This window comes from Chelonoidis abingdonii, chromosome 21 (genome assembly GCF_003597395.2).
Source record: "Chelonoidis abingdonii isolate Lonesome George chromosome 21, CheloAbing_2.0, whole genome shotgun sequence".
NCBI classification, from domain to species: Eukaryota; Metazoa; Chordata; order Testudines; family Testudinidae; genus Chelonoidis; species Chelonoidis abingdonii.
Genome location: NC_133789.1, coordinates 4080685 through 4148751, shown reverse-complemented (window position 1 = coordinate 4148751; position 68067 = coordinate 4080685). Strand labels below are relative to the sequence as shown.

Here is a 68067-nt window from a genome sequence, read left to right as displayed (position 1 = left end):
GGGGGGGGGGGGGCGTGATGTCGGTTGCAAAGAGGAAATTCCCGCTAGCCCCATTCCCTTCTAGCCGGGGGGGTCCCAGGCCCACGCCAGCCCCACTCCTTCCCTTCCCAGTCCCAGCCTAGGGGTCCCAGCCCCACTCTGTCTCTTCCCACCTCCAGCCTGAAGGTCCCAGGCCCCATGCACAACCAGCCCCTGTGGCAAAGGGGAGACCGTTCGATTGGACCCAGCCCCAGAATTCAAGACTCCAGCCACGGATTTTGACTGCCCCTGAGCCGGGAGGGGCATCTCACTCCAGTTGGAGTTTGGGCCAATCTCTGGTTACACTGGAAAAGAGGGACTCGCAACTGACTCGCGTTGTCTCCCGGTATTCCCCCTGTTGGTATCCGCCTCTTGTCGCTTGTGTTGTACCTCAATCTTTGGAGTAGGGACGGGTTTTTTTTCGGTTCTGCACCTAGCGCTGTGGGGCCCGGGTTGATGATGGGGGCTCCTGGGCACTGCCACAAAACAAATAATACTGCAAAAAACTACACCCACACATGGCAGCCTACTTCAAACCACAATGGGGGGGCAAAGGGTCTGCCCCAAGAAAGACCCCCTCTCCCTCCCATTTCTCATGCTCAGTCACACCTGATCCAGACTATCCAAACTTCTGATGTCCAGAGATCTGGGCTGCAGCTCTCTCTGGATTAGCCTCTCCCTGCAGGATGCTACTACATGCTCCTTCTGGGTGGGTTGGCAAAGTTTTGCACACCGTGTTTCAGGAGTTTCTCCCCTCGACCTGAAACCTCAGAAGCAGTGTGGAAATAGAATGAAATCCCTTTCGGTGCCTGTTGGGAAGGAGAGATGTTTGATCTGGGAGTGAAGGTCCAGGCTGGTTCTTACTTTACTGGAACTGATACACCCAAAGCAAGCTCCTGAAACAGAAACCTTGGCAGCAAACAAAGCCAGAGGGGGATTTATCCAGAGCTGCTCCCCCTTGGCAAATATTTAACAGCAATGAAAAGATCTGGAAGCTGAGCCAAGCTCCCCTGAAATGCTCTTTCTCTGACTCCACCCACTGTGCTGACCGACAGAACCGAAAAACTTTCATCCATCCACTTTTCACACTGGCAGAGCAGTAGGCTGAGATGAGAGGACTTTAAATCTACAGCGCCTGGGTCAGCAGGGAACTATGTCCTCCTTTGAATTGAAGGAAGAGACCTGACACCAGCCAACCTTGCAAAGAGCTGGCACTTTGTCCATAGCCTTGGTCTTCTTCACCGTTCATGGGCATAGGCCATGTGGTGATTAGACAAATATGGCCTGTTTGTTACCTGTCTGAACTGAGATCAACATCCCATTGCGCAGGGTGCTGTACAGACAGAGGAGAGACAGTCCCAGCCACAAACTGCTTCCAGACTAAGGAGGCAGAAACAAAGAATGATCATCAGCCCCATTTTACAATCAGGGATCTGAACCACAAAGAGATTACGGGTATGGCTACGCTTGAAACTTCAAAGCGCTGCCACGGCAGGGCTTTGAAGTGCGAGTGTGGTCACAACGCCAGCGCTGGTAGAGAGCTCTCCCAGCGCTGCAGGTACTCCACATCCTGATGGGGTTTAGCTTGCAGCTCCCAGCGCTGCGGCACTGTTTACACTGGTGCTTTACAGGGCTGTATCTTGCAGAGCTCAGGGGGGTGTTTTTTTCACACCCCTGAGCGAGAAAGTTGTAGTGCTGTAAAGTGCCAGTGTAGCCAAGGCCTAAGCATCTGATGCAAGGTAGAGTGTTTCCTACATATCTATGGATGGTGTTTTACCATCACCATCCTAAATGTAGGTTTAGGAAGAATAAGGTTTTAAAAAATCAGTTCTTTGCTGAACAGAAATATTTCTATTATTATTGTCAAACTCCAGTGCAAACAGCTTTTGGTTTGGATTTAAATATTCCCCTGATGTTTTTATAACCCAAAGGCTACTGCAAAAGAATAGCCAACCTGAAAATGAATCTGACTACAACCGGAAGTAAAACTGACCATGAGTTAAGTACCATTGGCTTACGCACAATAAGTGAAAGAAGCAGCTTTAGGTATGGAAAGTAAATTAGATTTTAACCAGCTTTGTTTTGTAATAGCCCAGAGGGTTTATAATTACACAGATAAGAATTTATTTTACTAATATGATTAAATAGTACCCAGGACTCTATAACGTTTTTAATCTGTCGAGCTCAAAGCATTGTAAAATAGGTTGATAAATGGCATTATCTCCATTGTATGGATGGGGAAACTGGGACACAGAGTAGGGAGATGACTTGTTTAAAGTCACATAGTGAGTCAGAAAAAGAGGAATAGCATTTAAATCTCTTAAATCATAATCTGGGCTCTTCTTCTCCAGACCACATTACCACTCTCCCGTTATTACTCACTGTGTCCCTTTAACCAAATTGATTTATTACTCAGAAAGAGATTTGCTTCAGTTTGAGGAGAGAAGTTTAGTTGGATGGAAAAGTTTTCCACAAGAAGTTCTTAATTGAAATAGGGCCTTTAAAAAAGAAAAAAAGAAAACTTTTGCAAACAAAAAATTGGCCTTTATCCAAAGTTTCCATTTATCGTGGTATTTGAATTGACAGTTCTAGCAACACTATTGTCACAACAACTTTTGTGATCATTACTGACATTTCCTTGTTTAGCAAAAACAGTCTGTGGCAAACAAACCAAAAAAGGTCAATATTGACTAAAATATTGCAACATTAATAACTTTGGCACGTTTTGTTATTCCATTTTTTGACCTGCCTTATACAACAGAGGGAGGTGGAGATCAGGACTGTGATGCTAACGGAACTAGTTCTCTCACTCCTAATGAAGAACTTCCTAAAGCTTCTTTTAAAAATTACTTTGAGGGCTGGGTTCCTATTGTCTCCCTCCTTTCCCTCCCCCACTTCAGAAATCCCACCAAAGACTCTTAATATCCCACAAAGAACATGCTGAATCAAAGCATTGTGTGCTGTGAAAAATTAACACGCCATCAAACTGCTCATAGTCTACTTGTGTAAGGGTTTTGCATTTGTGTCCATTACTGCAGTATCAGGTTGCCTAATCGCATTGGCAACTCCAGTGACACAGTCCTGGGTTAGAGAGAAACAACTGATTAAAGATTAGTCAGTTTCCAATCATCATCTTGTTCGCTACACACGCACTCAGTTGCTTGAGAAAAATAAAGTGACGCAACAATTCTAAACAGTTTGTAAAAGGAAAATGATCAGTTTCTGTTTATGTGTGGGAGACAGAGAGAGAGAGAAGCTGCAAATCCACTGTGTTCTTGGAATTCCAGGGAACTAATTACATTCTCCTCCCTGAAAATCCGTTTCACTTTATTTAAAAAATCATGAAAACACCTGTCTTTGTATTAAAAAAGAAAAAGTGAACACAGAAATGTAGCCCAATCAACAGTGTCCTTGAAACCAGGCTTTCCTTTCTGTATTTTAGTTTAACCTGACTGGATGATGTCCTGCCCACATGGAAGTCACTGGGAGTTTTGCAGTTTACTATAATATAAACAGGACCAGAATTTCACCTTCCATCTCTTTCCTCTGCTGTGAAGGATAAACAATGAGGACCAAGTTCTCTCAATCACTTTTTCTATGTCTGCAGCCATTAGGCTGCTAGTGCGAATTCAGAACCTTTCTAGATTTTTGTCAATGAAATAGGTTAAAAGTTCCTTGTGGAAAAGTTCTGCCAAATTTATGAGTGAGGAACCGTTAGGCTGCTACAGAAATGTAGTTAGGTTCTCAAGAAACTGCTCTCCAGACTTACAGAATTTAATAGAGAATGGTCTTTGGAACCATCTGATTGCATTTCATAGCAGGGAGAGAGTTATTAAATTCTCTAGGACGGTTTTAAAAAGATCTCTAGGCAGGCCTTAGTACTCTATGACATTCTATATGCTTTTCCCTATCAGAATTAAAGCAGGGCACCTTACTTTTTATCTAGATATTTGTAACATTACAATCAGTGTAGTTTCTATGAGCCTCATCCACAAAGGTATTTAGGATCCTAACGTCCACTGAATTGGACCTGGGTTATTAAATATTTCTAATGTGCCATGCCCAGCCATGATACTACTCTATATAACAAGCAAAGGACCCTGATAAAACTACAGCTCCCATGATTCACCTCACCTGTCCATCTTGTACTGAGAAAAATCCCTCCATATGACATCTGAGAACAGGCTGATGACAGTGTAGAAAACGCTGACTGGGCAGAAACACGATTTGCTCTGTTCCCCAGGGAGGAAGGGGTTTGTGTGGTCGGAGCAGTGTTGCAATACAGGAACCTGGTGAATCGTTCACCTACGTGGTGTGGAATGGCTGCGGATTTCCTCTGCGCTATTGCGGGCAGTGCTGTAATGGTGCGGAAACACCCCTTTGTCCCGTGCATCTAATGCAAGGTTAAAGGGACAAGATCCTCAGAGCTATTTAGGTGCCTCGTTTCCAATTATTCCAATGGGAGTTAGGTGCCTAAATACCTCTGAGGAGCTAGGCCAGGGTCACTTCTTTGCAAGATGAGGCTTTTGACATAAGTGACTGCATTGGGGCCTGCTCTTTAATCTCTGCCTAATCATCTAACGGCGATTGCTTGATCATGATCCAGCAGCACCTTCACAGGGAGAAGATTTCTTATGGTAGAGGCCCTTTAATCCAGCAGGTGAAGGTGTAAGATCCATTGGCTAGCTGCTGAAGGAAGGGACAGTCATAGTGTTAAAGACAAATTCAAGCTGGAAATGAGGTGGAAATGTTTAGCATTGAGGAGAACCAGCCATGGGGTCGTGGTAGATTGTCCATAACAAGAAATCTTTAAATCAAGAGTGGGCAGCTTGCTCCAGCGGCACCATAAACTACTGGTCCGGATGTAGGAATCACGGGGTGAAGTGCTCCAGCCTCTCATGCAGGAAGTCAGATTAGATTATTTCTTACGTCTCTTAATCTAATCTGTTTGAAGTACTTCCACAGCAGCCAGTATTGTGATATCCAGGAACTAGCTACACTGGAAAGATTGGCCTCTCCCATCTAGAAAACCCCATGGATCACCCCTCCTGCCCCCCCAATAAGCACCCAGAACTTTGACTCCTCCTCCAACCCCAATTGGCTCTTACAAAATTAACTTGGATGTCTTGAGAAAAAAATCTCTTGCTCAAGATTTCTGTGGAGGAATTACTAATCCACACTGGCTAGTTTAAAGGTGCCATGCTGTCAGTGGATGCTGCAAGGGGTCCTCAGTAGCCAATGGGGGCTGGAGAGGGAGATGGTATTGAGTCAGCAAGCTCTTTGGAGGCAGGAATCTTATGATAGTAAGTCTGGGGCATGGGCAGTGGTGGTCAAATGAGGCTTTCTATCAGTCGTAGCAGGACAACATGGCAATAGCCCCTTGCACTGGATAGCACTTTCATCAATAGGCCTCCAACTGCTTTCCAACACTGGTCAGGATCATTAGGCTTATTTTACAGATGGGGAAACTGAGGCACAGAGCAGTGACGTGACTTGCCCATGGTCACTTAGCAGGCCAATGGCAGAGCTGAACCCAGGTCTTCTGAGTCCAGTCCAGCGTGCTGGTCAATTTTCAAAGTGTGGCAAAGTTTAATGAATGCTTCAGGAGCCCAAGTAGGCTGAAAAACAGCCCTGACCATCTCTCTGAAGCACTGCGCCGCCTTTCAGATAAGATGTATACCTGAGAGTGTGATCGCATGCAATAATTTAAAGATCCCTTGGCATTCTTTCCCGTGTCTTCGTGCATAGACACCACAGCACACCCCAGAGGCAGCTGCATTTCAGCAGCGAAGGACGTGGACACCGTTTGCAACCGGAAGTGCCCAGGACGGCGTAATCTGCAGGTAGCCTGGTTTGAAGTGTTGTGGCCCATGACAGCCGGCAGGTGGCAGTGACACACCACTAACCTAAGTTAACCCTCACCTCCCCAGAGAGAGTACACATTGGCCAATGCTCCCGGGGCTCACAAACTTAGCCATGCTCCCACACACACACTGTAGTGCTCTGGCTGGGCAAGACCCTTTCCTTAACAGAAAAAGGTGAAAGGGAAGCATGGTGTTTGCCATTAAATAAAGGAACAAAAGAGAGACAGTCAAATTTTTCACCCACCGTGTCATGGTCCCTTTAAGTTTCTCAACCTTGGGGCAATCCAGCCAGAGCAGGTGCAGTATTGTGTCAATTTGCTGACCAGATAGAGGAAAGGGGCAAACAGATCTTTGAAAATTCACTGCCCCTGCAGACAAGCAACAGTGAGACACACCCACACACGGGCACTGGAAGTATTATCTCGTGCCTCCTGACATAGGCTGCAAAGGCCCAGAGCCTCAAAACCTTCACTTCATGGCTATTTGAGAACCTCTGCGGCTCTGGGCCAAAGTCTAACGCAGAAAGGTTGGGTATAGAACCCAGCAGCCCTGAGTCCCACTCCTCTATGCTCATTATTAGATCATAGGGCCCTCCCAGTGGCAGAAGTAAAACCCAGGAGCCCTGACTCCCTATGCCTGAAAAATGATGCCAGTGGGGCTGAAGAAAAGCTATTAAAACATTTGCTCACTTATCCCCAAAAGGCTCAGGACTGGCCAGAATTGCAGATTCCCAGTCACTTCCCTGCAGAACCACCAAGGGCCAGTGTGAGTTGCACATAACAAGAGCGCAGGCTGATCTTACACAATCTGTAATGGGGCTGGGTCTTTGGAGCTTTCAAAGCAGCAGTATCAAATTATACAACAGGGGATGGAGAAGACAATTGGAGCATGTCTGATCTGTCACTTATAAGAAAAAAAAACAATCTAAAATGGACTAAACTGTAGTGGTAACCAACTGATAAGGGTGGAAGGGGAGTCATCTGGCATTAAACTCATAAACACATGGCTCTAATGTTCTTCCCACACACCCCATCACAGCAGCATCATTCGAGGTCTCAATGAAATATTTATTACAAAGAATCAAGCGAATGGGATAATGTTACCCCCTCCCCGAATGAACAATAATAAATAAATAAAATAAACTTTTAAAATAGCTTGTTAAATGACATAAATACAGGACAGTTCATTGCTTTCTAGTGGCTTTGCTCACATTTGGGCTGTGTACATTTCACAGACACCTCCTCCCCGCCACCCTCTACTAGGTTCAATAGTGTATCATAGGCCCCATACTGCCAAAGGAGATTCCCCTGTAGTTCAAATGGTAGAGACCTGTGTGCTGAGTCCTAGGCCTGCTACCACCATGAAGCTATGAGCAGTGGCACAGAGAGCCATGAAGTGCAGTATCTACAATACACTGATGTGGCTAGAGCTTGCAGATTTCATAGCGCTTAGTGGAGGTTCATTATCTCCCCGTTTACAGAAAGGGGAAACTGAGGCACAGAAAAGGAGTGTGGCCTGACAAAATGGCAGCGCTAGGTGTGGACCTGAGGCACCCCAGGTCCCTCTTCTAACCATTAGGCAACACTGTGCGAATCAGACAGCTGCCAATCAACCTCAAGAGGCCACCAAAACCAGGACGGTGCTGCACAATCAGGGTTTACAGCGAATGCCGGATGTGGGACTGGTCAGCCCATGGGTCTGGTCTAAGGCAGTGCCTCCCAGGGCTCCCCTGGTGAAGCTTCCAGTGATGTCCCAATGGGGGAGGGGGGGGTTGCCACCACCCTCTACAGACTCAAGAGCAAAGCTTTACATTCCCTTCAGGCGGAGCAAGGGTGGGCTGGATCCACAGCCACAGTGCAGGGCAGGGAGGCTGGCGCACATGTGATGTGGGGGACGTCCGATGGGCAGAGCGCCAGGGGAACTCACATCCAAGAAGCGCTATGCAGAGCCAGGTCCTGCCCATGTCCCAGCTGGTGCGTGACGGTGGGGGGGACAGACACGTGCTCACACACACACACGGACGCACCATGGCCGGACAAGACAGGACTGGACACACATCAGACAGCCACAGGGATGCAAGACACGGCACAGGACAGGGGAAGGGTGCTGGGCAGCCATGGCCGTTTCATGTCAGCCCAGGTTTTGGCACCGGGTGGGGGAGGGGGAAGCAGCGCTGCCCAGAAAGTCAGAGGTCTGGGCTGGATCCATCCAGATCTCTTTCACCCCACCCTCCTCCCAGCCTCCACCATCCCAGGCTGCGTGGGTGGGGGAGGGGAGGAGAGGAACTGAGCCCCAGTGGGGAGGGCAGGGAAGGGCCTGGGCCTTTGGGTAGGAGCCTGCTGGGGAGTTGCAGGCTCCGGCTGGGATAAAAATAGCCCCCAAGTGAAGGGTCCCAACAGGTAGGGCCATGAGCCCTGGTTCCCACCCCATAAGTGGGCGCAAGAGAACAGGGCAGGCCAGAGCTGAGCCTCGAGAAGCTGTTAATACCTTCCCTCCCAAGCCAGCTGGGAGATACCACCCCCTCCAGCCCTTCCCTGATTTAGGGAGTAGGGGGGCATTACAGCCCAGGGACCGCCTTGCCCTCAGAAATCAGGGTGTCAACCCACCCCTTCTGGCCACTACACAGCACTCGCATGCAGGGAACGCTGCACAGCTCAGCAGGCAGGGTGGACGCATTCAGCACAGCCACCCTATGTTGGGTCCCTTATGGGGCACAGGTCCCAGTGCACACCCCACGTGCATGCATCACCCCCTTCCCCATCTGGTCTCTCTTGGCAGGTGAAATTGAACTGTGGGAGCTGCAGGCTGAGCCTGGATGGAGCCATGTGGTCAAGGGGCTGGGTTCTGTTGTAGGCACTGGACCATAGAGGAGATTCCTTGGCACTGGGCAGGGACCCTCGTTTTCTCCAGCAATCGGAGGTGCTGGCCCTCCCACTCCCCTGGCAGCTGGATCATTGAGAGCACCATGGAAATACAATGGGATGTGTGGGGAATCAGAACCAGGGCAGGGAGGAGGTGGCTGCTTCAAGGCAGCCCTGGGACTGATCGGTTACATACTGGGGTTGAGCATGCTTTCCTCCCCAGGGAGAGGGGGGGCAAGCTGGGTCTCAGTTTGGTCAGCTTTGGGGGCAGGGAAAGAATCATAGATTATTAGGGTTGGAACAGACCTCAGGTCATTATCTTGTCCAACCCCCTGCTCAAAGCAGTGTCAATCCCTAGACAGATTTTTACTTCAGTTCCCTAAATGGCCCCCTCAGGGATTGAACTCACAACCCTGGGGTTAGCAGACCAATGCTCAAACCACTGAGCTACCCCTCCCCCAGGATCCCCTAAGGGGTTTACGGTGGGAGTGAATCTTCACTATCTTATGGGAGATAAGCGGGGAGCACCACTGGCAGAGGGGAGCCCCTGGCACTGCTAGCAAGAGATCCCCATGGGGGGCCGGGGAGAGCATCATACAATCTCAGGCCAACCCTGCTAGGGGGCACGAACCAAACCAACCTCATAGGGGAGCGCTATGTTCAGAGGCTCCTTGAGGAGAGAGATTCTCCCCCACAGTAGATAATGCCCCATCCCAGGGGCCCCTAGCTGACCGAAGCCCCACGCCCTGGGGCCCCTAGCAGCCAGGCACCCCATCCCCTAGCGGATGTACACATCCCGCCCCCAGCCCTCCAGGTCATTCTTGTTCCGGCTCATGGCCTCCTCCTCACTGGGGCAGTAGCGGTCGCGCCCTTTGCTCCGGCCCCGCAGCTGCCGGTTGTGGTTCTGGTGGTTGGGCTCGGCCTCGTCCCAGGACCCCTGGCGCTGGTGGAGGTGGTGGCGGCCCAGGCCCCGGGAGTAGGCGCCAGGGGTGCCGCTGCGGGGCTCGGGCTCCTCGTAGGGGTCCGTCTCCATGTCCATGCAGGAGTCGCCCAGCTCGGTGTAGGCAGAGTCACGGCTGCCCTGGGTCTCCGAGTCGAAGGTGTCCTGGCGGGACAGGCCACGGTTGGCCAGGCGAGCGTGCTGCTGGCCTGGCCGCCCCTGGCCGCGGTTGACCAGCTCCCCCGAGTAGTCGTGCAGGCTGGCGTGCTCCCCCTCACGTGTCTGCTCCCCATGCACTAGGTAGGGTCCCTGGTTAGGAGAAGCAGCGACAAACCATGCAAACGGGAGAAGACAAGGCAGAGTTAGTCTGCCCACCAAGGGGCAACAATGGCAGATCAGTACCGGTTAATATACACGTCAATCCTCAAGACAGTGAGAGCAGCTTCTGGCCTGCTGAGCCCTGGCCCCCAATCCCAGTCTAAGCCACAAGGGAGATGAAAGTATGGGGTCTCAGCCCAGCCCCTAGGGAGGTTATACCTGTAATGCTGAGTGTGTGGGATCGTTTGCAAAGGTGGGGTTCAGGGCTGGGATGCAAGGGCTGAGGGTCAGGACTGAGAGGCAACTGCAGAGTTGTGGCGGGGGGAGACCCTGGACTGGAATAGTGGGGGTGGGGGTCTGTGGCCGGGATTGAGGGATGCTGGTGGGGCAGTAATGAGGGCACTGGCAGGGCGGTGTATGGGGTGCCCTGGACTGGCATAGTCGGGGGCTGTGGGATTGAGGGGCATTGGCAGAGTGTGAATGAGAGAAGCAGGCCTGGCTCCCGCCTGCCCGAATGAGGAGGCCATGAGCCACAGCTCTTCACTTTCCAACAAGCATTACAGACACCAAGACACAAACATGCCCTGACCTCCCCCCGCGCCGCCCCCCGACTAGGGCGGGGCACGACTGGGGGCAGGTTGCCAGGTAGCTGGAGAATCTCCATTTGCACTTCTGGGGTGGTGCCCAGGGGGAACCAGCCACTCACTCAGGCAGCAGCCGGGAGCAGACAAGAGGAGCCAGGCAGGCCGGACCCCGAAGGATGGGCACAGACATGGTGTGTCGGAGTGCCCTTAACAGAGGCCTGTGAGCTCAGTGCTCTTGGAGATCAGGGGCGGCAGCCCGCAAGCAGGAGCTGGGATGCCTTGGGGGTGGAAGACTTCAGGGGACAGCACGAGGGAAGGAGATGGGAGGAGTCCAGCTTCCTAGCCAGGGTGACGAAACTGCCAGACGCTTCCTCGCTAATGGCTCCCATCTACACTAGCGGGGAAGGCCTTGCGACAAGCCGTTGGCTGAGAGGATGCCTGGCACCGCACGACAGCCATGCCACGGTTTCTGGCTTAGGTCTGGCTGCGCTGGTCCTGCCCTCTGATGTGGAAAAAGAGTCACTCCCCTGCCCCAGCACTTCCCCATCCTGCACTGCTGAGCCTCGCGTTCCAAAATCACCCAGCGGCCTTTCACTCACTCCAGGACCCCAATCACTCCAGGAACGGTGCTTTGGGAATCTCAGAATGCACTGCGCCAAAGGCAGAGCCCAGCAGGGCTATGGGTCCTGCGTTAGAGGGGTGATGGGACCTAGCCCCATGCAAACAGGATCCTGAGCTAGAGTCGGCTGACAGGGGCGACCTAGCTCTCCAGAGCAGGCTTTTATGCAGAAGCCTGGGGGGCAGATGGGGTAGCGGAGGCTGATGGCAGCATGGCACTTCCCAGGCAAAGCCCAACTCTCTGTGATGCAGCTACAGTGCTTGTGCACTGCAGGGGGCGCAGATCCCTCCCCAGTTCATGAGCCTTAGAACAATGCTGGGCAGGCGGACGGAATCCCTCCACCTGCAGAGAACATGGGGCAGTGGGACGTGGGGGCAGCAGCAGAGGCGGAGGGGGGGAATCAGCCAGGGTTTCCAATGAAGATTTCTTCCTTCATGTTCATTGAAGGTGCCACCTCCTCCTCCTCTTAAAACTACAGCGCGTGCTCCTCCACCCTGGGCTGGGTGCTCAGCCCTTGCTCCAGGCTGCCCTTCCCGCCCCAGAAGCCCAGGTTGCGCTTGAGGGAGGTGAGCACCTGTACCTGGAGGTTGGAGACAGGGGCGGGGCTGGCGGCCAGGGCAGCGGTCGCCATGGTGCGGTTCAGGAGGGGATTGGGCGGGTTGCTGCTGGGCGGGTGCGTGGCCTTCCAGTAGGCTTCCAGGTACTCAGCCAGGTGCTCACAGGCATCTTCCAGTTGGTTCTCGTCCAGGATGATGTCAAACATTTCCTGCAATGAGAGAGGTGCGTGAGGTGGCCCAGCTGGGGGTGTGGGGAGGGGCCTTGGCCAAGCTGGGGCAGTGGGGAAGGGCACGGCAAAGCAGGGAACTTGGTCAAGCTAGCAGTGGGAGGTAGTGGGGGTATAGGCTGACCAGGGCAGGCTGTGGGATGGATATTCATTGGCAGGGGGGCAGGGACTTGGCCCAGGCTGCGAGTATGGGGCAGTGGGGCGTGGCAGGTATTCTGCCGAGCTGGGGATGTGGGGCAGCGATGTGGCAAGCAGAGGGTGTGGGGTGGGACAGGCTGTGGGGTGGGTACTCACTGGCTGAGCTGGGGGCGTGGAGCAGTTGTGTTGCAGGGAGAACCGGAGGGTAAGGAGAGGGGCAGGCACTCACCGGAGGGCACTGTGCCAGCTTATCCGACGCCACCATCTGCACGTTCAGGTGCTTGGCCTGGGACTTCCCCCGGGACTTGACCAGCCTCTGGAGCACCTGCAGGGGGAGGGGGCAGGAGGTGAGCGCAGGTGAAGGGATCAGTTCTGGGGCATCCCCCGCCCTCTGTTCCTCTCCAGTGCCGAGGAGAGGGGCTGGGCATGGGGGGCTGACTTAGGGCGAATGAGGTATCATTGCTGCTCGGCCCAGAGCTCAGACAGGAAAGCAACTCTGTCCCTTTAAGATGCTGGGTTCCCTATCCCCCAGCTCTGCTGATGCCCCTCAATCTCAAGCCGCAGCCCCCTGCCGGCCCAGCCCTGGGCCTCTCTTAAGCAACCACTACTGTGTTGAATGTTAGAGGACAAGGCTGAGACTCTACAACTCACTGCACTTGTGATCTAACCCTCCCCCCACCTTGCTCTGACCAGAGGACAAACCAAAATCCAGATCCCATGTGCCCGGACCCTGGGGATGTCTGAATCCAGGATGAGCATCTTCAGCTTGTCCTCAATCCTGAGATCTCATATCAGGCCGGGGGTGGGGGACACAGCTGCCCAGGCTCACTTTGACCCCGCACACGGAGCAGAGTCCCCACAAACATTGGCCCTACACACAGAGTAGCTGATTGTAGCACCAGCCACTCTGAGCAGGGGGGCATCGGTGGGGCAGCGATCTTGTTCTGCTCCCCCCAACCCATGGTGCCTGCTGGCGTGACCCTACAGCCATGGGGCGGTGGAAAGGGATTATATATCGGTCACGGCCATTCCGTGGGATTAGGCAGCGTGGCAGGGAGCTGTCTGGACTGTTCCCCAAGAGATTTACGGTTACATACCCAGAGCACACCCACGGCCCTTGCAGAGCGCATACCCCAACCCTGCGCCCCGAGGGAAAGGTCCGTGGGGCATCCTCCCTCTCTGGTACCCACTGGGTTCCTGGCATGGGAGGATCTGGGCAGCGAGTCCCCGGGCTGCAACACAAGAGCTGGGTCACCCCCCTGCAGGGTGCAATGCACCCACCTTGGGGGAGGTGATCTTGATGTAGACGATGATGGGGGCCAGTGAAGTCTTGGCCAGCTGGGCCGGGTGATTGATGGTGTCGGCGTCCAGGGCCACAAGCTGAAGTGTCCGGGCCAACTCAAAAATCCGCTCGATCTCGCTCTGCACCTCAGCTGTCGGAGCAGAGAGACAGTGAGAGACTGTGGGGAGGGGATGGAGTGTGGAAGGGCAGGGGCAGAAAAACTCTGCGAGACTGTGGGGAGGGGATGGATTGAGCGGGGGCAGAGAGACCGTGAGAGATGGCGGACAAGGATCAGGTGGGGGGCCAGAAGTACAGAAACCGAGGGGGCAGAGCCTGGGTATGGGTTGGGGGGAAGGTGCCAGGTAGGGAGGATCCTGACACAGAATATTATAAGTGAAGGAGCTGTCAGAGGGGATAGCAACAGGGGAAGCGAGGTGAGAAAGGGGGAGATTTGGAGGGTCTATGTGGGGGAATAGCCACAGGGAGGGGTCATACACTGCATTCCAAAGGCAGTGCCCCGCCCCACCCCCCAAACACACGAGACATATGGGTGGGAGGGACCTGTCTCCTGGATCCCCAGCGTCAGGTACCTTCATGCTGTGCTGCACACTGGGCAGTGGGATCGCTCCGCGAAGCCCATGCCTGGCATGTGCCCAACGTGTAACGCTGCCCAGGCTGGACGTACAGCCAGTATGGACTAGAGATCATCCAGCACCAAGCCACGAGGTGGGGCAGGGTCTGGAGCTGGGGGCACAGTAGGGTGGGGGAAGGGGGACCCACACACCCCTTTCGCCTAGCAGGGGACAAAGCAAAACCCAGATCCCCATGTGCCTAGACCCTAGGATCTGGGATGAGTGTCCTGAGCTCATCTTCAATCCCGAGGCCTCATATCAGGCCGGGTGTGGGGACAGACCCCTGAGGAGGGTACCCTTGCCCTGGCTGACTCCAGCCCCACACACGGACCAACTCATTGTAGCTCCGAGCCAGGGGGCGTTGGCGGCGCAGCGATCTTGCTCTGCCGCCCCCCTCATGGCCCCTGCTGGACTGACCCTGCATCCATATGGCGGTAGGAGCAGGGGGTAACACATCGGCCCCCAGCACGCCTAGGTCGGCTGTGGATCCCACAGGGTTAGGAAGCATGGTAGGGAGTGGTCTGGACAGGTCTCCGAGAGGTTAAAGGTTACATACCCAGGACATCTGTACCAGGAGCAGGGGAGGAAAGAAGCAGTGCGGAGGGAAAGGAGGGGGGGAGAAAAAAGGGGAGGGAAAAAAGGAGTGAATTGAACTCATCATCCCAGGAGTCAGTGCGTTAGGCCCCGCCCCAGCCCAGCCTAGTGGGGACAGCATCCGCAGCTCACGCGAGCCCTGTTAGTCACCCCACTACGCGACAGCACCAGTATCCAGGAGACCGGAAACACGCCCCGGCCCTACTGAATGGGAGTCATCAAGGCACGTCACAACTCAGCATGCACTGTGGGGGGGCCCTGCTTGGTGTGGCCAAGCATCCCAGCATGCACTGGGAGGGCCCCTGCTTGGTGTGGCCAAGCATCCCAGCATAATTCGGGGCATGAGCGGCACTACAGGGCCTCTCTTTCCATCTAGCACAAGCAGGCGAGGCAGGGAGCATGGGCCAGGAGAGCCCTTCCAGACAGAGCGAGGGGAAGAGATGCCCTGGGGCACAGTGGGCATTCCAGGGCCATCCGGAGGTGAGGGAGGGGAGGATGCAGGCAGCTGGAGCAGCTCCCAGTGGATACAGATCCAAGCCAGGCTTGAAAGGGTTCAACCTCCGAACCAGGCCGTCGGTCTAAGTGAGAGTCAGCCAAAAAAAAAAAACAGGCCCAGGGTAACCAAGCAGGGCCAGGGTGTGGGAAAGGGTTAAATCCACAGCTTCCCCCTCCGTTACCACCCCCCCCGGACCGTGGCCTCACCCAGGCTGGAGCGGGTGCTGGAGCGCTCGATGATGGTGTGTTTGCTGGGGTTGTTCAACACGGAGCGCTTGGCCAGGGAGATATCAGCTGTCACCCGTGTGATGGAAATTCTGAGAGGGACAGAGAGAGGAAGAGAGCGTAAAGGGGGAAGGGGGCCTCTGCCATTTGCTGTGGCCCCCAGCAGGGTGCCTGCCCCACCAGGCCAGAAAACAGGACCCCAAAGGAGCCCTGGGGGCAGAAGTCAGGGTGTGAACCCTGGCACCTTGGGAACAGAATCCCCACAGGGGGAACAACCCCATCTGGGCTGCTCATTGCTGCCCGCCCAGCAAGGAGGCGCAAGATGGGAGCGCCGGACTCCTGGTTTCTCGTGCTTACAGAGTGCTTGCAGATCCTCCGACGAAGAGGGCTGGGGATGGGATGGGAGATAGTCTAGCTCAGACGGAGTGTCCTGCGTTAGGCTGGAGCAAGAGCGTGCGGCCGACACGCTGGGATCTCTCTCTGTTGGACCCTACGGAGCCTATCGCCGTGGGGCAACTCCCAGAAACCGGGATTTTGAGTAAAACATCATTTCCCTAGTGCCCAAAAAGGGCTGGGGGGGATGGGGGGAGGGAGGGTTGGCAGCATCTGTCCGAGGAGTCCCCGCACCTGCCGTCGAAGCGATGCTTCAGGAAATCGAAGAGGGCTTTCTGCATCATGTCCGTCACCTGAGGAGAGAGGGTGATGCTGGAGTCAGACACCAGGGGGGCCGGAGGGAGGGGGAGTCGGGATTCACTGCATCAAGGTGTGTGCGCATGGGGGTGGAGGGGGGTTAGAAAAAGAGAGAGCAATGGCAGGGGAGGGGCGGATTTCAGAGGTCAGATGCCACTGGCTCTCCCTGGCACAGGCACTCACGCTTGGTCACTGGAGAGAGCCCTCTCTGATGCTATCAGTGTGAAGAGGGAGACAGCAGATGGGTCCCGGAGATGGAGAGAGGAGGGTGTGGGCAGATGCAGAGGTGGAGTGGGGCAAGATTGGAGGGGGGAGTCGGTGAGACGGGAGGAGAGGGGAAAGAGGGAATGGCCGAGTGGATGGATGGACAGACAGATGGGGATGGGTGAAACAGGGTGAATGAGATCAAAGGCCACCTGCTCCCTAGGAAGCTGCTCAACATTCCACCTTCCCAGGCCGCTCCCCAGCAGCACAAGTCTGCCCCCCCACCCCGAGCACCTGCCCCGGGCTCACCTCGTACCCCTTCAAGGACGGCCCCACAAGAATGATCGGCCGCATGGAGGGCACCACGTCATACGGCGGCACGTGCTCCGCCTGCCAGGAGAGGGCAAAAGACAAGGTGTTTTGACGTGTGCCTGGGGGGTCATCGGACCAGGGGGCCCAACTCCCATGGCACTACAAAGCCCAAGTGCCCTGCAGGGTAGGGGAAAAGCTGGCACCTTCTTGGGCACAGGCTACCCAGCTCATGCTGATGCCCCCTTGGCTTGGGGGCTGGGTGGCTATGCTGAGTGGTTCTGCCTTTGTGCCATCATGGCCCAGCATGGGTGGTGGCACTGGGTGCCGGCACTGGGTGCCGGGAGAGGGGAGCTGATGGCATGGGAACAACCATGCTGTTGGCTCTGGTACACTGACACGGCCCATCACTGCTGGCAGAGGAGAAGCCGGGTGGGGAAGGATCATTATGGGGGCCCAGGTCCGCCCCCACCCTTTACAGGCAAGTCAAGGAAAGCCCTTTTACTCACCGATTTCTGCTTTTGCTTGGCTATGTCCAGTGATCACCATTAATGGGGCAGGGAGGGGGAAGGCGAGAGAAGATAAACAAGGCATGCGTGTTATTGACAGGTCATGCCAGCAGACACACAATGGCAGCAGGGAGGTTTCTGTAGCCGACGGTGTGTGGGAAATGGGAACAGGCAGGGGAGGGTGCTCTGGAACCTGGCTCAGACTGCAAGAAGGAATCAGGGTGGGCAGGGCAGGATCTAAGGGAGGGAGTGTGACCACATGGGGGGATGGCTTGGCTCCCCCACGTGCCTCCCAGGTGCTACGCAGCTCCCCCCTGCATTGGCCCTGCTCCCCACTTCACACTAGCCCTCTTCAATCCACACACCCTGGCACTGCAAACACCTTTGCCCCCTTGGCAGCAAGGCCCTCCTCCCCTGCCCCCTTGGGTCACAGGCCCTTGCCCGCAGGCTGCCCCCCTTGCACTGCACTGAATCCCCCCCAAAACTGATCCCCTGCTCTGTGGATCACTGGAGACCCCTGGGTGATGCAGCCCCTCCCCGTGTACTCTAGTGCACCCCCTGGGCTGCTCAGCAAGCAGCATCCCAGCAACCTCCAGGCCACAGGGGCCCAACGGGAGCCGCCCCCCTACCATCTAATGTGGGTAGGATGGGATGGGACAGACAATGCCACTCCCATGTTTCCTTGGGGGGGGGCAGGGAAGGGGAGTGTGCACTGGAATATACCACTCCCATGTATACATGGGGGACACAGCATTGGAACATTCCATGCTCAGAGAACTGCGAGAACATCCCACTCCCAACCTTCTGGGGGGGCAGCAGTGGCACTGGAACATTCCATTCCCATGCTTGGAGAACCATTAGAATGTTCCACTCCCAAATTTCACAGGGGATTCCATTCCCATGCTTTACATGGAGGGGTAGGGGACAGTGCTTCAGACTTCACATGGTGTGAGGAGCTGCCAGAATGTTCCACTCCATGTTTCATGGGGGAGGAGCAGTGCAGGAATATTCCACTCCCCATGCTTTAAGCTGGGGGCACCGGAACCACTGGAATGTTCCACTCCTGCGTTTCACAGGGGCAAAGCAGCGCTGGACCGCTCCATTCCCATGCTTCATGTGGGGAGGGTGTCAACTGGTAGAAATGCTCTTAACTCACAGGCCATGTGTGTGATCACTGGAACATACCATTCCCATGCCTCATGTGCACATCTATGTATGGGAGGGGAGCAGATGGGGGACACCCCCAATGGCTGCCCCCTTCCAGGCCATGCTGGAGTTTGGGTTTCCTGGTGTGATGGGGAACACACCCAAAATAGCCTGCAAAGGGGACATCCAGCCCCGGCTATAGGTCCCCTGGTGCCTGTGAGATGATGCTCTTACTCCATAGTGTGCCCCACAGCAGCTGAACGACAATGGGACCACGTTCAAACCATGGCCCTTTCTGCCCCCCAATCCAAAGCTCCCCAGCCAGGTCAGCGAGCCCCACACACAGGGTGAATCACGGGTATTAGCAGCAGGCATGAGTGAGGGTGCGGCAGGTGGATGCAGATCCCCACTCTGGGCTCCTTTACCTTCTTAAAGAAGGGGATGCGCTTGATGTTGGAGGGGGATGTGGTGACACTGCTGACGCTAGTCTTAGGAGATCGGGGGTTCTCCAGGCCCTCGGCCTCCTCCAGCTCTAAGTCAAGGGCGTCTAGGTCATAAGCTAAATTAGTCATGTCCAGAATACCTGGGGGGCGCAGAATGGGGGAGGAGGGAGAAAACGAAAAAGAAAGAAAGAAAGAAAAAGAAAGAAAGGAGGGAAGGAGGGAGGGAGAGAAGAAAAAGTAAAACAGAAAAAAAGAAGAAACAGCTGAAAAGAACAAAAGAATGAAAAAATGTACCAAAGGAAGGAGAAAAAAAAATGATTCAGCAAACGAAGGAGAAAAATGAAAGGAGGGGGAAAAACCGGATTCATCCCTGCAGACACTGTAGATGGGATCAGAGTGGGGGCAGAACCATCAGGTACCCCACCTGCGAAGGCGACAAGGCAGCTGGTAGCAGGTTTCGTCTGCATGCCTTGGAGGTGGGCATAAGTGGGCATGTCCAGAGGATGTCTGTGCTCCGGTGCGCAGACCTGGAGCATTCCTGTGTATACGTCCTTCTGCCTATGCCCAGTTGTTCATCCACACATGTGCATGACTCTCCATGTGCGTGCCAGCATGTATGGCAAGCCCCACACACTCAGCCCAGTGTGAGAGCTCATCAACCCCGCTGCCCATGTGTGAGACACCCTGGGCAGAGCCATGTGCTCCCCACCAGTGTACGCCTGTGTCTCAGCCCTGGCCTGCATTTGCAGGAGGCACGGAGATTCCAGGAGCTGCAGTAGAATTGCTGAGAAGAAAGCTGGGCACTTCCAGGCCGGAATCCTTGTCTCTCTGCCACTGGGGCACTAGCTGGTCTCAGGGGCTAAAGGGGGAAGAGACCTGGCATCTCAGCCCTTTATTATCGCCAATGCCACAGCCAGAATCAGCCCCTCTCCATCAGTCTCTCTTAGCGGTGCAGTGAACTTTGCCAGCTGGGGGCTGTCCGCTGTCAAAGAGCAAAGGGAGGAGGTGGTCTTACCACTGGCAGGTGGGGTGGGTCTGCGGGTCCCTGTCACCACATCTCCAAGGCTGGAGCTGGAGTTGTCCCCCGATTTGCTGCATGGGGCAGAAAGGAAAGGAACAGTAAGGGCCTGGAGATAGGGAATTTCCTGTGGGGGAAGAAGCTGGGGTAGGGGGCAGGAGGACTAGTCTGGGAAGAAACAAAGAGCCCTACCACTGAAAATTCTGTGCAAGGGGGAATTGCCTTCCATGCTCAGATTCTGAGAGAGACTTACATCTGGAACCGCAGCACCAGGACAATGCCATGTGCCCATCTAGCCTGATATCTCCTAGACCCCTCCTCCAGCTGGGATCAGACCACTGGGGCCAGAGTCCAGCACTCTCCCAGTCACCCAGTGATGTACCAGATCAGATCAAGGGCCCATCTAGCCAGTTATTCTCCCTACTGTGCCAGTTCAGACCAACGAGTCCACCTATTCCTGCACGTTGTTCCTGACACCTTCCCAGCCAGCACTCAGGTTCTGCCCTGAAGCACAGGGATGAAAGGCCCTTTGCATCCTCAGCTGGTGTCACTGCTGATCCTGGAGCTGGTTCTACCCTGCCTGGCTCCTTGTGCAGGAATTGACCACTGAGCAAAGGGAATGATGACTCAAGGTGCCCAGTAATGCGCCCACTGGAAGGGTATGTTGATCCTCCTTCCATTCCCAGTCTCACTGGAGTGGATTTGCTCAGATGGCTACAGCTGGGCCTCCCTCAGTTACCCATAACCTACTGCTCTCAATCCCCAGGGAGGCCTTCCCCTCTGGTGCCCAGGGCTCCAGGCTGCATGCGGATGTGGCCAAGAGCCGTGATTCCCTCTCTCTCTTCTCTACCCAGCTGTTCCACCTTGAGCTCAGGCGGTTTTGCCTCATCTTCTGCTCTTGCAGCATCCTCATGTTCTCCAGCTTGACGGGGCTGGGGATGAACCCCACCTCGCAGCCCTCCTTCACCAGGCGCCCGATCCACCAATCGTTGTTGTATTTCTGCAGCACGGAGAGAAGAGGGGCCTGAGACAAGGTGCCGAGCCCCCTCCCTCGCCCCCCCTGGCGCCAAGCCCATCCCCCCCTGCACCGAGCCTGTCCCATCAATGCCATGCTGGGCCTGTGTCCTCTCTGTGCCAAACCCATACCCATCAACACAGTGCCGAGCCCCAGTCCCCCCGCCGCTGCGGTCCCCAGAGTCGCAGCCTGGCCTGGGCCCGGCCCGGCCCAGCCCCTACCTCTTTGATATGCAGGAAGTCCTTGGGTTCGAAGGAGATGGCCATGCCCTGGACTGGCACGTCATCATTGGGGGATGGGTTGTAGCCCACGTTTGTCCTCACTGCAAATGCCACTGGCTTGGTCTGTTCAGGAGACGGGTTAGTGGGGGGAGAGAAAGGGAGGAGAGAGACGCTGGAGGGGCCCGGATCCCCCAGACAGAAGGTTGCGTTGCTCTGGCATTTCAGAGAACGCCATTACCTAGCGGCTGCAGAGACCAGCCAGGAAGGGAGTTAGCAATCCAGGGCCAAATTCTCACCCCGATGCAGGAACATGGAGCAGCCCCGGCCAACTCTCTCTCCTCCCCTCCTCACCATAGGAACCAAGAAGAAGGGGTCTCTCCCTCAAAGAACGGAGTGGACCCCCACCCCAAGAGCTGGGGGGTTCTTGGTCACAACAGCTGCCTAAGAAGAGGACCTGGGCGATCGGGCTGACCCACCTATAGAGGGGCCTGCCAGCACCAGGGGCGATGGGGAAACCCTGCTTGGTTGGGTGATAAACAGAGGCCGCCTTTGCTCTGCAGGTGATGCCGATCTGGTACCTAGAGCCTTACAGGGCCTTGGCCTTGTCCCCGGCCCCATGGAGCCCTGGTTCTGCTCACGCACAAAGCTGCGCTAATGGGCTGCCCCTGCCTGGGAGAGGGGCTGGCACGTCTCCTAATGGACATTACACCTCAGCTGCCAGCAGCAGAGCGAGGGGGTGCTGCGGCTGCACGGCCTGCAAACCCACTGCACCGGGGGAGCGGGGACAGACAGGGGCCTCATTAGCTAATGGCAGCAGGACTGTGCAGCCAGTGAATGCTGCCTGGAGAGCAGGGGCTGGGGCAGGGCCGACACCTCCCGTCTTCCCAGGGAGCCTGGCTGGGGGCAGGGGAGAGGTGTGCGCTCAGGTCGGGGAAGAGCATGGGGGCAGAGGTGAGCACCAAGGGGCTGCCCAGGCTCAGCCAGGGATGAAGGGTCCCAGCAGGCCCCGGGAAGCCTGATGTTCATTGTACAGAGGGGAAACTGAGGCACGGGGAAGTGAGATGTGCCCAAGATCAGGCAGGGAATAGAACCCTGGAGTCCTGATGCCCAAACACCAGTTGCTGTAACCACTAATCCACACTCCCCTCCGAGAGCGGTCAACTTCACAGCCCTGATTGTGCCCAGCACCGGGAAGGCCTCAGGAAGTGATTTTGGTGCCTGGTGTCTTCCTACTAGTTCAGACAGTGGGGTGACCCACAGGATAGTGGGGGCAGGCTGGGAAAGGGTCTGCCTATCCCAGGGCCTCTGGCCAGAGGAAGAGAGCGTAACACCCCCCCACCCCAGTGTGGATATGGCTAGAGGGGTGCATCCCCCTGTCCCCAACCTGTGGCAGGACGGCAGCAGCCCCTGGATGAGGTGGGGGGCCCTTCCCCCACTTGGCAGCCAGTGCTAGCTGGCAGCCAGCCCTGGGGTTGGGGGGGCAGTAATGGAAGGGCTGGGATGCCGCCAGGCAGGGCAGCACCAGCCCGCAGTCTCCTGGCACCAGCACTCTCCCGAGCCCAGCCCAGGTCAATGAGATGTTTCATCAAGATTAACCAAATGAATTAGCTGATGGGGTCCCTGGACGGCAGGATTTATGGGCGGTGCTAGGTCCAGGGCCAGCGGCAGCAAGAACAGCTAGTACATTGGGTGAGGGGAGGGAGGGAACAGCCAGGGTTCCCTGGCACTCGGCTTCCCCTGCAGAGCGGGGCTCTCTGGAACTGGGTTGTGAGTCAGGGCACTGGCACAGCAATGCAACTTGTTCCATCGCAGATAGGAAAGGGGCCTGGCCAGAAAGCTGGGGGCTCATCTCCTAGCACCAAGCAGCTTGGCACTGGGGGCGGGGATGAGGCGCAGCTGGGGAAGGAGCTGAACCAACCCCCCAACGCTGGCTCAGCAGATAGGAAGGCGAAGTGCCAGCCACAAGCTCCCGGACAGCCCATGTTTCCCTGTGTGGGCCCCCAGTTCGATCAGCTTCCACCCTGTGGGCTAGATACTGAAAGGGACTCTGGTCCCCGCAGCCTGCACAAGGGGATTCAGAGACAGAACCAGAGTAAAGGAACCTCCCCCCTCCCCGCCCCCGAACACACGCCATGGCACCTACCTTGGCCTTCTCCAGCTGCGCCAGGGCCTGGCGCTCAGCCTCCTTGCGCAGTGCCTCACGATCCTCCTCCAGGGACACATCTGAATCTGAGGGGCGGCTGGTGTAGGAATCCGCGGAGCCCTGGGGGAGCAAGAACCCGCATCAGGAGGTGGGCTTCACAGCACCCCCCTGTGGAGGGGGCACCATGGCCACACAGCCGAGTGAGCCCATTTAGAGCGGCAGGAGATACTCAGGGGGATGCTGTCACCTCCCCATGCACTGATCACCCTGTGAAGCCGTGGGGACAGGGGCCAGCCAGGCAGCCTGGAGTTGGGCCCAGCAGCCCGCCGCGCTAGAGGCGGTTGAATTTCATTCATTATGCACCCATCACCGTGGTCTCTGGGCACTTTAGAAACAAACCATTGCCCAGCACAGCCCATCCCGGGCTGTAGCAACCCCCACCTCTGGCACACGGGCTAAAACTAGATAACTGGAGACAAGCCCCTAAGGGACCTTATGCCCCTGTGGGGCAGGAGGGTTTGTAGGACTCTGGGGCTCTGCCAGCTCTGGAAGGGGAGCGAGGTCCAACACAGTGGCTATAGTGCAGGAGTCAGGACCCCTGGGTTCCATTCCCAGCCCTGCCGCTGACTCTCTGTGCCTCGGTTCCCCCTAGCGTGGTGAGGGTTAAGCTGAGTGGCAGGGAACGAGGTGCAGCTGTTCTCACCGCTCTGGGATGGAACGTGATAGCAGGGATGGGACATGGCAGTGCCAGGCTAGGGGGTAGCATCAGACCCCATGAAAGCACCAGCACTGGCAAGAGAAACAGGGCCACAGACTGGGAGTGGGGGGGCACCTAGAAACAGACAGTCTCCTTGGGGTAAGGGACCTGGAAACCCACATCCTTAATGGAGCAGGGGCAGGAGAACCAACAAGGAGTGGGGTGGTGAGTGAGACTCAGGGGCCACCTGGAGCCAGGCTGGGACTGTTCTCTTGTTCCTAGATCTAAATGGCTGAGTACTGCTGAGCTTTCCCCCGCTGAGCTGGGCCCTCCACATGGGGCAGGATGGGAGTGGGCAAGGAATGAGGAGGAAGCTGGGCTGGGGCGAGGGATCCTAGCAAATCCCCTGCCACCTCCATGCTATTTCTGAGGCTCCCAGGAAGCCCTGATTGCAGATTCCAAAGGGTTAAAGCCCTGTGCTGGTCAGTGGGTGTCTGATCCAATGGGGATAGGGTCCATGGCCTGTCTCACATCCCCAGCATGAGCTGCCTACCCACAGGCTGAGACCTGCTAACGAAGCAGTCAAAGTGCTCTGCCCCCACCCGGTGCCTTAGCTTCGGTGGGGGGTCCCGATGCTGGTGGGGAAACTGAGGCTCCGAGCTTGGCAGTGAACTCAGGGGAGGGAGGAGAAGAGTCCACATGGGGATGGGAGGCGTCTGTCCTTTGTGGGGGCAGGCACCTGCGTTCTGGTGGACCCTGACACACATCCCCCTCGGGATCAGTGCAGAGGAGACAGGACAGGCTCTTGACCCTGACTGTGATAAATGGCACTTCCTAGTCACTGGAGAGCCCTGGCAGGGCAGTGAACGTGGGAGCAGGCGCCCACAGAGAAGACATCCCAGCTGCTGCCATGGGGCACTGGGGTCAGGGGCCGGGTTGGTTCAGGAAATCGGGGCATCCAAAGCTGGTTAACCGTGAAGATCAGTTTAGAGAGGCCCCCTGCACTGTTCTCCTGCCACCCCTCAATCCCGACCCTCAGCTGCCTCACTATGCCAATTCCTTCCCCCCAGCTCTGCCATGGCCCTGAATCCCGACCCAGCTCCGTGCGGAGCAGAGGCTACTAATGATCCTGCATCACCAAAGGGGCTGGTATCGGGATCCTCAGGGAAGGGGAGGACTAGCAAACTCATTTCCCTGACTGGCCCGGGGACTCTGTGTTCTCTTGGGGCGCCTCCCCTTTCAGTCCTGCACTGGGGTTCCCAGACAGCTTCCAAGTGTCCGGGCCCAGGGGGCAGAGCTGGCAGCTCTCAGCCATGCAGCTGCCTCTGCTGGAGCCCCCGAAACATCTGCGCTAATTAGTCAGCTCTCAACCCACAAAGCGAGTTCATCTACCTCCCTGGCTGTGTCAGGAATTGGGGGGAGCAGCAACCCCGGCGGACAGCTCAGTGGGGATCAAGGAACCAATGGGGGTTCCCCATTAATCACAGGCTCTGCACTCAGCTGCTCGGGATCTAAATTAAACCTGCTGCTTTCTCCAGAACCCCAATAACTCAATGACCCCAAAGGGCCGGGAGCTGAGGGCAGGGGGCTATTCTCAGGCCAACCAGAGGGGGCGCTGCAGAGCCCCACAGAGCATCGCCCCCTCCCCCCACCAACTATGCCAGCCTCCTCTCAGGGCAGTTCCAGGTGACCTTCGCTCCCAGCTGGGTTTAAACACACCAGCAGGTTTCACTCAATCAAACACAGATGCATCCTCTGAGGAGCACCCCCAGAGAGAGTCAATGTGGGGGGGACCTCTGCTGAGGGGGCCAGCCTGCGCTGCACGAGGATGGATGGATCTTTGCAAGCCTGGGCAAACATCAGTCAGGAGTGGAGATGATTTAGCTGGATCTGGGGGGACCACCTCCCTGCAGAGACATGCAAACCCTCCCCCCTCCAATCTCCCCTTTTTGGCCCCCCAACTCTGGCCAGGCAGCCCTGGGGCAGGGCTAACCCAGACAGACAGGGTTCGAAGCCAAGGTTGCAGTGTACTCACCTCCTGTGAGTCGTCCAGGAAATACAGATACATCCTGCCGTGAGCGGGGGACGCACAGAAGAGGGGGGGAGCCCGGCTGGGAGGGGGCCCAGTCAGAGGGGCTGAGGGCTTTGGGAGACGAGGCTAGCAGGCAAGGAGGGGAAGCCACAACCCAGTTTTGCTGAGTATCAAGGGCTTCGGGAGCGGGAATCAGCGCCCCGGGGTAGGGTGGTTGGGAGGCCCTGGGGCTGATCTCTCAGAGGTACCATCTGCCCTGCCGCAGGGCTGGGGGAGGCAAACTCATGAGGAAGTGCTGCCTGGCTTCCCTGCCTCCGACCAGACCAGAGACACAGGCAGGCAGGAGTTGGAAAGAGCCAGGAGCTGATGACGTGGGGCTGGGACGCGATTGGCTCAGTGACCAAGCGAGTGTCATATATGAGTGGAGCCGGCATGCGGCCCAGCTGGGTACGTGTGCGGGGGATCGCCGGCCCTTTAAGAACGAGGATGCTGTTCTGATGCCCTGCAAAGTGAAATGGGGAGTGTTTGGGGGGCTGGGAGGAAGGCCTGCCCTGGGAGGAGGGGAACAACCCACCCAGCTGAGAGGGATTTCTGGGCACACTGGGTTCTAGCGACCAGTTACTGTGCTGGGATGTGCCCCGGAGCAAAGGCACTGGATCGGGAGCCAGAGATGGCACCCAGCCCTGGCCGTGCCAACGGGAGCTGTGCTTGGGGCTGCGCAGCCATGGAGCACACGGAGCCAAGATGAATGGGAATAGGGGATGGGGGGTGAGAGGGAACTGTCTGGATCCAGACTTCCTCAGCGGCCCGTATTTGCTTCTCCAGCCCCTCGACACAGAGTATTCAAGCCCCTGCCGCATGCTAATGAACTCCAAGAGGTGGGTCAGGATCCAGGGGGGGAAACTGAGGCACAGCGCAGCACCATAGGGCCAGATTTCCAAGTGCGTAGCCCTATGGAAAATCCCACCCCATTGTGGGTGCTGCACCCTGAATATTCAGGCCCAAGGTCCTGCAGAGATTCAGTGGCGGAGCCGGAATTCGAACGCAGATCTTCTGAAGCCTAGACCACAACCCTGACCCCTACCCTTCCTTTCCCGGCTCTCAGCCCTTCAAGAATTTTCCGCTCTCCCCACTAATTCCTTTGTAAATGTGTAGCCAGCAAACAGTTTGTTGCGGGTCCACGACCAGAGAGACACCCCCCCCACCCGTCCACAGCTGCGTACGTCAGAGATCACCAGAATTTCATGGGGGTGGGAGGGGTCACTGATACATTGACACAGCACAAGATTCCCAATGTGCTTCCCAAGCTCTCGGTAAGCTGTGCCACTCCCTGCCCCCCGCCATGCAGCCACCTTGGAGTGAGACAAGGCAGCTGTTTAACAGCGCTCAGCAATGAACAGGCAACAGGGGAGTCTGAACCCCTGTGCGTGTGCAGGACATAGGTTTTACAGCTCCAGACGCAGCCCCTCGAACAGCAGAGCGCCCCCTAGTGCCGAGTTGGAATACTGGGGTCAGCACTGATTCCAAGAGCAGGATGGCCCCTACTGAGCCCCCTCATCCCTCTCCCAGAGCACAGTGCCCGCCTAGTGCCACCCTGGGGCATTGGGGTCAGCACTGACCCATAAGGGAGAGCACCCCCTCTTCTCTCACTCCTTGATGCCCAAGTTAACCATTGTGCAACCCACTGGGAGGAGGGACAACTCCAGCCTGCTCCCTACAACCAGGAATCCCCCCCAGCGCTTCCCCATGCCATGGCGCATCCTGCTCCTCCCACACCTGGAGCCTTAGCCCCCTACCTCCCAGAAGTATTTGGGGGGGGCGAACCCCACCCCGCAGATCCTTGGCTCCCTGTGCGGGAGGGTGGGGGGTTCTCTGTACTGAGATCATGGATGGACAGGAATGTGGAAGGGAGGGAAGAGGGGCATCTGGGGGGAGAGGGGCAGAGAGGTTATGGGGAATTCTGGGTGGGAAAAAAGCAGGGGCTGGGGGGGCATGAGCTGCAGTAGAAGCAAGGTTCTTGGGGGGCTGGGAATGGAGCGAGGAGGAAGCAGGAGGTGGAAGAAGGCTGGGGGGATGGCAGAAGCAAGGGGTGTAGGGGGGAAGGGGTTGTGGGGAGTGCAGGGTCTGGCACAACATTCCACCAGCTGGGGGAACCCCTGCCAGCCCAGCTGGCCTTGGAACCGCTGTGGTTGGGGCTGGCTGGGAGTCCCCATACCCGGGGGTCCCAAGTGTTTGTGGGAGGGCACAAGGGAAGTGATGAAGGGCAGCGAGGTTGCCAGAGAGTGTCAGGGTGGGGGAGCAGCCAGGGGGACCCCAGCCCCCTAGAGAGAGAGAGCTGTCAAGGGGTGGGATGGGGTGGGGTGACGCTCACCAAGATGGGCCGGTGCTCTTTGCTGGGCGTCTCCATGCTGGCTGCGCCTGGGCGCAAGTGGGCAGCGGGGGTGGCTCTGCTGGGCTGCCGGGGCTCAGGTTTCACCAACAGTGCAACATTCGCAACCTGCCAGGGTATATTTAGCCCACTGCAAGGGGCGGGCAAGCGAGGGGGGCTGGCCTGAGCCAAGGGTCAGCCTCAGGGATAGGCTCGGTGTGGGGTTTAGCCACCCTGGGCACACGTTCTCCACTCACGGGAGATCTCAGGGGATCAGAAGGGACTGAAAACAGCCAAGCACCCCCACCCATCTATTGGTGCCCCTCAGCCCCCTGCTATTCCAGGCCTCGCCGAGCTGTGCCGATGCCCCTCAATCCTGACCCATAGCCCTCCCCCTGCTACCCCAAAACTAGCCTGCTGGAGGGTCAGGGTCACGCTGCATAGTCCCGTGGGTGCAGACGCTCTCTGCAGGAGGTGCGGAAGCACACGCAGGGCACACCTCTCGTGGGGGAGGGGGAAGCTGCCAAAGGGCCAAGACCCCTCCCGATCCCTGCAGAGCCCCATCTGAGGCCGAGGCACTGAGCAGGGCTCTGGGGCTGCTTTCTGATCCTGGCCAAATTCTGGGACGAGTTAAGGCTAAATGGGGTCTGTAGCCCTCACATTTTGGGCCACCCTCTCCACCCCCAAAAAATTCAGCAGCACCTTCCTCTCAGCTCAGCCCTACTCCATTTCCCGCTCCCTGATCCTTGATCCCCTCAGTGGTGGGACAGGGCTGTCCTGGCTCCCCAACAATGACCTGAACAGACCTCAGCCCCAAGGAAAAGCCGGGAGAGGGGAGAAGGTGGGTTTGCAGAGCAGAGCTCTGTAAACCCTATTCACAGCCCATGCCAGCAGAGGGCAGCACAGCTTCAGGTGCGACTGCCCAGCAGGCACATACACCCACACACTTTGGGGGGAGAGGGGCTGGGAACCCCCCGATTAACAATCCTGTGGGGAGATCAGATACGAATGACCCAGCCACTAACACCTACATACCGCTAGACCCCGCCCCAGGCCTTCGCAGTCCCTGCACTCAATTCCCAGCCTCCCCATGAAGTGCGAGCTTGCGGGGGATCCCGGTTCCACATTCTTTGGTGGCCCCATAAGGTACCATCCTCTCCCGCCCCCATCTAAACCTCAGCTGAGCCTTCCACCCCCTTGGAGCAAGGTGCTGACCCCATTCCAGCCTCCAGCCCATTTAGGGTGACCAGATGTCCTGATTTTATAGGGACAGTCCCAATTTTGGGGGCTTTTTTTTATATAGGCACCTTACACCCCAGGGAGCTTATATAGGCACCCTACACCCCGGGGAGCTGCCGGTGGGCAGCCCCACAGCCAGCAGGGGGTTCTTCCTCCTCATTGGGTTGGGTTTGTTCCTAGATGCACATAAGGGTGCAGTGCTCCGTGGGGTAGGCAGCTGAGAGTCCGCCCCACTACCATGAATGAGCCCACGTTGCCCTCTGCTGTGCAAGACTAGGAAGGCCTCTCCCCAGGGACCTGCACCCCCAGGACCCCAAGATGCAGGAATCAGGCTGAGATTCATCCAATCTGATAACCCTTAGGCATGCACCCCTAGATTCACTCTCATGGCCTCACTGGCTGGGGCTAACACGTACCACTGGAGGCTGTTTCTCCAAAGCGGGCTCAACCTCTGAGCTGGAGATCCTCCTGTCCCTTCCCACCTCTCTTCCAGATCTGAGCCACCCCATGCAGCCACTCACCCGACCCTGCACTAGCCTGGGGCAAAGCCCTCCCAGCCTCACTGCGTGGGCTCATGAGTGATAGCACCACAGAGAATGGGCCCACCCAGTCCTGGGGCATTTGAGAAATGCCTCCGTTGGGTTTCAGCTGGTTCTGATCTGGGATCCATCTGAGCCCCTGAATTCAGGGGTGATGGGTACTGGGTCGGTCTCTTTGGGTGGAAGGTTCCACTTTCGGCCCATCTCCAGGCACAGAGCCCTCCCTCGGGCAGATGGAGGGTTGAGGGCCTTTTTGGAGCCTGTGAATGAGCCCAGGGCAAGGGGAAAATCCTGCTAGCCCAGGTGCGTGTCCCCCAGGCCCCAGGTCTGTGACCCCAGCAGCCTCATCATCACCATGGGGGGCAGCCCCGCCTTGGAATCAGCAGGGAAATGGCCAGGCCCGGAGCTTTCCCTAGGCACCTCTTCAGCCTTCTCCCACTCGCTCTGGAGGGTGACAATACAAGGCAAGCTGGCCCTTTAAATCCTCTCTGCATGGGGGCCCCGCTCCAGGAACCTTCTCCACAGTAACTGCCACCTCCAGCATCTTCCCATGTCATTGCCATGGGAACCATTCACCCGCCCCCCACCCTACTGGGGGGGCAGGTCATAGGACCTCTCTCTCCAGCTGTTTATCCCTTTCACACAGGGGGGACGCTGGAGGGGATTAAGCCAAACCCACCCCAGCCCAGACTTCCAGGGCCGCCCCCTCCAGTGTAGAGCTCAGTCCAGGGCAAGATCTAACATCACCAAGCACTGAGGCCTTGTCCCATCCCCTGGGGGTGATGACCTCACCCCCACCTGAGATCGAGCCCCATCCATCCCAGCTAGTGCCTTATCTTGGAGTCTCCTCCACTGGCTGGCTCCCCGCAGGGCAGAACCGGGTAAGGGGGGACTGCCCGGGCAATCGCCCTGTTAGCTCCAGGTGCTGGAGCTTTGGATGCTGGGTCCTTGGGGGCCTGCCCAGACACACCCCTTGGGTTTTAGACAGATGGGCGCCGGCTGGGCCAGCCCATCAGCGGCCTGGCCCCGGGATGCTGCCCCCACAAACCATCCATCTCGCAGGGACTCAGCTGTTTCATTATTTAATGTCTATTCCAGCCCCCCCGCTGCTCCCACAGGAGGTTGCTATGGAGACCACATTGCTTCCAGCTCTGAGGAGATGCTTCTGGGCTGTTTGATGTGGGGGGAAGGAACGCAAAGCAATGGCGGCTGGAATGTGGGGGGGTGATAGGAAAAATAGTGGTGGAGACAACGCTGCAGGATCTACCCAGCCCCACTCACACTGCTGGATTGATGGCCAGCTCCCCTCCCTGCCCTGAAGGGGGAGAAGCGCTGCCTTTGTGCATCTTGGGGATGGGGAGAAAACCAGAGCTGGTCCAGTCCCGGCCTCTGCCTGTGGGGGGCACTGTAGGGAGCAGGGCCCAGGGGCTGGCTATTGGGGGGAGCACCTGGCAACTCCAGCCCTGGTCTTCCCAGCAGGGGGCACTGCAGGGATCAGGGCAGGAGCAGAAAGAACGGGATGGGAGAAGCATCAGAGGAGCCATAGCGGAGCGGTACTTATAGCGGAAAGGGGGCGCTCCCCTTTCCCCTCCCGACCTTGCCAGCTACAGCCAGCCCCCTGCCCCACACCAAGCACACCCTGCCATGCCACCCCACGCTGCTTTGAAGGGGCACCCGATGTATGCGGGCAGCACCCCTGGAAGTGAAGGGGTTACGGCCACACTGTGTTGCCATGGGCACAGATCCAGCTCACATCAGCCCCAGGATGAAGAGAGATGCCAGGGCTCTGATCCCAGCCCTCCCGTGATCTTTCCCCCGCTCCTGGGGGCGGGGGCAGGTTTGATCTGGGGATCCCCCCAGATGCCCAGGCTCCTCTCCTACTGGCCTAGAGTCAGAGTACCCAAAGGGAAGGGAACCGTGCAATTCTTGTGTCCCCAGCGACATGACCCTCCAATGCTCACCCCTACCACTAATCAGCCACTGATTTCCCCCAGGCAGTCACCTCTCTGTGCCATGGCCCAATCACAATGCAAGTGGGAGCTCGCCTCACGCAGAGCCCCAGTCCTGAGCTCACCCCACCCCCTCTAGGGAGATTCAGTGCAAACTAAGATGCCATTTCTGCTCTTAAAGAAATACAGCAGATTAAACTGAACTGTAGATTCGGGGAGGGGGAGGGTGGATTCTCTGCCGACCTGGAGAGAAAAGGGTGAAGCACACACCTCATTCTCGTCCGTAGGCACTTGATGTTAGTTCTTTCTTGCTCCTTTCCTCTCTCGGCAACTGCTTTAGCCTGAAAGGGGCCAGTCATGGCACTTGGCAGACGGAAATAGAACAGCACAAGAGCTGGGAACATGATGCTGTGGCTCTGGGCAGAGATCGAACCCAGAACCCTCAAGACCCTGCTGCTTAAGCTAAAGGAGTAACTGAGAGCAAGAAGGAGACTGTTACAGCAACTGGGGCTAGCCACTAGGGGGCGACAGGACCACCTACCCTACGCTGCTGTATTACATCCAGTTCATCCCCCCTCCCGAACACGGGATGCCGAGGCCATGTGAGCTCCCCAGCCCGCTCTCCTTACCTGTCTGACGAAGCTGTTGGAAGTCGTGTCCGAGGAGGTGCTGCCATCAGAGCGTTTAAACCTGCTCTTCCGCTTGCTGTATTTCCCCTGGGGAAGGGAGGGACAGCCTGGTTAATGAGCATGCAGGAGCTTACAGAGGGGTGGGAGCAGGCAACTGCATGGCATACCAGAAACCTGTGGAACTCCCTGCTGCAGGATGCTGCTAAAGCTAACGGAGGAGTTACCCTGACATTTGCTTTGCCACGCCTTCAATCGGAGGATCTCAAAGTACTTTACAAGAACAAAAGAATTAAACTTCATTCCTCTCCTGCCCTAGAGAAGCAAGTGAGTAACATTCCCCCATTGTACCTCTGGGGGGAAACTGAGGCACCAAAAGGGAAAATGCTTTACTCGTGGCCATGCAGCAAGTCAATGCGAAAGCGGAGAGCAGAACCCAGGAGCCCTACTCTAATTGAGCCTATAAACGGTTCTATGACCACACTAGACATCATATGGCTGTGAATAGCATGAGCTGCTAGAATATGAATGACAAGCCTAATGCTTCAGGGCATCAGGTCATCAGCTTCTGAGGCCACGAAGGAATCTCTCCCCTCACGGTAGCATATCACACCATAAGGAGGCTGCCTTCCCCCCGTGGCCGATGGCTGGGGACAGATGGATCCCAGGCTAAACATCCCGCTGGTCTGAGATGGTTTATTCCACTGTGAAAATCCCTTGGATCGCAGATGCTTAGAACATGTCGCCATCTAAACATCCACCTGGGCCTGGCTTGGCTGTGGGATCCCCTTCCCTATGGGGCTGCTGAGTCCCCCACAACAGAGCCAGTGACACCCACAGGTCCCTGGCACTCACACGGAGCACTGGGAGTGCAGGAGGCAGGGAAGGAGGGAGGGGTCGCTCTCCGGGGAAGCAGCATGGTCACCTGATGCGGGTGCCAATCAATAGGCAGCTCCGGGGCTTTAATAGGCTCGCTGGGTTTCCAACCAATCTGACTCCACACAGCGTCACAGCCAGGCTCTTAATCACCGGGGGGAGCTAATTGCAACGCAGGCCACGTCAGCTCACCCCAATAGAAACAGGGAGGTGCATGCCGGTCGAGGGCAAACGGCAGTGGATCGGGCTGGGCCTTTATTCCAGCCACTGCCCGGGCCCCCCATATTGCTCTGGGGAGGAATCAAGAGTTGCAAGGGGGGACCCCACCCAGCCACCCCACAGACAGCAGCATGTTTATAGGATAACCATAGATCACATGGCATATTCTAGGGGAGGAATCAGCAGCTAAATCCTCAGCTAGCAGAAGGGGAAATCAAGGTACAGAAGAGGGAAGTGGCTTGTCCGTCAGAGGCCCCTGTGGGGAGGACACCCTGGGAGCAACTTTACTGCCCCATGTCAACGGGCGGGGTGAGATGTCTGCCCACCTGTCCCAATGGGAGCTACAGGGCTGGGGCTGAGGTCTGGACAGATGTACAGGGGGTGGGGGGCTGAGTTGTGTTCTCCAGTGAGATCCAGAGAGCTGCCCTCCCCCTGCCAATCTACCCCTCCTGTGCCCAGGTAAGGGCGGGGCTCAGTCTACGTGCAGAAGGGGGGTGTTTAACACATCACCCCCACTGGGCCTAGCAAAGGTGACTGATTCAGCGTGGAGCAGCTCTCGGGCCATCCTCAGGGGCCTGGGATTGAATTAGCCCGGTTGGTCGTCATGGAGAGAGAGAGAGGATGTGGGGCTGATTGGATTTGCAGACATTCTGTGCCCCTTCAACTCTCTCCCGGCCCCACAACCAGGAAGGGAGCAGTGTGGGCTCCAGAGATCACCCTGCTGCTGCCCAGAGCCAGCCCATCTGTGCCGGGACAGGGTGGGATCCATGGGGCAGAGGCTGAGCCCAGGGAAGGGGTTCCAGTCCCAAGCTCATGGACCCTCCAGGGGAGGCCTCCAGCTGCCAAAAGGTGAAGGGGGTGGGGCTGTGATCCACACACACACTTCTACCCCTGTGCAATGAGCTGTATGCACCCACCCTCCACATACACACCCCTACCCCGTGCAATGAGCTGTATATACCCACCCTCCACACACACGCTCCTACCCCCGTGCAAGGAGCTGTACACACACACACCCCACCTCTGTGCAATGAGAGCAGAGTATACCCTACACATGCACACGCAAACCCCTACTTCTGTGCAACAAGAATTGTGTACATATACACCCCTACCTCCATACAAGATCTGTGTACATACACACCCTTACCACTATGCAACAAGCTGTACACACACACACCCCTACCTCCTTGCAACGAGAGCTGTGTACATATGCACCCCTACCACTGTGCAACAAGCTGTCCACACACACATCCCCACCTCTGTGCAATGAGAGCTGAGTATATCCCCCCCTCACACACACCCCTACCTCTGTGCAACAAGCTGTACACACACACACACCCTCTGTGCAATGAGACCTGCGTATACTCCCCCCCACACCCATACCTCTATGCAACAAGAGCTGCGTACACCCACACCCACACGCACACCCCTATCGCTGTGCAACATGAGCTGTGAACATATACACCCCTACCCCCATATGAGAGCTGTGTATATACACATCCCTACCTCTGTGCAACAGCTGTGTATATACACACATACACCACTACTTCCGTGCAACAAGCTGTGTACACACACACACACACAGCTGTACACACACAACCTACTACACACACGCCCATCCCCACAAATTGGAGCTTACTACAGACCCAATTTACTACACACACACTTTAAACACCTCCCTCATGGCACATGCACTCACCTCCACTCCTCCCCCTAGTGCGCAGGCTCTGATGCTCTCCTTCCTCACACCCACGCAGGCCCCAGCAGCCATGCAAACACACACGCGCATGGAGCAAGTGAACACACCTGCTGCTACTGACTCATCCCATGACCTAGCGGCTCCTCTTCCAACACAGCCTGGCAAATGCTCCAAATACCTGGCTGGTAGCAAAGACTTCGACAGAAGGTGCTAGCAGCTGGGAGCTTCCCCACACTGGGAGCACTCCTGCCCCATGCTCTGCAGCACCTCCTGCTGGCAGAGGCTGGGATTGGAGTAGCTAAGATTTCCACCCCACCCGCAGCCAGCACTCCCTACAGAAGGTCAATTGCTGCTGGACCATTCTGCTGCTGTCCTTGAAGGCCTAGGCCTTCTCCCCTCCACCCCGATGGGGGCAGGGTCATCACAGCCCCAGGGCGTCAGTCCTTTTCCAGCTGGTTCCTCCCGAAGCTCCCAGCGAGCGCCAGGCCTTTCTGCACAGGGCGAGCGGTCGGGACATGTTGGGGCAGGTCTCGGAATGAGCCATGCGCATCTCAGAGGGACAGCTGGGCCCAGTTGCTGCCCAGCCCACAGACACGTGGTCTCTGAGCAGGGCAGGAGTTGGTATTTTTAGGATTCTTCCCCACCCCCATCTTTCCAATCAGGGCCCATCCCTCGGTCACATTCATTGCACTCTCCGTGGGTGGCTGGGATCCCCCATCCAGCGGGCAGGTGCAGGGCTTAATTTGTAATGGAAGAGGTGCCGGGGAGCATGCAATTTTGTTACATTCATTTACTGATGCTGCAAGCCCAGAGGGGCAGGAGCTACAAACTGCCAAGCCTAGAGGGGTTAAGCACTTGGCTGGTGGCTCTCCAGGTGGGGAAGGATTAATCATGGCCATTTACAGAGCCAGATCCTAAGCTGGCGGAGGCTGGTTCGGTGTTTTCCAGCCCTGTGTTGAGGGCCTGGCACTGCCAGGGTGTCTGGGTGCAACCAGGCGCCCCTCCCCACTTGCCGCTCCAAATCGCCTGGGGCTGGGAGAACAGGCTGCAATAGCAAAGGGGCTGTGTGTGGATGACACCCAGCAAAGTGAATGGGAGGATGCGCTGAGCTGGGTCAGACCAGTGGGTCCATCCTGCCACTGCTATCCTTCCCCCCTCCCCATCCTGCCCCGCCCCGCTCATTAGCCCTGGCCAACAGGTCCAACCTGCCACTGGGATCCCCACCTGAGTACCTCAGACAATGGCCCATCTGTGCTGGCATCCCTGCCTCCTGCCACATTGGCTCATGGCCTGTTTCCAGCAGAGGCAACGTCCCCTGGTACCAACTGGCAAGAGGATGGGGAGATAAAGGGGTGTGGTGACTCCCAAGAGGGTTTCCCAAATTATCCCGTATGTTCCAAAGTTTCCCGGAGTGACACCTGCCCTTCGCTAGCTACCATTTGTTCATGGCAGCAGCCCAGGGCACCCTATGCAGCAGCACTGATCCAGCCCCACAAACCCCTCAGGATTATTCCCCACATTTTCCAGATGGGGAGACTAAAGTGACACAGCAAGGGAGCAGCAGAATGGGGACTAAAACCCAGGTGCCTTATGCCCCAGCCTCTGCCTGCGCTAACCAGGAGACCGTATCTCCCCGCTCCGGGGCAGGCACCCCAGACCCCCCGCTCTCCTCTCGGCTGGCTTTGGCACCCATTACAAAGTTTGGGGCACCCCTCCCCAGTCCTGCAGGATGTAGGGCATGGGGAAGAGGGGACTCCGCTTTGCCTGGCTGGGGGAGGAGGAGCCCGGTGCCAATAGGGCTTTTGTGCTAAGGCTGAAACCTGAGGGCAGCTGGGAAGGGCTGGGCTGGGCGGAAAGCAGCAGCCAGGCTGAGATTCCTCCCCCGGGGGCCAATTCCCCCCCCCCCCGGCAGCAACACTCAACCCTGCCCCCCACCCCTGGGAAAAGCAGAGGCCAGTGAGTCACTGGCCAGCTCCACCCGTGCGCCGGTTCCGATCGGATCCATCCCCCTCCCCATTTCTGGGGAGACGCCCCCCCGGTTGCAGGGAGCAGACCCCCCCGGGGGGTTATCCCACCTGGAGGCCGGGGTTCTCGAACACGTCCATCTGGATCTCCTGGGTCGAGCTGCGGGGTGTCCTGGCCATGCCGCCCTCCCGAACCATCGAGCTCCCGGCCTGGCTCGCACCGGACTCGTGTCCCAAGCCAGCCCCGGCGGAGGAGGAGCCCGGGGCGGGGGCGCGTGTGGGGGCGGCAACCGGCCGGCCCCTCCCGGCGGCCACACAATGCGCAGGCGGGGCGGGCGGAGGTGTGGGGGGGTCGCCGGTCCCAGGGGGGAGGGGTGTGGTCCGAGCACCCCCCCACGCCGCAGAGCGGCTGAGCGATGGCGGGGCTGGAGAAGGGAGGCGGCGGCGCCCTCGGCGGGTGTCCAGGCGTCTGGAAGAAGAAACACCCCCCACATCCAACCAGTCCCTATAGAGACATGAGTGTCCCCCCCATTCCCACCTGCCCACCTTCTGAGGGGCCTGGCTGCCCAGCAGAGCCGGGGAGGGGAGCAGATGCCAGGGGAGGGTGACCCTGGAGTGGGGACTTCCAGGGGGTGAAGGACTGGATGGGGTGGCCTCATGCCTCCCTGCCCCACACAGAGCCCCCCCAGTCCACGGCGATGGCTGGGCAGGCGGCTCCAGCGATCAGTCCCCTGTCCACTGCCCAGGGGGCTCCAGCGTGCTCTGGGGGTTGAGGACACCGCTGCCCTGTGCCCCCCCCCCCCCCCCCCGGGGTTGAGGACACCGCCGCCCCGTGCCCCCCCCCCCCCAGGCCTGCACCTCTCACCTTGCTCCCTCTTCACTCTGCAGCCTCCTTTCACCCCCATCCCCCACCAGATCGTTCCTGAGAACCCACCTGCCCCAGGGCTCACTGGACCTCCCAACAGACCCTGATGATCCTCAGATTCTACCACCTGCCCTCCGTGTGCCGTACACTCTCTATGTCCCAGCACAAAGGGAGCACCATGGCAGGTGCAAAGCAGCAAATGGGGCTGCATCCATGTCCCTGTGATGATAGGGGAGAAAATCCACATGGTTGGTGGGATCTGGTGGGAATGAAGCATGGGGACCTGGGTCTGCGCTTCACCACCCCCTCCCTTGTCTCACCCCTAATTGGGCGGCTGCTTTGCTTTGACAGATGTCCTGAGCATAGGCATGCACCAGCACCAGCACCAGATTGGAGAGCGACAGCAGCCTCGGGACCCCCAAGGGACATGGGTCTGAGGTGAGCTGGCTACCCAGATAACATGCACCGTCATGCGCTCTGGAAGTGCAGCAAATAAACCCTTGTGTCCAGCTCAATGAAAGGAGCCCACTGGGCAGCCCCAGAACCTGAATCCTCCCCTTGGCCCCATGGTCCGTCTGCGGCTCTCAACCCTCCCTATAAGGTGTGGTGGTGGCTGAATGGTGAGCGAGTCTCCCTTGATCTCACACAGCAAAGCTGCCTCCAGTTCAGCTAGCCTCAAAACGGGTACCTGATCCATCAAGTCAGGGCCGGCAAAGGCGGTGAGATGGGCTGTTCCCTTGGGTACCATTGGCTGTGAAACTGACATGGCTTTGTCACATCAGTTCAGTGAGCTGCTAGCTCTGGGGAACTTTGACTTGACTCCATATGAAGGACCTATTCAGAGCCTGTCTTTGCTGAGCTTACCAGTGCCGAGCCTGCCCGGTGCCCGTGTGTCCAATGAGAATTGAGCTGAGACCCATGGCCCTCATCTCACCTCAGCAATTAGACAGTAATTGGCTTCAACCGCAACTGCCCAAGACTGGATTTGAGCAGACTGCTGAAGGTCTTTGGGTCCCGTCTCATTCAGCTTGTTTTTGGAGAGTGAGGGGGTGGATCTGAGGGGACAGCTCACCCCACATCCCCTCTGCCAGGGTGGAGGCTGAGGTCCAGTCCCAAGCCGTGGGCAGGCCCTAGAAGGTTAAAAATTAACCTCTCTCATGCTGCAGGGAGCTGTGGATTCACTCCAGGGAGCTGGTCCCTTCCTGGCCTCCAGACCCAGACTGTGCAGCTGGAAGACAAACTGTCCAGGACCGCTGGACATCTGATGCAAGGGAGATTTTCCATGATTAGAACTTATCTGTCACTGACTGGCTGAGGTATGACTACGGTGCCCAAGCACCGAATCATATTTAATCTCCACTTTGCAGGCTGGAGAAATGAGACACAGAGAGAAATGATTTACCCAAGGTCACACAGCTAATTGGTGGCAGAACCAGGAATAGAACCCAGCCATCCTGTCAGGCTCTAGCTGCACTAGGACCACGCTGCCTTCCCCTAGTTTTGGAAGGTGGGGATCCAGCCTGGATGACTGTGACAATCCAGGTCCAGACATCCCAAGGGGTGAAAAGGGGGTCTGAACCCCAAAGAATACACTATTGAATTAGCTGGTCATATACAACATGATTGTGGATGAGTAAGTCAAGGAAGGTCTTTCAGAAAGATTGTGATGTTCTGAACTTGCTGGGCATCAGGAGAGCTGCATGCAGGGTAGTTATGCATCATCACGTGTATATGTGTAGAACGTTGTAACCGTGGTGCAACTACACAGCATTGCCTTGCAACCAGTGGTTAAGGGATCAGGCAGAGAGGGGCACCAAGCCAGTTGTTTACAGGAAACCATCTTCAAGTAGCCATCTATTGTCCAACCAGGAAAAGACAACGGTGGACCATTAGAATTAATGGAAAGACATGGAGACAACTGGGAATTCCCCCACTCTCAATACCCATGAGTCACCATGCCAAGAAAGAAAAGTAAAGAAAAGCCTTTTAAAACCAAGCTTGTGTCTGAGGTTTTTTTTCAGAAATTGAGGGGAAGCCTTTAAGTGCAAAGCTGTCCCTGACCCGCTGGGTCCTTCTATGACGGCCTGGGAAACCATTCTAACGCAACAGGTACCTTCTATTAGAAAAGGGGATTTGTCTAATATAGGCATGTAAAACCTGGGGTTGCATCTTTTTGTTCATTTTCTGTGTGACTTGTCTGCGTTTGCTTTTCCTTCCTGTTTCACCTTTGAATCTGTGATTTTTTTTTCTTCTGTTAAATAAACTTTTTGGTTATTTTTGCCCCCAGCAGGTCTCTGCTGCATGAATTGTGTGGAGTGTGTCCACCAAAGTGAACTGATACCTGGGAGGTCTTTGCACACCTTCGGGGATGATGAACTAGAGGGGAAAAGTTCGAGTGCCTGGTAGATAGGAACTCAGGGTAGATGGAATGGGGAAGATTTGGGATTGGAAGGGCCCTGCAAGTCCCAGTGACATCAGAATTGCCCCTGCCTCTTCATCCCAAACTCAAACTAAGCCCTGAATTGATACAAGGTTGGTTGGTTTGTTTTCTCCCCACTCATCACACCGCACGTCCCATTCCTGCTTCCAGTTGGCAGTGAAGCATCCAGGCCACGAGGTGGGAGGCTGCTCTCCTGAGATTTTTGTCCCAGCTGGAAGCAGAAAATCCTAGAGTCCCCAGAGGGCGTGACTTCTTCCAAGGTTTCCCATCTGCAGAAGGATCCCAATGTTCCAGCATTTCCCTGATGTTCATGATGTCATGAGACACCAGTGGATGGATCCTGAGCTAGGAGGCTGGAGATCATGGGCATGCATAGTCCCACCACCATTCAGCATCTCCCCCTGGACATGACTCTCCCAGTGCATGGAGCAGGCTGTGTTCTCATCTCTCCCCTCTCTGCCAGACTAGACCCCAGAGATGGGCTTGGACCAAAACCCCATATCAAAGCAGTCCCACACTGGGACAGCAGAGCCCCTCATCTAGATGTGACTCCCACCCATCCCCCTCTCCTGACATGGGGATGCCAGGCCAGATTTGAAATGATTCTCCAGACCAGAAACTTTTTGTACATTCTGCTTCCAGCTAGGACAAGGGAGATGGTCTTATCTGAGGCTTCAGTGCCGCAGCCTCTCCAGGACAGTTAGCCTGGAGGCTCCCCTCTCCCATGTCGGCCTGTTTGTGCAGAGACCATCCAGCTAACCATCCTGAGAGGAGCAATTCACTAAGCATCTTGGACAGCTGCAGCTGTTTCCTGGATATTGTTTTTCCAGCTTGTCCCCCTTTCCCTCCCCCCACAACCCACCAGCAATCATAACCCCCCCCCATCCCCCCGGACCCTGGCAGTAAATAGAAGCTGCGTAGGAAGAGTGGGAGGGAGAGGAGAGTGGGGGTGGGGGTGGGGAGAAAGATGATGGGTTAGCAGAGGGAGACGGTGGGGGGGCAGAAGGGATAGAGCTGGAGGAGGGAAGGTGAACACACAGACAGCAGGCAGCTGCATGGGAGTTTAATGCAATTACAGATCTCCCTTTACACAGCCAGAGCCTCTCCACCCGCCAGGCGCGCTCAATCACCACCTCCACATTTGAGTAGTAAACACTGTGAGCAGACTGTGGAATGCCAGTGGTGCCCCTCGGTGGATTGCTGATGTGGGGCAGCAGGGGATAGCCTCAGGCCCATCCTAAACACCAGCAATATAAGGTGTTACCTCAACATGATATCCTCCCCACCACAGCGCTCTTTACAAATAGATGCAGCCACCTCTGGGGCGGAGCAGAGTCCCTTTTGTGAGCAATGATCCACTGGAAAACAAAATCCAGTGCAAGATGCTAAGGAAGACATTTGAAAACACATAGACAGGACCATCTGGCAGATTTCATTGTTTCCTAGGAGAGAGAAGGGCAGAAACGATATCACCACCACCACCACCACCACCACCACCACAGCATTCTAGGCTTCATTCTGGTGCTTTTGCACCATGGGAGAAAACAGCTGGATTTCCCCACCTGGGAATTCCTTCTGTTTAGGGGAATTCCCCTGGAGAGCATAGGGCATAACATGATTCTTCCACAGGAGCTGGGAAGCAACTATCTCCCCTCCCCTGTACAGACCCAGGGGTCTGACCAAATGTGCTATGGGGACATATTTTTATTTGCCGTTCTCTTTGACATCAGGCTGCGTGGCAAATGCTAGAGGCAGGATCCTGGAACTGGTGAGCCAGTGGGTCTGAGCCAAGTTCCCAACACACATTCCTGTAGCAGGTATTTCCAGGTTTGGAGTTTGTTTTATGAAAACAACTCGTTTTTTAAACAGCCTAAATCTGTGTTTATCTGTGTTTTTCTTGCTTAATGAACCAAGAATCTGTTCCTGTCAGGCCTCCTTCTCCTACCATATGTTGATCATTTTACATCAGCCAGACTCTAAATGAACCATGAGATGGAATCTAGTCTGAGTATTTAACAAGAAGCCTTAGTTTTTGGTTTGATTTTCTAGCCAATTGCATTTTTCAGACATGACTTTCAAAGAAGGAAATATGCCTAAATGCTGCAAGAAGTGTGGATTTAGGTGTTTTTTGACATCTCATTTATTAAAAAAAAAAGTGACATTTTTGCTTGAGTGGAGTTTGTATCACTTTAAAAGTGGAACATCAGTTATAGTTTAAAGAAACAAGACCATTTATACATTTATATTTTTGATAGTCTCTCCTCTTGTTCCAAGGATTATTAAGCTTTGAGATCCTGGAGTTCTGAACAGCCTAAATTCACACAGATTTCAGCCCCTTTCTGGATCAGACTTTCTTGGACATGAGATAAATCAGTGGCTCTCTCTGGGCCTGAATCTGACCTCACTGACTCTGGTTTTACATTACCCTTTTTTTCATGGAGATGCTCCTGGTTGACATGGCATGAGAGGGGAGTTAGGCCCCTTTGTGCCTCAGTTTCCCTAGCTGATCAACAGTGACACTGATACTTACCAACCTCACATTGGGCCTGCGAGGATTAATTCCTTTTTGCAAAGTGCCAGCAGGCAGGGATAAGAGGCAATTGGGAGCCAGGACTCCTGGGTGCCATTCCTAGGTCTAACATTGATTCACAGTATGAGTTTGGGTTAGTGGTGACCATCTACAGTTCAAGGACAAGCATGTACATGACCCATGGCTACCTGCAAAGCTGTGACCATGGCCTGCCCCATAGCTTTAGTTCCTGTTTCATGGCTGGCCTTTAACCTGGCATAGACTATCCTATTGCTACCCCCACACCTGACCTGGCTCAGGCCCCCAGCATAGCACCACCTTATCCCATAACTTCTCTACTGTCCCCCATTAACCTACCTCCTACCCCATGGCTAACTTCCAATCTGACATAGCTTTCCTCCAGCCTAGCATAACATCAGAAATGCAGGGCTGGAACGGACTACAAGAGGTCATCAAATCCACCCTCCTGCACTAAGGCAGGACAAAGTGAACCTACAGCATCCTTCACAGGTGTTTCTCCAACCTCTTCTTAAAAACCTCCAACGATGAGGATTTCACAAGATCCCTAAGGATATGGCTACACTTGAAACTTCAAAGCGTTGCCACGGCAGCGCTTTGAAGTGCGAGTGTGGTCGTAGCGCCAGCGCTGGGAGAGCTCTCTCCCAGCGCTGCACGTACTCCACATCCTGATGGGGTTTAGCTTGCAGCGCTGGGAGACGCACTGTGGCACTATTTACACTGGGGCTTTACAGCGCTGTATCTTGCGGCGCTCAGGGGAGTGTTTTTTTCACACCCCTGAGCGAGAAAGTTGCAGCGCTGTAAAGCGCCAGTGTAGCCAAGGCTTTAGAAGCTATTCCAGAGTTCAACTACCCTTATAGTTAGAACGTTTTTCCTAAAGTCTAACCTAAATCTCCCTTGCTGCAGCTTAACTCCCTTACTTATTGTCCTACCTTCAGTGGCTATGGAGCACAATTGATCAGCAGCCTCTTTAGCCTATCTGCAGACCCTTATCAGTCTTCTTTTCTCAAGACTAATATACCCAATTTTTTTAACCTTCCTCCGCAGGTCAGTGTTTCTAACCCTTTTACCATTTTTACTGCTCTTCTTGAGACTCAGTCCAATTTGTCCTCATCTTTCCTAAAGCGTGGTGCCTGGAACGGGACACAGTACTCCAGCTGGGGCCTCCCCAGTGCGGAGCGGGACGATGACCGCCCAGGACTTACATAGGACATTCGTGTTAATACACCCCAGAATGATACTGGCCTTTTCCCCAGCTCCTCAGGTTGCTGACTCATATTCAATTTGTGATCCACTGTAACCCCCAAGCCTGCCCCAGGACTCCCATACTGATCCCATGAACTCAGCTCTTACCCCATGACTGTCCCCCAGCCCTGATCTGGCCCAAGGCCCCTAGCTTACTTCCCCCCTACGGGCTCCATTAAGCCAGCACCTACTACCCCACACCTGCCCTTCCTCTCCTCCACGCGTCCAGCCCTCTCCAGACCACAAAAAGACAGCATTAGCCCTCCCACACTTCCACGTGGTGCACTGAGCACCTCCCTTCCATTGCGCAGGCGCAGCCTCTGCCGGGCTAGTCCGGGCATCACTCCCACGTGATCATTGCGCAGGCGCCGCTGCACTCCGGACCATACCATTCCCAGACGCGGGGGGTGGAGAGATATGTTTCAGACTCCCGGTTCCGTCCGGACTTTCTCCCTCGGAACCGGGTTCTGTTCCTTTCCGCGCTTTCCTGGTCCGTAGTGGAGCGAGCGGGATCGGAGGGGAGGGGCGGCGCTGTGAGCGGAGGGGTGGAATGGTACGTCCCACCCACCCCCTGCGCTGATAGTGGGAGCGGCCGGCGCTGCGGCCTCCTTTCCTTTCAGCGCTAGGGCCGCCGCCGCCATGAGGTGAGCGGGGCGCAGGTCGAGCCACGGGCCGGGGTCTGCCTGCAGGGGCCGTCTGGGCTCCTGAAGGGACCCGGGACCCGAGCGAGGTGGGCGCTGGGGCGGCCGGGCCTCCGCTCCGGAGAGCGGCCGGCGCCGGGCCTGGGCCTGGGCCTGGGCCTGGGCCTGGCCTAGCTGAGAGGAGCCGCTTCCCCTGTCCCCATCCGGCAGCGTCCCATATCCCCTCAGCCTGGCCCCGGGCTGTGGGCAGCGGGGCGATTAGGGGCGCGCGCGCTGGCGGCGGGGGGCGCGCGCGCTCCGGGGCGGGGGGCCTGGATGGAATGGAGCGGGGGGGGACCTGGATGGAATGGGGCGGGGGGGGCGCGCGCGCTCCTGGGGCGGGGCCTGGATGGAATGGAGCGAGGGGGGGGCCTGGATGGAACGGAGCGTGGGGGCGCGCGCGCTCTGCGGGGGGGGGCCTGGATGGAATGGGGCGGGGGGCGCGCCGCGCTGGGGGCGGGGGCCTGAATGGGGCGGGGGGGCGCCTCTGGGGCGGGGGCTGAATGGGGCGGGGGGGGCGCGCTCTGGGGGGGGGCCTGGAATGGAACGGGCGGGGGCGCGCGCGCGCTCTGGGGGCGGGGCCTGGATGGAATGGAGCAGGGGGCACACGCGCTCTGGTGGCGGGAGGTCTGGAATGGAATGGGGCGGGGGCGCGCGCGCGCTCTGGGGGCGGGGCTGGATGGAACGGGTGGGGGCGCGCGGGCTCTGGGAGCGGGGGTCTGATGGAACGGGGCGGGGGCGCGCGTGCTCTGGGGGGGGGCTGGAGGAATGGAGCGGGGGGCGCGCGCGCTCTGGGGCGGGGGGCCTGGATGGAATGGGCGGGGGGTCTGGATGGAACGGGGCGGGGGGCGCGCGTGCTCTGGGGGCGGGGGGCCTGGAGGAATGGAGCAGGGGGGCGCGCGCGCTTGGGGCGGGGGTCTGGATGGAACGGGCGGGGGGTCTGGATGGAACGGGCGGGGGGCGCGCGGCTCTGGGGGCGGGGGGCCTGGATGGAATGAGCAGGGGGCGCGCAGCGCTCTGGGGCGGGGGGCCTGGATGGACTGGAGTCGGGGGGGCGCGCGCTGGACACAGATGGGGGGCTGATCTTTATGGCACCCCCAGTAAAGCTCTTGGTCTGCTGGATCCCCCCGACGTTCCCACCCCACGGGGATCCTGCCGTCTGGAAACCAGCTGCGCCTGGGGTAGGGGCAAAGGGAGCACAAGTCTGCTGGGCTCGGCCCTTCAGAGCTAGGCCTGACTTCCAAAGTGGCCGGTGATTTTTGGGTGGCCAGCATGAGGCACCGCAAGGGGTGGGCGCTCAGCTCAAGTGAGGCACCCAGCATCACTGAAACTTCATCCCATCTTCTGTTTAACGTGTCACCTGCCACCTTCAGCTCTGAACTTTTGCCACAAATGAAAACCTTCTTAACAAGAGCTTAATCTGGTCAATGTCACTGGCTACAGTTTCTCCACTGGCACTGTTTTGTCACATGCCAGATTTCCACCTGATTGCTGCCTTTCACATCAGAGGTGATGACATTTCGGCAGTGCCATGTGTAAATACACTTACATTAGGCTTTGTGATCTTTACAGTGAAAGACCCTTTATACATATAACTAAAACTAGACTGCATTTCTAGCATTCCAGGAACAGTGAAAAATGTAGTGATTTGCCATTGTGCTAAACTGGGTGCTGCCTGTTCTAAGCCATGTGTGTTGGTTTGTTCAGTATGCTCAGGCTCCAGAAGAGGCTGGCCTCCAGCGTCTTGCGCTGTGGCAAGAAGAAAGTTTGGTTGGATCCTAATGAGACCAATGAGATTGCCAATGCTAATTCTCGTAAGTAACCATTTCTCTTCCACATGTGCACTGGGCAATTCAGTGACTTGCTAGTGCTATCCTCTGGTATGATTTGTGGGCCTAGCTAATTATTGAATATTGCAGAAGATGCAGTGATCTCAGTTTCTTTGTTACAGGCTCGGTAGTAGAAAGGTTAATTTAATAGTAGCTAAACCAAATTGCCTTCTCCTTAGGCTTTTTTATATTCAAGTTTATTTAAAGGTTTTGCTGACTTACAAGCATGTAGCAATTGCCTTCCCTCAATAACTGGAAGCAGTAAATGACCAAATTCTAGAATTCTGCTAAATCCACACTGAAAGAATTCACACCAGAATGTGATTACTAGTGTGGATGTTCTTTGTGGGGACAGGCGTTACAACTTTCTAGTCAAACACCAACCACAGGGATATCTAGGGGTGAACAGATGAGAGATGCATGATTGAAAAATTAGAAGAGCAGAAAAATGTGTTCACTGCAAGTACTGAAAAATAGACAGTTTGTCCCTTCTCAGGGACTAGGCTTCCTTTTGTGTTAACTGAGCTGGTAGATCCAGCAGGTAGATTGGAGGCAGAAGCAGGACCCAAACAACATCTTTATAAAGTTTGCAGTGTGGAGCTGAATGGAGTAACAGTGTCTGGGAGAATGTTTCCCATGTAGGCCTGTGATGGACTGCAACAGGACTGCCTGAGGAAAACAAACTTAATTAAGGGGCCTCTGTAAAGAAGGTCAAAATCTTCTTAAATTCCTTTAGACTTAGACCAGTGTGTCTCAAACTTTTTCACATAGCAAGCCTCTGAGTGCGACCCCCCTCCCCTATAAATTAAAAACACTTTTTCTATATTTAACACCATTATAAATGCTGGAGGCAAAACAGGGTTTGGGGTGGAGGTTGACAGCTCACGACCCCCCATGTAATAACCTCGTGACCCCGAGGGGTCCCGACCCCCAGTTTGAGAACTCCTGACTTAGACTTTGTAATCCATCCTGAAAACTCCTTTTGTAAAGGAAAATTTGTTGGTGTTGGACTGTCGCCTTGCTCATACTGTCCATTTTCTGTTCCATTTGATGTCTTCAACATGGAACATCTCTTCTGATTTCCAGGTCAGCAGATCAGGAAACTGATCAAAGATGGTTTGATAATCCGCAAGCCTGTGACTGTTCACTCCCGTGCCCGATGCAGGAAAAACACCTTGGCCCGCCGAAAGGGCAGGCACATGGGTATTGGTAAGTGATAGCTGGCTTCACTCTAGATAACTGGGGTTAAACATCTGTCAAATTCTAGAGACCTTTGCTGAGGGTGGATTTATAGACAGCCTTATGTACCAAGGAGGGGCCTTGTAATGCAGCTGGGTTGTTAATCATACTCCTTGGATTTTGAGGCAAGCAGAAGTGTTAAGCACACTGGCAAGGATGCTCACTGGTAACTAGCTGTGGTCTAGCTCTGTAACATCTTTTCTCTTTGCTTCCAGGTAAGAGAAAGGGTACAGCCAATGCCCGTATGCCCGAGAAGGTGACCTGGATGAGGAGAATGAGAATTCTGAGACGTCTGCTTCGCAGATACAGGGAGTCCAAGAAGATCGACCGCCATATGTAAGTCTGAGAGCCAAATGAATCCTGCCCTGCTTCTCCTTTGGTGGGTGTGTCTGGGTGGGGAACAGGGTACCCATCTGCCTGGATACACTAGCCTCTGCTGTTTAAGGCTTTTGCACCAGGCTCTATAAACTTGGACCTGAACCCACAGAAGCCAAAGGGGAAAGCCAAGAGAGAGTAAACACATCTTTTATTGAAATGATAAATCCCTTGCAGTCAATAAGGGCACTGGAAAACTGCTACAGAATGATATTGGTGTTAGTGAGCTTCTCAGGACTAGCTCCTCTGCTGAAATTGAAGGGCAGGACAAGGGAGTCATGTATGGTGGTAGATTAAGATGCTGCACGATGATTAAATTAATTTTTAAACTCTGGGACACACAGGTCACTGTGTGGTCCACTGCAGAAAAGGCATAACTGCTGTTTATCTTGAGTCACTTACAAGTTTATCTTGAGTCTTGGAAGCCGCACGGTTTGTAGTTCTTCATTTGCGCCTTTAAACAAATGAGTGTTGCTTCCTGCAACACTGTGAGCTCTCACCTCACCCTGTCCCTTCCCTTTTGTTAGGTATCACAGTCTGTATCTGAAGGTCAAGGGTAACGTGTTCAAGAACAAGCGGATTCTGATGGAGCACATTCACAAACTCAAGGCAGACAAGGCTCGCAAGAAGCTCCTGGCGTAAGTGTTTGATTATTAAAGCGATTCTGAGAGCTTAGTAGAGGCCCAAGACTTAAGTTTTGCACAAGTGAGCTCAGTATGAGTTCAAGTGATTCCACGAGCTTGCAGCACTTGGGTTACAGAGACATTGGTTCTCTTATTGTGGCATCCTGTAAAGTGAAACTGACTAGAAACAAATGAAATTCACTAGTATGTCTTTACTAGCCAAGCCTGGTCATAGTTATGCTGCTATAGCTCTGTCAGTTAGGGCTGTGATTATTTACTCATATACTGGTTTAAAGTTTGGTATGGGTGCAAACTCATAAACAAGAACAGTGTCAGTTCTCGTATATCAGCATAACTGCATTCACATTAGGTGGGTTATACTATACCAGTGTGGTTAGAGCTGCAAAACTTCCTAGTGTAGACAAGGCCTAAGGCTGAGTGGAATACAAAATAATACTTCATAAATGTTGACAAATGATCTGGATATTAACGGCTTGGTTTTAATGGTGTAAATAAATCCAAGTATGATTTGAATGCCCCCTTTAAACAAGCTTTGCCTTTCTGCATGACATAAACACCCTGGAAATAACGCCCATCCCCTGAAGATTTGTAAGTTCCCTTGCTGAATGTTGTGCAAAGACCTTGCCATTGAAGGATCCATTCTCAAGAAGGGGCGAAGTTAAGACAATTGAAGGACAAATGGGTTCTGGCAGGTCTTGCATTATTTTCCCTTTCTAACTTCAAGCACTGGACTGATCAGTTTTGTCAAGATCTCAAGGGCACTCTCTAACGAACAAGTTTGCTGTGTGGTGTCCTTGGAGATGGAGTAAAGACAGCAGCATGCTCTTGTGCTGTCATTTGGGCCAAGGACCTGTTTTCATCCCAATCCTGGCCAAGGGTAGATCCCATTGATGCCTGCCTATGTTACTCAGTAGGTCAGTGGCGTGTCACTGAACAAGACATTGAATTACACTTAAGATCGTTACACTGAAAAGCGCTAGTGGGGAGGTGTGTGGGCGTGGTAACCTGGTTAACAGCAGCTGTAAAGCAGTTGATGGTGCATGAGGCATTTGTGAAATGCGTGTGCGCGCCTCATCTCTCTACAATGGCTCTAAGGCTGGGGAAAAATAGTCAGAGGTGGGGGATGATGCCCAGGTAAAAGCTGCGTGGGTTTATCTGGGCTGCTGGAGGCTGACGTCCTGTGTGTTCATGAAACCTATTTACATCTTCAGTGACCAGGCCGAAGCTCGCAGGTCCAAGACCAAGGAAGCCCGCAAGCGCCGTGAAGAACGTCTGCAAGCCAAGAAGGAAGAGATCATCAAGACTCTCTCCAAGGAGGAGGAAACTAAAAAGTAAACTTCTGTGGCTGTTCTGTGTACATAGTGCTCTCCATCAAAGGGTATTAATAAACGTTCCATATCCCAACCTAGGCTTGGCCTATGTCTAACTTCCTTTCCTGGTTGAGGGTTCCAGGGTGCTGAGTTGCTTTTGCCATCTGGGTACAAAGTGCCTCTTGCAATATAGTAAAACTTCTAAAGCAAACTTTCTGTCATACAGGTCTGGAGAGGTTGCTCATAACTTGCACTGAAAGTGTTGGGAGGCAGCATGCTTAACTTTTCAAGGCTGTGGGGTGCATCTAGTCAGTACAGAGACTCCTTCCTGGTTTAGGAACAGGGCAGAGGGACTCTCGGCCAGAGGAAGATCGTTGAGCTGGGGGTGAATGGGTTTACAAGGAGAATCCTTTGTAGATGACCCTGGGGGCAAGATGCAGTAGAATCAACCAGTGTGAGCAGTCCCTCCATGGATCTGTTGCATCCCTGCAGTGTACTTAGTATCTCAGACCAGGTCAGAAAGTTAATGCCAAGTGACACGTTCATAAGCAAAGGTCAGTCTGGGATTTTGTGTGTGGAAATCCTGCTGAGGGGGGATGATCCAAGGGGGAAAACATTTCATTGAACGTATGCCTGGGGATGGGTACCTGTAACAGCCCCAAACTTTGATAAAGGACACACAGAAAAGGAGAATGTTAAGAATCTGTACCCACAGTGTTACAGACCTGATTGTCGAGGAACGGGGAAATGGGCTTGCTTCAGATGTGAACTTGGCCTGTGAGCACTTGGTGTTCAGTAAGCAGCAGGATGCATCTAGGTAAAACCACACATGCAGAGATGCCTCCCTAAATTTTCAGTAATCTTCCTGCTTGTTTACATGTAATTCCAAAATTACTAATTCAGGATTAGAGCAAAGCTAATTTTGCATGTGTGTACATAGACACAAAATAAGTGTCATGACTGCTTGCATCTGATGAACACCCCATATAGCACTGTGGCCATGGGGGCCTATTCTTTTCCACCACCCCCATGGCATGCTCAGACTGCATAGTGAGGGTCTGATAGGAGGCAAGCCGCAGCAATTGCCTTTGGAGTTGGTGTGCTGTGGAATTCCCTGCCCAAGTTTCAATCCTGTGTAGACCCTGCTGGGCTGTTAACATGCTCTGGGTACCTAGAGTGCACCAGCATGGTCCATGCAGGGCAGCTAGTGCTCAACATGCAGCCTGAGGCTTGGGCAGGGAATCCAGTGCCCCACTAACTCGCTGCAGCTTGCCTCCTGTCAGACCCTCGTGCTGCAGGGGAGGAGGGAAGATCATCCTGGAAAGGAGTTCCAGGCCCACAACAAACCATGGTAATTAAGGGCCCTATGTGGCATGGGAGAGCAGCCCTCCAAAGGTTGATCCTTCCCTTCTCCCTGTTTGGGGATGGGTGTTATAGGTGCAATGGGGGGCAGTTGCCCCCTTGGCCATATATAGGGAGGAAATGGGGGGGGAGAAAGGTCTAAGCAACTACCCTAATGTTTTTCATAAACACTCCTAAAAGTTTGAGCAACATCGGCATGTACCTCCCTGCCTCCTAGGTGAGGGATCCATCTGAAATCAGGTCCTGATCTATGGAGAAGTGTCCATGTCCTAAATTGCCCCAACTGACAATCTCATTAGAGGCCAAGGACAATCTCTTCTCATGTCTTCTAGGTCCTAGCTAGTGGGAGCTTGTTCTGTGCATAAATGGAGCATGTCAGGTGGTAGGGCTGTCTGTGCAGCCCATCTAGTGAGCGCTAGAGTAATGGAGCTGTAGAAATCCCACCCTGCCATGGTTAGAACTTTAGGATCAAAGTGCAATGCAAAGGATGTAACTTCTTTCTCTCTGGACCCTAACCTGATCGTGAAAGCGTGGCAGTGTGGGGGAGACAGCAATCAGAGGTATAGTTTGAGTAAAGAGCTTTAAATGTGCAAAGAAAGCCCATTCTAGCAGGGTCTGAGCTCAGCCCAGCTCTCTTGGCAGATGACACCACTTCTGCAGCCTGAAATTTATGGCTTTTTTTTTTTTTAAATTCTGCATATTTCTGACCCACGTAGTTTGTGATGCTCTTTCACAGGCATCTGGAGAGTCTATGTTCCACCCTGTAGAATCCCAAGCATTTCAGAAAAGGGAGCAGTGGCTAAATGACACAGTCGTGTTTCCTGTGTCTCACTGTGGGGGGGGGAATGCTAGGAAAAGCTACTAGGGCAAAGTCCCAAGTAACACATGAGATCCCTGCTATCCGTGCAGAGGAGATGGGACACGCCAGCCAAGCTCCTTCTTGCAATGACTGCATGGTTGGGTCGCCTCTACCCTGTGAAGAAAGTGAAAGGGCCTAGGACTTTCTTGGGGAAGGCAGTGGAAGCACTTCCCAGTGCACTGGCCTTGATTTCCATAGTATGCATCCCAAATACTAGCCTTTAAAACCACAACTGTTCAGCTTCAACTTCAGCTCCTCAGCAGCTGGCCAGAGATTTCCCTGAGGCTCCAGAGGAACAAGACTTCTCCCTAGGAAAAGCTGAGCGGGCATGTGATGAGATCAAATATAATTAATCATCTTTGCCTCTTTCTGCAATGCAGTCTAGTAAGACAACATGCATCAGGGTTTCTTTAAAGAAAGTAGCCGTGGTTTTGGAGCAATAGCACTTATGAGGGGCAGTAGTGTGCTGTGGCTGGATCCATTTTCTAAGTGCTTGATGGCCTAGATTTAATGGTAATTTGAACTGCCATTATTGTGTGAACAGTGTAAACACAGGCCCTGATCCTGGAAACTCATGGGAGTTCCCCTTGTAGGAGCTTCAGGGTCAGAGACCTTCGTTTTAGAGACCAAGCACCTGTAGCAAAGATTAGGGTGTTGCTTTGGACTTGCTAGAGATGGCCTCTGGGGGTGACCAGCTAAGGGAAAGAGAGGGGTTTACTCTGCCTGTTTTCCTGCCACTGAATATTCAGGTCACATGTCTGCTGTTCTTTTCGAAAGACTATGGAGGATTATTGTGTTACAGAAACAGAGCAACAAGTGAAACATGACTAGGGGAGGAAGTGATATTTTTTCCAGCCCATAAAACTCTGGGCCTGTTTTTCAGAGGAGGTTCAGTGCTTATAGGACCTGCAACTCCTAAGCTGAAGGAGTTCGGCACCCCAGCATTAGGTTTTTAAACATTCAACTCTGAAGCATGGGAAGAAAGTTACATGTGTTTAAAGATTCTTCCCCTTGCTGAAAGTTTATGAGAGCTCCTTATCCACCCCTCTGCATCCTGCACAGGAGATTCCCACTGACAAGGACAGGGTCATTTCTAAGGCAATAAAATAACATTTCAGGTTGCCCACATGAAAGCAGCAAAGCCACTTTTCTTCAGCTCCTCTAGGTGCTCTGTGCACCCTGAAGCACCATGCGTAGGGTGGATCATACTGGTTTCGCCCCCCCTGGCCCTTAGTGGCCCGGAAGCAAACAGCCAATGAGAACATTTCATCTGGTGTCACAGCTGCTGTGATCCGTGTAGCTAAGACTTCAAAGGCCCATGCTCCAGGAGATCATTCACTTTAATGGTGGGGCTGATCTTTTAATAGAGGTGGCAGCCATCTGTGGGGAGGAGAGTCTCAGCTAGGATTTGGGGGTTGTTTTTTTAACCAACATCTTCAGCTTCTGGAGAGCCCATTGGAGGAACAATGGAGAGAAATCCCTATGCTTGTGCTGAGAGGTCGGAGCCTGGAGAGTGGGTGTGCATCTCAGGTGGGCTGAGGGCATGGTGCCGACCAGCGTCATCTTCTGAATGGCAGCCACCGCAATCTCCCCGAGAACAGCCTAGAAGTCCCAGAGGAAAGACAGTTACAGCTTGGAAGTCTGAATTGCTCACAAGCCTGAAGAAGATCAGACTATTTAGTGTGTCCCAGAGGAGGCTCAAGCACCTACATGGGGAAAAGATGTCAAACAGGCTCTTTAGCAGATGAGGCATAACCAGTTCTGGGAGCTGATACATTTGGGCTAAAAATAAGGCATTTTTAACAATGAGCGGGATTAACCATTGGAACAATTCACCTAGAAATGTGGTGGATTCCCTGTCACTTGGAGCCTTCGCACCACGACCAGATGCCTTTTTAATCATTATGCTGTAGCTCAACCACAAGATCTGGGCTTGATGCACTGAGGGAGGTGCCTGCTGCTAGGCTTGAGGTCAGGCTAGATGATCCAAATGGTCCCTCCTGACCTTAAAGTCTGGGACTCTATGAAAGTCAGACTCCTAAGGACTTGTCTACATGGGGAAATTGACCGGCATAGCTACTCCAGAATCGCTATTCCACAATAGCTCCCCATGTGGGACTCTATTTTGGAGTAAAAATGCCTTTTCCTGATTTAGCTTCATTCACTTTGGAAGCAGCAGATAGAGCGGGGACATCTAGGTTGTATTTTTGGTCCCATCGCTCACTCTATGTGAGGCACTCGATTTCCCCCTACGTACAATGGGGCTGATCTCTGAGCCCCGACTCAGTGGGTGAAATCCATTAGTGTTTGCAAAGGGCTCCTAGCCTGTTAGATGGGCGGTGCTATGAAAGCACTAAATGTTATTCCTAGTCCAGCCTGCTGTGCGGGTTGTTATTGTTTATATATAGCAGCAGCAGGACGGGGGCCCTGTTGTGGTGCGTGCTGCACAGACATATATTATGACTCAATCTCTGCCCTGAAGAGCTCACAACCTAAATAGACAAGACAGAAAAAGGAAGAGTTATTATCCCAATTGTACAGATAGGGAAACTGAGGCACACAAACTGGGGATCCTCTTGTGCTTGACGCAGTACGTAAATAGAGTAAGAGGAAGTGCCTGACCCGACAAGTTCACATGCTAAATAGACAAGATAAAGGGTGGTTAAAAGGAAGGATTATTATCCCCATTTTACAAGTGGGGAAACTGAGGCAGAGCCAAAAACTGAACCCAGATTCCCAGCCTAAACCACAAGGCTGTCTAATCCAGCCTTTCCCCGGGCAGGGGATAGATTTGCCTCTTCTTACTGGTCAGGGATGAGAGCTGCCAACAGCCAAGGCCTGACACAGCTGGAGGGAGGGGAGTTCTTTGTAGAGAGAGAATGACGTCCCACTACGTTTGTACAGGCTGCCCAGACTCTTTGGTGATGGCCGTACTCGAAATACAGCTGCCAAAAAGCATACAACTTCCCAGTGGTTTCCTTACCTTTCTTGCTAAGGCCTGTGCCCTGGAGTCCCCGGAAGGGCAGAGGCAATAATTAGAAAACACCCTCTTTGCCTTGGAGAAGACGGTCCCATGTGTGTCTGCTCCCCACTTGTGACAGCTGCTGAGCTTCTGCCTTAGCTCCTCCTCCAGCCCCTTCAAGTCAGGGAGTCCGAAGATCCTGAAGCCCCCCAGGCAATGAATTGTGTCATCATTGCAGAGCTGACAGGCAGGGTTGGGACGAAGCCACCCGCTGGGCCCAGACTCCATCCTTGTCTTGTGAGAGGTTTCAGATAAGGGATTGAACAGCTGTGCTCCAGGGAAATCCAAGCCGGGAGAGCCAGTCAGCCAGGAGAAGGTGATGCCTCTTGGAGGGAAGGCCCTGCCTGATAACGGTGGCACTTCCTCGTCTCTAACCCACAAGCTGCCCCATCCCTCCTGCAGCAGAAGGTCCCCGTCCTCTCTCGGCTGATTGAAATTGTTCTCAGGCAAAATCTTTTTATCCGCGCTGGATGATGCTGTCGCCCCCTGCTGGTCCTGCTCATACCCCCCCTCTGTGTAATCTTCACCTCTGGAACTGCTCTTTCCCCCTATCAGGCACCTGACGATATTGTAGCCCCTCTGGTCCCCAGGCTCTAGGGTCTTCCCCAGGCTGGCTTGCAGTTCATCCCCTGTGGCCAGCAGGGCCTCTTTGGTTGAGGTCCCAGAGGGCGAGCGGGTGGCCGGCTCTGCACCCTTTGCCTCAGGGACTCCCTCTTCCGAGCCCTGGCAGCTGGCTGGCGAGTTGGAGCCGGTGTTCTGCTCAGCAGCCACGATTCTGGTCTGCTCCCCCGAAGTCCACGCCGCATCCACCGAGGCAGCCTTCAAGAGGTCGCACATCAGTTTCGCGAGGTGCTCCTGGCTGTCATCGTTCTGGACCCACGGCAGATGTTCCCCTGGAGCCTTTGGGACCATGGATATGCCCCTGGGCTGGCCTGCTCTGGGCAAGTCCTCCTCTCCGCTGAGGTTTAGCACCAGCACCCCAATGCTGTCGTCATGGCTGTCAGTTGACATCATCTCCATACATTTGTCCTTTTCTATATCCAACTCTTCAATATCTTCTATGACCTGAGGGAGAGGAACAAACCACAGCAGAGCTCCAGGTCAGGTCAGGAGACACGGAGCTTGGAGAAGCAGGGTGGTCGAGTGTGTAGCACAGGTCAGGGGACGGTGATGTCTGTCCTACAGGCTGGAGACATCCCAGTCACAAGTGAATCTATCCTTCCAAAGACAAAGGACTTCACCTCTGTTAACTGAGATAGCATTAGGCTTTCAGCCTCTCTAGGCCAGTGAGAGAGTGGAGGGGGGGCTCCAGGACCCAGTCAAGCTACACAAATAGGCAGCGCCAAGGCCTCCCCTGGAGAACGCCAAGGAAAATAAACTCAACTAAAGGCCCAATTGTGTCAGAAGGGGGTGTGTGTGCCTATGTTAAATGGCTGCTTTCCCCAGTGACTGATCACATGGTGTGTGTGTGTGTGAGTGTGTATGTGTGTGTTAAATGGCTGCTTTCCCCAGTAAGGCCTCATCTGGAGTACTGTGTCCAGTTTTGGGCCCCACACTACAAGAAGGATGTGGAAAAATTGGAAAGAGTCCAGCAGAGGACAACAAAAATGATTAGGGGCTGGAGCACATGACTTATGAGGAGAGGCTGAGAGAAATGGGATTGTTTAGTTTGCAGAAGAGAAGAGTGAGGGAGGATTTGATAGCTGCTTTCAACTACCTGAAAGGGGGTTCCAAAGAGGATGGAGCTCGGCTGTTCTCAGTGGTGGCAGATGACAGAACAAGGAGAATGGTCTCAAGTTGCAGTGGGGGAGGTCTAGGTTCGATATTAAGAAAAACTTTTTCACTAGGAGGGTGGTGAAGCACTGGAATGGGTTACCTAGGTTGGTGCTGGAATCTCCTTCCTTAGAGGTTTTTAAGGTCAGGCTTGACAAAGCCCTGGCTGGGATGATTTAATCGGGGATTGGTCTTGCTTTGAGCAGGGGGTTGGACTAGATACCTCCTGAGGTCCCTTCCAACCCTGATATTTTATGATTGATCACAAGGGTGTGTGTGTGTGTGTTAGTTAAATGGCTGCTTTCCCCAGTGACTGATCACAAGGTGTGTGCACACACACGCACATCTTCCGCTGGAGCTCAGGGGATTTGAGACCCAGTGCAAGAGCAATTCCCAGCTGCCTAGGTGACCTTCAGCGTTGGAAGGACCAGTCTGACACATTCATACATATTGCTGGGCCGTGACCTGGACGTTACTCAGTGGTAACACAGCAGCAGCTGGGAATGCAAACAGGATGTGAAGGGCATGAGGAACAGGCTAAGAAATAGCTCAGAGAATATTCTAAAGCCAAGATGAAGATCAATGGGGTGGCCTGAGCTGGAGTCGTCTGGTTAGTCCTGGCCACTCCACCTCAGCTGAGGCAAAGCCGATGGAGAAAGGGGTTCAGACCCAGGCGCTCTGGAGAGGCTGAATGGGTGAGGAACTAGCAGGGGGGGCAGTTGGGAAGTTCGCTCTGCTACGTGGGCTGCCACGCTTCGGAACTGAGGCCCACCGCGGCACGACCTTTGCCCTCTCACATCAGAGATGTGAGAGGCGAAGTCAGAAGCGGGAGCCGTGACAAGGGTTCCATCCCCACCTCCAGCGCTGACTCAGCCCTGGTGGGTCTTTTCCTCAGTTTCCCCATCTGTAGAACGAGGGCGATCCCCAGCTCCTCCTCCTCTCTGCCCCCTGCCCCTGGCCTTATTGGAAATCCTGGGAGGTGGGCACATGGAGCTGGCACCAGGAAAGCAGCCAGCCTAGTGCCTAATGGGACTTTGGAGGAGTCTGGCCCCAGGCCATGCAGCGCACTGGGGCCTAGTCAGTAAACGGCCCCCCTGCTTCCCTTCATCCCTCCCAGGATCCTCTGTGGCTCCATGGCCACTGCACAGCTTAGCCCAAGCAGTTCCTCACCAGCTCCCCTTCCATGGTAGCTGTATCACTGCGCCGGGCTCCAGCGTGCTCGGGATTCTCAGCTCCACGCCAGGACCACGAAGATATCCTCTCCCTGCAGAAGGGACTGGGATCAGTGAAAGGGCCTGGGGCACCATCCCCTGAGCCGTGGGGGCAGCATGCCCCAGTCTCCAAGGCTCATTCCATTTTGAGGCTCCCTGTGGAGGGTCCCGAAGTGGTGGCCAATTAGCGGCAATTGTGATGGTAGCTTTGGAGGTGGGGCTGCTGGCCCACTAGGCCAGCACGCACCTAACTCACTGATGGCCAAGCACAGCAGGATCCCTGGGAAAGTTATGCCTTGATTGGGGCTCCTTATGGGTGCAGGAATCCACCCACAAGAGGAGGCTTGCAGGCTCTGGGCCTGGTTCCAAGCTGGTGATCCAGTGGCAAATAATCTCTTGATCCCATTAGTGCCTGAGCCATCCCCTCCCACTAATAATTGGCAGAAAGAAGGAGACTTGTGCTGCCATTTGCATCTGTAAACCTCTGTTCATTAATGAACGAATTCATGCCCACAGCAGGTCAGCATTACTAGCCCTGTGGGGAAACTGAGGCACAGCGTTACTAGCCCCCAAGTCGCTCAGCGAATCAGTGTCAGAGGCAAGAATGGAACCCAGGAGTTCCTGGATCCCTGGTCTGTGCTCAGATCACTAGGGTGGGATGAACGCTGAGCACGGCAACCCATGTCCCTTTAACCCCCAGGCTGCTGCAGATCAGAATCCCTGTCCCTCTCCCACTCTCACTGCCAAGCACCTGCTTCCTAGCTACTTCCTTTATCCTCAGCCAGCAGAGCAGGAGACAACCTCCCCCTGCCCCCCCAGCCTGACATCACAAAGGGGCAGGCAAGCCTCCCCATAGGGTGCTGTCTCCATAGCAAAAGCAGGGTTCTCTCTATGATGTGTATTACATTAGCACTTTGAGCCCTCTGTGCTGGTGCTGGGGGGAGCTCTTTTGAGCTGGGTGATGCAGGGAGAGCCCAGCTCAATTTCCAAGAGCTCAAGCAGAGATCCCCAAAGGTATTTAGGTGCTTAACTCCCATTGAAATCCATAGGAGTCAGGCACCGAAATACCTCTGAGGATCAGGGCCTTACACTCCAGCTGGATAACAGATAGGAAGAGAAACAGCAGGAGAAGGATTTACCCAACACCTGCAGGGCTTGTCATGCCAGTAGCTCTGAGCCCTGTACAAAGGAAGTCAGTATCAGTTTATAGGGAGAGAAACTGAGGCACAGAGCAGGGAAGGAACAGTCACCAGCAGGCCAGTGGCAAAGCTAATGTGTCGTCTGGATAATCACTTCAAAAGTTTTTTTTCCCCTGCTGCTGACAGCTCATCTCAGTTGATTGGCCTCTTACAGTTGGTATGGCTACTCCCACCTTTTCATGTTCTCTGTGTGTATAAATATCTTCTTGCTGTATGTTCCAGTCTGTGCATCCGATGAAGTGGGCTGTAGCCCACAAAAGCTTATGCTCAAATAAATTTGTTTGTTAGTCTCTAAGGTGCCACAAGTCCTCCTGTTCTTTTTGCAGATACAGACTAACACGGCTGCTACTCTGAAAGCTGGGGATAGAACCCAGCTGTCCTGAGTCACCTTAACCACTGAGCCATGCTGCCTTATCACATCAGATGGGCCCAAGCTGAGAATTCCTGACTCAGAGTCCAACCCCCAGCCCTAGAACAGGGAGGTGTTTGAGGTCCTGTAGATCCTCCCCTTAGGCTGGGGAGGGGATCCTTTAGGAGTGGGTGGGTTTCTGCCCGCCCAGTTCCCAGAAACCCGATAGGTGCTTCCCGGAAACCCAATAGGTAGAACAGGGAGGTGCTTGGGGTTGGTTTGATCCATTTAGATCCCTGGCTGAGTTTGGATTATGTGCACCTGCAGGGGTGGGGCTGCTCAGAGCCAACTTGCAGCGGAGGTTGGTGGGGTGCTGCTTTGGACCCATCTCCCCCAACAGGAGCTTGGGGCCAGGGCTCCTATAGGTGCAGCACGATCCCTCGTGGAGTTTTCAAAAGCAGGCAAAGCACCTAACTCCCCTTGATGCTAATGGGAACAAGCCACTTAAACACCTGCTCCCCCAGGCCCTCTGCTTTCAAGCCTGCAGCAGGGGAGGCTGAGTCCAGCTCCACCCCTGCCAGCTTTCCACTAATGATGTGAATATATTAACCCTGCTCAGCCCCTGATTGATGGGATGGGAGTCAGCTGCAGCCCCCCTGGGAGGCTGAGAGTATAAAGGTAGCAGCACAGCAACAAACTGAGGGGCTATAGGGTATTTCAGGCAGAGAGAGAGGTGGGCTGCAAAACCCCAACCCCATGGCTGAAGCAAGGCTGCAGGAGGAGGTGGCTGGGGGAAGCAGCACCTCCCTTGGAGGTGCTTTGGCCTCTGACCTCTTTACCTGTCCCCACAAGGAGTGTGGTGCTGTGTTTGGCAAGGAGAGGAGGCTGCAGAAGCATCTTGCTGTGCATGTAGGGGAGGTAAGAGGGGACCCCCTCCCCCTAGGAAGGTGGGGAGAAGGTGGCCCTGCTTAGTGGCTCCCAAGAGCCTGTTACCTGTGCTCCTTGTGGCAAAGAACCCTGGAGCTGCCTGAGTCAGCCCATGGGTGATCTCTCTGAGCAGGTGGGTTGGCTGCTTCTCTTCATCCTAAAAGTAACAAAGATCTAGACTGGTGGAGGAGCTGTCTCAGAATGGGCCTGGGGGGAACATGCTGATCAACCCTCTATAAGCCTGGGCTGTGGCACTCCTGAGTAGCAAAGCCATGGTTGGATGTGCACCCTGCCTCCCCCCCAGTGCCTGGCTACCAGCCCTCCTGCATTGGGTGTCTTGTCTAAGCCATGTGTTGGTCTGGGACTCCTTTCTTTCCCCCCCGCACCTCGATCACTGTAATGCTGTACATGCCTGTCCCTGAGTGCGAAGAGGCCTGGGAGGCTGGTGCAGTCCCTCACCAAGGTGTGTCTCTGCAGACTGCTCCGCTGAGTGACCAGGATGGCCGTGGCAAGGGATTCCGCCGCAGAAGCTCCCTGAGGGTGCCCAAGCTGCAGCAGGGTGATGCCAGGCTGAACAGGTAGGGCAGGGGGATGGTGGCTTGTCCTTTCTCTCCTCCTTCTGTTGATCAGCCCCCCGCCCCAGGGGGTCTAATGGGCTTTGGTGATGCCTAGTGGGGCTCTCAGAGCAGCAATGAGCCTGTCATTGCTGGTGAGCCCCTGGGGAGGGGAGCAGGAGGTTGGATTGCTCTGATGCCATGTGAGCTCTGGGCCCCATTGTGCTAGGTGTTGCACTCCCACATAGTGGGAGAATCCCTGCCCTGGAGGGGATAAGTGTAAATGACAAGACTGAGAAAGGTGGAAGAGGGAAACTGAGGCACACTGGGGAAGGACGTTGCCTGAGGTCACACAGCAGCTCAGTGGCAGACCTGGGAGTAGAACATGGTCTCCTGACTTCCAGTCCACTGCCCTACCCACTAGGCTGTGCTGCCTGCCACTGACCTGGCTAGGCTATGGGCTGAGCTAGTACCCAGAACACCCTCCTGACCTATCCCTGCCTTGTGTTAACTACACACTCCTTTCCTTTGGCTAACTGGCTGGGCTGTGCTAAGCTGGGTTCATGCCAGCTAGCTTGGTGCTAACACCTGTCTATCAGCTGTGTCTCCACATTTCTCCAGCTGCTTGGATGCAGACTGCAAATCTGCCTTGGTGCCCAAGAACCATCTGCCAAAGCACTGCAGGGCCCAGCATGGTGCAGAGAAGTCCTTCCAGGTAGTGCATGCTGGTGGCAAGGTGGTAACGAGATGGGGGCAGGGAGAACAGCTGATGAGTGGGTGGGGGATGTATTGGTCACAGGTGGCTCCAATGGGCTCTTGGACTCTGACTCCTGTCAGGTCTGAGGTCTGCAGTGCTGATGCCTGGACCATCCCTTCCCCTCCAGGGGCCTGGAGGGCCATTGCTCTGGTAGCCCAGATTGTTGGCATCACACCTTGTGCCTAGGAGACTAAGTCCCTTCTCTGGGCTGACTCTCCTTCTCCTAACAGTGACTTGGAGCAGCACCTGTGGGGTGGGGCTTCATCTGATGGGGTGTGAGCCTTGGCAGTGGGAGCTACCCCAGGGGAGAAGGGGTGGGGATTGTCCCAGTGCCCCTCTCCTGGTGCACGGGTCTGGGGAGAACCTCAGCACTAGCCAAGCTGTGAACAGTGGGACTTGGGGGCAGGACTAGGTTCTGGGTCTCCTGACGCTGGGGGAGTCTGTTCCGTCTGTGAACACGCGAGGGCGCCAGAGGTCACGGCTCTGGCTGCACTGTAAGATGGCCAGGGAAGGCCCCTGGCAGGAGTGTGAAATGCTCCTCCCCAGAGGCCATCCAGTGGGCCTGGAGAAGTGATTCCCCTCTGCCCTTCCAGGGCCAGCGAGCCTGGCTTGTTACCCCTGCCTAGCCCAGCGTGGGCCAGAACCACTGGTCCGTTCTCAGACCCTGCTGGCCTTAGCCTGTCAGCATTTTCAGGGCCACTGTTCAGCTCAAACTGCCTGAAAATGGCTAATGGAGAGAGGTGAAATTCTCCCTGCTATGCTGGCTGCTCTAAATGGCACGGGCAGATGTTTGATTCCCTGCCACAATGTTAACAGGTTCCTGTTAAACTGCCCGGAGCTCCCTGATCAACCCCTGGGGCATCCATGCTGCTTACACCCTTCCAGAGCCACCCAGACCTGCTTGGTCCCATGCATGAGGGACCATGGGCTGGGGAGCACTGGGAAGCTGGAGGGAAGGGGGGATTGAAGTGCATCACTGGGGGGAGGGGGGGGCACGGTACTGGGTCTAGTTGACTTGTGTCTCCTGCCCCTCCAGTGCAGCTACCAAGGCTGTGAAAGCACCTTCAGGAAAAAGAAGGCCCTCTGGGCCCATTGGACCAAGCATACCACAGTGCTGCCATTTGTGTGAGTGTCTCCTGCGCCCCTCAGGTTGGGGGTGGCTGACAGAAGACTCCCCTGGTGTGGCATCAAGCACCTCCCAATGTGAGAGGCTGGCTGAGCTGGCCTGTGCCAGTGGCTGCTGAGTGCCAAGGATTTGCCATATCTGGTACTGGGCGCTGTCCCGGGCTGGATACTGAAGCTGGCTGGGCCAGTGGCCTTCTCCAGCTTGGCATAGCCTATACGCTGGCCTTTCCCCTTCCCAATTCACCGCCACCCATTGGCTGGGTTTCTGGATTAGCCTGGGACATGTCCTTTCAGACACAGGGAGAGCCCTGTCCCCTCCCCTCACGAGTGGGGTGTGCTTTGCTCAGGTGCCAGGAGCCCGGCTGCACCATGAAGTTTGCCAGCGCTGCCAAGAGGAAAGCTCACCAGAGGAAACATGCTGGTGAGCGGCTTTCCCTGGAGTGGGTGGGGGAATGTTGGGGACCTGCTGTGGTTGCTGGCTTGACTGTCTGTGGCTCATGTCCACTGTGGATCTTTGCACCAGCCTCCCCAGGCTGGGATGGGGACATCCCTGCCAGCTCCTCTTCTCACTGACACAGCCACCCCTGGCCGCAGCGTGGCAGTGCCTGGAGGACAACTAGCACCAGGCTGAACTCCATGGTGGGAGGTGCCCTGCTGGAGTGTGGCTCTGAGCACATGGCACCAGTGCTGCAAGCCAGGCTCAGCAGCCACCTGGAAACTCCTGTGGTCCTGGGGTGGCTCCTTCCAGCCCAGTTCAACATCTTTTGGCACATGCTGATCCTCCTCCATGACCCTCTTCCAGGATACATGTGCCCCAAGCCGGACTGTGGGACTGTCTTGTCCACCTGGACGGAGCGTCAGAAACACTTGCGGCAGCATCCTGGTAAGGCAAGTGTGTAGGGGAGCCCCTCCCCATATGGAATCTGGGTACTGGATACCAGTCTGCCTGCATTTCCCTGGGCAAGCACTGACTGGGTGGCATCCTGAACCAAACATTGTTCGCTTGTAATATCAGTGAGCCAGGAGGTCACCTTCCCAGCCCCAGCAGGTGTTGAGGAAGTCTCCCTTCTCCATGCAGCGTGACTTGAGATGCCCAGGGCTTCCTTTCTCTGGGCATCACCAGTAGCTTGTGGGGGTGACTCATAGTGGAGGCAAATGATGGGGGACCTGGTGGTAGGTCAAACCCTGGTGTCCTGCTGACCTTCAGTCCTGGCTGGTCTTGCCACACCTGGCATCTTTGTCCTGTTCCCCTGGTGGGGCTTCCACTGTGCTTTGGAGGCTGGTGCTAAGAGCAGGATCAGCTGCCTCCGTCAGGCAAGCAGAGACAATTGAGTCCTAAGGCTGCCCTTCCTCTTCTCCTGGCCCTGCTGTGACTACAGCTGGACTCTGGATGGGTCCAGCTGTAGTCCTCTTCTGACCTGTGGCCCTTCTGGGGTAGGTGAGGGCTTTCAGCTGCTGCATCTGCCCTGCCTTGGCCCCCATGGAATCCAGAACCCCCATTGGATACTGGTTCCACTGGCCTGGGGCTAGTCCTGTGTCACTCCAGCTAGTGGAACTTGTCCCATCAGATGGGCTCCAACAATCCCTTAACTCCCAAGTAACTTCTGCTGAGAGAGCTGGAATTGGTCACCCTCTCCCTCCACATCCTCTCTGGGGAGGGGATGGGGGTATGAATCCCCAAACTCCCAGGAAGCACCAGGGTGATGGGGTGTTTGGTTCTGTCTGGGAGCTCAGCCTGTGCTCTTCCCCCCACCAGTGGAGTACAAGTGCCAGCTGTGCCTGAAGATCTTTAAGAAGCCGGGTGGCCTGCGGTGGCACAAGTCCTTCCACAGCCAGCAGAAGCAGGCACTGCTGAAGCCAGCATGGGCATGCCCCAAAGCTGACTGCCAGGCCTCTTTCACCACCATCTTCAACCTGGAGAGCCACATCCGGAAGGTGCACCTGCAGCTGCTGAAATATCGTTGCTACTTCACTGGCTGCGAGAAGGCCTTTGCCATGCGCGTAAGGAAGCAGCGGGGTCTCTAGGCATTGGGGGGGGGGGGGCATGGGGGCATAGAGCTGGCTCTAGGCATTTCTACTAGCAGCAGCAGACTGGTTTGTATATGGAGTTGGCGGAAAATGGGCTTTTTTCCATGGGGAAAGTTCTAGGAAGTTTTTAACTTGATCAATTTTTTGACTTGGCAAAAAATCAACCCTGCAAATACTGAATTTGGGGAATTCTCACTGCCTCATGGGAGTTGTAGTCTCATTTCCTCATGCTCCTATTGGCCTTTATAGGCAGGGCTCCTGGGTGGACTACATTTCCCATGATGCATCAGCCCCAGATTAGGGAGTAGTTGCATCATGGGAGATGTAGTTCAGCAGGTGGCCCTGGCTCATAGTGGAGACAGGGATCAGGAGGAAGTAGAACTAAACTCCTATGAGGCACTGCACTAGAATAGCGAGTCACCCCTAAAGTATTTGAATGGCGGGGGTCTCTAACTGGGGTGAGCAGGGGTCTGTGCTGGGTGACTTACTCCTCTTTCCTTGGCAGGAGAGTCTAATCCGGCACCTGACAGTCCATGACCCCACAAAGAAGAAACTGAAGGTAATTGGGCCATGCCAGAGTGGGTCAGTCACGGGCCCTTCCTGAAGTAGCAAAATCTCACTTAAGCTGGGGTCTGGTCCCAAACAGGAAGGGGGCTCCACCCTTCTACCCCAGTGGGAAGTGTGGTGTGACCCCCCCACATTGCTCAAACATGGTTAGCTGGGAAAGACCCTCTAGCATCAAACCACCATAGGAGCTGCCACGGGGGGTGTCTGCCCTGAGCGCTCTGGGGGTGCAGCTCCACTGGCAGCAGTTGCAGTAGAAGCTTGTTGGGCAGAGGCAGGGGTTGCAGAGGGTGGGGTGGGGAGCAGGGCCTGGGATGGGAAGCCCTGAGGCACTGGAGGCCTGAGCAGGGGAAGGCCCTGATCCCCACTAATCTCTCTGCAGCCCCAGCGCTGCCGGCCCAGCAGGAAGAATCAGCAGCGCCTGGGCGCCCGGCGGCAGGTGCTGGTGGAGGAGAACCTGAGCCGACTCTTCAGCCAGAAGCTCTACGTGCGGCTCAAGCGCAGCCGGTCGGGCTTCACAGTGGGGGAGGATGGCCCCGGGCACCTGGGCCACATGCTGCTCCAGCGTGTCAAGGCCAAGCTGGAGAGTGACCTCTCAGGGCTCTTCAACGAGCGCCCCTGCCGCCATGCTGTAGAGCCCGAGGTGAACCTCAGCACCTTCTTCCAGCTGCCCCCAGCCACTGGGCCACAGGAGGTGGCTTAGAGCCAATGTTCTGTCTGGGGAGATGCTGCCCAGCACTGAGCAGGGGGTCTGGAGCTCAAAGGTTGGGCCATACGCAGCTTCCAGCTGGTATTTGATTTAACTCTTAATCCCCTCCTGGGATGGGTGGAGGGGGAAGCTCCCTGGGGCAGGAAGAAACTGGCCCAGCCAGCCAGGGGAACAAACCTCCTTTTTGTGTTTTTTTTTTTTTTTTTTCTTTTCTCCCCCCTCCCCCTCTGGTAGAGGGTGTCTCTTGAGTTTAAGCAGGGGGCAGGGCTGTCCCCGACCCCAGTGAGTGTGTGGGGTTCTTTCTGCAAGGATGGGCTGGGTTTGGGGGGTGCCTGGCCTGTGACCACCTGCAGGTGTGACAGGTGGGCCAAGTGCTCCTGGCTGGTGTTGCTGTGGGCAATAAACACTTGCTCAAAAGCTGAGCCCTTGTCTCCTCTGGTCTTTATCCTGTTCCCCACCCAGTCTCTTACCCCCCACCCCTGCACAGCACCTGGTGGGAGGTACAAAGGGCTAGCCACACACCCCCAGGTGTGTTCCTAGGGCTGGGTGAGTTGCCTTGGGCTCTTTCTGGGCAGTGTTACCAGGAGCTGCTATGGATAGAGCCAGCCCCAATCCCTGGGGACGGTGGTGGTGATGGAGCAGAGCTAGAACAAGCAGCCATTCCTGGTCCAATGGTGCAGAGACCTCTGGGGGTCTCCAGCTCCACCCTCTGAGGAGACGGGGCCATGCTGCACAGGTAAAGCCCCACCATAGGTCACCCAGGGGAAGTGGGACCCTATGCTGGGGCAGGGGCTCTGTGGGTAGGGAGTGGCAGTGAGGGTGTGGATGGTGGTGGATCCAGCTGTGATGCACCATGAGGCAAGACCTCTCCTGCCTGTGCAGCCCCATGTAGAGGTCCTGTGGAGGGGGATTCTGCAGTCGGGGGTGAGCTGTCTCATGCCACCTCCTGTGCCCTCTCTGGTGCGAGGAGCCAAGCACAGACAAGGCTGGCTTGCTCCCTGCTGTGGGGGGAGCTGAAGTGGGTAGTCCCTGGAGTGCCCAGCAAACAGCTCTGCCCTAAATGCTCATTTGCTGAGCAGTGAGTAGGATCAGCTGAGTTGGCAGGAAGGGGGGAGCGGTGAGATGCCCAGCATTGCTCTGCAGCTGGGGAGGGCTGAGTTCATGGCAGGAGCCTGATGCTGAATGATGCCCCT

The 68067-nt window shown here is 55.4% G+C and overlaps 3 protein-coding genes across 5 annotated transcripts; 2 read left to right on the top strand and 1 right to left on the bottom strand.

Annotated features, from left to right (window-relative positions):
• Nucleotides 1-8977: 8977 nt before the first annotated feature.
• Nucleotides 8978-37492, bottom strand: CACNB1 (calcium voltage-gated channel auxiliary subunit beta 1). 3 transcript variants are annotated; one of them, XM_032791326.2, is made up of 14 exons: nucleotides 37372-37492; nucleotides 32506-32592; nucleotides 23053-23172; nucleotides 20910-21032; nucleotides 20537-20673; nucleotides 19671-19747; nucleotides 18638-18795; nucleotides 16558-16638; nucleotides 15982-16040; nucleotides 15337-15446; nucleotides 13408-13559; nucleotides 12356-12451; nucleotides 11785-11970; nucleotides 8978-9992 (listed from the first exon to the last, which is right to left on the bottom strand). In XM_032791326.2, exons 1-14 carry the CDS (start codon nucleotides 37456-37458, stop codon nucleotides 9522-9524), a joined length of 1944 nt encoding a protein of 647 aa, XP_032647217.1. In that variant the 5' UTR covers nucleotides 37459-37492; the 3' UTR covers nucleotides 8978-9521. The 3 variants fall into 3 exon arrangements, with proteins under 3 accessions (XP_032647217.1, XP_074915728.1, XP_032647225.1); XM_075059627.1 differs by lacking the exons at nucleotides 32506-32592; nucleotides 37372-37492 and adding an exon at nucleotides 28153-28192; XM_032791334.2 differs by lacking the exon at nucleotides 8978-9992 and having other exon boundaries at nucleotides 11499-11970.
• Nucleotides 37493-44898: 7406 nt separating this feature from the next.
• On the top strand, nucleotides 44899-50533 carry RPL19 (ribosomal protein L19). The gene is made up of 6 exons (XM_032791336.2): nucleotides 44899-45002; nucleotides 46746-46852; nucleotides 47954-48076; nucleotides 48322-48442; nucleotides 49009-49119; nucleotides 50337-50533. Exons 1-6 carry the CDS (start codon nucleotides 44998-45000, stop codon nucleotides 50458-50460), a joined length of 591 nt encoding a protein of 196 aa, XP_032647227.1. The 5' UTR covers nucleotides 44899-44997; the 3' UTR covers nucleotides 50461-50533.
• Nucleotides 50534-60966: 10433 nt separating this feature from the next.
• On the top strand, nucleotides 60967-67066 carry LOC116831354 (P43 5S RNA-binding protein-like). Its single transcript, XM_075059739.1, has 9 exons — nucleotides 60967-61128; nucleotides 61615-61715; nucleotides 62313-62406; nucleotides 63485-63571; nucleotides 63868-63994; nucleotides 64376-64465; nucleotides 65330-65574; nucleotides 66107-66160; nucleotides 66548-67066. The coding sequence occupies exons 1-9, from the start codon at nucleotides 60967-60969 to the stop codon at nucleotides 66866-66868; spliced, it is 1281 nt and encodes a 426-aa protein (XP_074915840.1). The 3' UTR covers nucleotides 66869-67066.
• Nucleotides 67067-68067: the final 1001 nt, after the last annotated feature.

Coding starts and splice junctions, on each gene's coding strand:
- CACNB1 (XM_032791326.2), bottom strand. CDS start 37,458: ATGGTTCGGGAGGGCGGCATGGCCAGGACACCCCGCAGCTCGACCCAG. Junction 18,796..19,670: donor ACCCACCCCACCTGCCAGTG/GTAAGACCACCT, acceptor TGCGCCCCCCAG/GTATTCTGGACATGACTAAT. Junction 16,041..16,557: donor CGTCCTTGAAGGGGTACGAG/GTGAGCCCGGGG, acceptor CTCTCTCCTCAG/GTGACGGACATGATGCAGAA.
- RPL19 (XM_032791336.2), top strand. Junction 46,853..47,953: donor GATTGCCAATGCTAATTCTC/GTAAGTAACCAT, acceptor TCTGATTTCCAG/GTCAGCAGATCAGGAAACTG. Junction 48,077..48,321: donor GGGCAGGCACATGGGTATTG/GTAAGTGATAGC, acceptor CTTTGCTTCCAG/GTAAGAGAAAGGGTACAGCC.
- LOC116831354 (XM_075059739.1), top strand. CDS start 60,967: ATGGCTGAAGCAAGGCTGCAGGAGGAGGTGGCTGGGGGAAGCAGCACC. Junction 63,572..63,867: donor ATACCACAGTGCTGCCATTT/GTGTGAGTGTCT, acceptor ATGTCCTTTCAG/ACACAGGGAGAGCCCTGTCC. Junction 65,575..66,106: donor AGAAGGCCTTTGCCATGCGC/GTAAGGAAGCAG, acceptor TTTCCTTGGCAG/GAGAGTCTAATCCGGCACCT.